The 69620-nt window shown below is 52.0% G+C and overlaps 4 protein-coding genes and 1 non-coding gene across 6 annotated transcripts in view; 2 read left to right on the plus strand and 3 right to left on the minus strand.

Moving 5' to 3' along the window:
* Positions 1-808: 808 nt before the first annotated feature.
* On the plus strand, positions 809-946 carry LOC119940533. Its single transcript, XR_005455006.1, has one exon. It is a non-coding gene; the product is annotated as a small nucleolar RNA SNORA7 (small nucleolar RNA).
* Positions 947-6007: 5061 nt separating this feature from the next.
* On the plus strand, positions 6008-9357 carry LOC119940424 (ly6/PLAUR domain-containing protein 2-like). The gene is made up of 3 exons (XM_038760681.1): positions 6008-6059; positions 8673-8792; positions 9129-9357. The coding sequence occupies exons 1-3, from the start codon at positions 6008-6010 to the stop codon at positions 9338-9340; spliced, it is 384 nt and encodes a 127-aa protein (XP_038616609.1). The 3' UTR covers positions 9341-9357.
* Positions 9358-22196: 12839 nt separating this feature from the next.
* On the minus strand, positions 22197-33955 carry THEM6 (thioesterase superfamily member 6). Of its 2 annotated transcripts, none has more exons than XM_038760248.1 (2): positions 33342-33955; positions 22197-23850 (listed from the first exon to the last, which is right to left on the minus strand). In XM_038760248.1, exons 1-2 carry the CDS (start codon positions 33849-33851, stop codon positions 23740-23742), a joined length of 621 nt encoding a protein of 206 aa, XP_038616176.1. In that variant the 5' UTR covers positions 33852-33955; the 3' UTR covers positions 22197-23739. The 2 variants fall into 2 exon arrangements, with proteins under 2 accessions (XP_038616176.1, XP_038616175.1); XM_038760247.1 differs by having other exon boundaries at positions 22197-23853.
* A 12451-nt stretch (positions 33956-46406) lies between these two features.
* On the minus strand, positions 46407-50581 carry LOC119940434 (ly6/PLAUR domain-containing protein 2-like). The gene is made up of 3 exons (XM_038760693.1): positions 50516-50581; positions 46868-46987; positions 46407-46652 (listed from the first exon to the last, which is right to left on the minus strand). Exons 1-3 carry the CDS (start codon positions 50577-50579, stop codon positions 46441-46443), a joined length of 396 nt encoding a protein of 131 aa, XP_038616621.1. The 5' UTR covers positions 50580-50581; the 3' UTR covers positions 46407-46440.
* An 8400-nt stretch (positions 50582-58981) lies between these two features.
* PSCA (prostate stem cell antigen) overlaps positions 58982-69620 on the minus strand; it is an 18467-nt gene continuing 7828 nt past the window's right edge. The window contains exons 2-3 of the mRNA XM_038760366.1: positions 60163-60270; positions 58982-59649 (exon numbers count right to left, since the gene is read on the minus strand). Coding sequence (XP_038616294.1) covers positions 59435-59649; positions 60163-60268 — 321 coding nt within the window. The 5' untranslated portion in view covers positions 60269-60270 and the 3' untranslated portion in view covers positions 58982-59434. The remainder of the gene's footprint in view (positions 59650-60162; positions 60271-69620) is intronic.

A 69620-nucleotide genomic window follows, 5' to 3' on the forward strand; every position in this document is an offset into this window, starting at 1 on the left:
GTGAAAGGCGGGGGGGGGGGGGGGGGGGGGGGGGGAGTGTGAAGGGAGCAGGGATGTAAGGTGGAGAAAACTGGTGAAGTCAATAATGACCTTTAAACATCCCTACATAGAGAAAAAGCAAAATTTAACTTTAAGTAAAATAAAAGTGAAGATGGCTGAGAAGAGAAAGGGAATAAGACACTCTGACAAGTTCCATTTTGCTTCCTATGAAGAATTATTTACATAAACGGGACTGCAGATTTTTTTTTTTAACTTGGGACACAGAGAAGAAATAACCAGTGATTCCACTAGCATATTTCTGGTTACATAGTGTGACTGGGTAAAAAAAAAATATGTGCAGCTTCTGCTGCAGGGATGTTTTTATATATGCTCGATGTTGAAATGTATGTATAGACGTTAGCATCTATTTTGAAAGGGGCTGGTGTCTGTACTGCCGCATTAGATTTCAGGTAACTTAAAGCTGAAGATAAATGCAGCCAATGAAGAAAGAATTTTCAGCGGAGGAAAGATGGTGTTTGTTTCTTCAGGTAGAACACAGGCGAAGAAGATATAACTGAGCTAAAATTCAGCTAATTATCTATTGTCATCCCATTAATTACTGATCGCTTTCTTGTGACATACAATCTCAGCTTACCCCTCTAGTAGCAATCATTTTACTGAATAATGTAATAGGAAGAGACAGAAAAAGAATGAGAGCAAAGAAAGCAGTACAACAGTATCCCCTATTGGCAAACTCAAGGAAAGACTACCATAGCCTAATTTAGTCATTTTTTAGTTTGCCTTATTTAATGGTAAATAACTATAAACTCCCCTCTCAGAATCGCACCTGGAGAGTTTCCAGTACTCTACTAGCCTCAGCTAAGGGAGGGAGAGTCAAGCAGAGGCATACCCATTCCATTTCTAGCTTGGGCAGTGGCTAATGAGTGGAAGATAATGTGCTACAAGTCAAAACTCACCTGTGCTGGGCAGCAGTGGCATGGGAGAAAGCTGAGGGTAAAGACTCAAGTTTACTGTGCTTGTAAACCACTTCTGTATTTTCATCAAGAAAACTCTATGGCTACATTACCACAACTATTGCAGATGGAGGTGGGGCTTTCTGGTAGAGATGTGTCCATGGAGTGGCTAAGGGTTGTGCACGATTCTCCAGCATAAAACAAGAAACTATAAACTACTGAAAAAAATATCAAAAGACAAGCTGGAAATCTTTTCCTTCCTGCAGGACTGAGCTGATAGAATTTGTCATTTTATGGAAAAATTCCAGAAAAATATTTTGGTGGTTTGGGGGCCAGTTGACCTATGGAGTAAAGAAAAATGTATTTCCAGTTAGCCTCTGGCATCGGCTCTTTCCATTCTGCACTGATGATGGAATCAGGGAGGCTGAGATCAAAGTGGTCTGGGAGTCATGGCCTGATTCCCTACCCCAGGCACTCCGAGGGTGCCAACTTCCAAGCCCAGCCATGGTGGTCAGCATGGAATCTTTCCCTTTGGGTCTCCATTTCTTCATGCATGAATCAGAAATGGTAAGTCCTGACTTACAGGGAGAGTAAGACACCCAGGGACCTTCCAAATCCTTGATCCTGGGATTCTGTGCTGCAGCAGGGACAGTGGGAGCATCCCTAGGGGAGACTGGGAGTCAGGGATGCTGGAGGAATTTTCCACTAGGCCAGGCTATGCACAAGACCCCTTCTTGTGGTTGGAAGGGAAGCCTCTGGTCTCGCCTCTGGTTTTACCTCTGGTCTCCTCCCTGGCCCTGCCTCTGGCCCCATATCTGGCTCTCCTTCTGATCCTGCCTCTGGTCTCATCTCTGGTCTCGTGATAATTAATAATAATAATTGTGGAATTTGTTAAACACTATGTGCCAGATGTTGTACTAACCACTGGGGTGGATACAAGCAAATTGAGTTGGGCACGGTCCCTGTCCCACACTGGGCTCATAGTCTTAATCCCTATGTTATAGATGAGGTAACTGAGGCATAGAGAAGTGAAATGACTTGCCCAGGGTCACAGAGAAGACAAACGGCAGGGCTGGAATTAGAACTCAGGTCCTTCTGACTCCCAGGCTCATGAACTATCCACTAGACAACACTGCTTCTTGTTCCATTTCTGATCCTACCTCTGGTCCTGTCTCTGGTCCAGACTCTGATCCTATCTCTGGTCCTGTTTCTGACCCCAGCTACTACCCTTTCCTCTCTAAGAGGTGGCTTTGGGGTTGGGTTGAGGACAGTCCAGGGGCTGCTTGGGATCCCTCATGGCTTAGAAACATAAAATATTATTTCTCCTTCCATCATATGCCAACTACAATTAAGAGCATAATACAGTTTGAAATAACACATTTCAGCTTCCTTTTGTGATAATGTCAGGACCGGGAAACACTGCACTATTTGGCTGTGGGAGTGGAAATGCTGAAAAGACAGCCCCAGACAAAGGCTTGTGTGGAATGAAAATATCGAAATCTCTGAAATAATAGGAATGGGCTGAAATGTTGACTAAACCAATTTAGTGTTTGCGTGCTAGTTGGGAGATAAAAGTGAATATAAAGCAACTGAAAATTACTCATAAAGTAATATGATTCTTTCTGCAGAGCAAAACATCTGTTTTTGCTTCCTCCTCCTCCTCCTCCCTCTCTCAGACTCGACAAAGAAGGCGAATGGGCAATGGACTGGATTGGACTGAAATTATCAGCCTTCTTTCTGGCTGTCCCGTTGTTGAAAATGAAGATGTCCTCACACTGAAGTACTCAGTCTCACTTTAATGTTCCACCATCCTTCCTCCTGCTCCCATCATTCTAAGGATTTTTGTCTCCTAAATTACAGTGTATGCTTCTTGAGGGCAGGAACCAGGTCTTTTCCTTCCACTGGTCTATCCCAAGTGCACGGCATGGTGCTGTATACACAACAGTCACTCAATAAATGTCAGTGATTGATGATTGAGAAAGTTGCCCTGTTGTCTCATCTTCTCCCACTCCATAGACTGGGATTCCCGTGTGGTACAGGGACTGTGTCGAATCAGAGTCCAATCAGTGTCCAGTTTGAGAAGCACTATGGTCTAGTGGAAAGAGCAAAGGCCTTGGAGTCAGAGGATCTGGGTTCTAATCCCAGCTCTGCCACTTATCTGCTTTGTGACCTTGAACAAGTCACTTCTCTGAACCTCAGTTACCTCATCTGTGAAATGGGGATTAAGATTTATAATCCCCATTTATATATGTTGCCAACTTGTACTTCCCAAGTGCTTAGTACAGTGCTCTGCACACAGTAAGTGCTCAATAAATACTATTGAATGAATGAATTATAAGCACGACATGGGACATGGACTGGAACCAACTCAATTTGCTTATGTCTACCCCAGTAGTTGGTACAGTGCCTGGTACAGAGTAAACACTTAACAAATACGCAGCATGGTCTAGTGGAAAGAACATGGGCTTGGGAGTCAGAGAACATGAGTTCTCAACCCGGTTCTGACACTTGTCTGCTGTGTGACCTTGGACAAGTCACTTAACTTCTCTGTGCCTCAGTTACTCCATCTGTAAAATGGGGATTAAGACTGTGAGCCCCACATGGGGAAATCTGATTACCCTGTACCTACTCCAGTGCTTAGAGCAGTGCTTGGCACATAGTAAGTGCTTAACAAATACTATTAATAATAATAATAATAATAAATACCATTAAAAAGTGGACAGATAAGTGCTCGAGTGCCACAATCCTGCCTGTTTTTCCCCAGGTACCTGACCTCTCTTCCCAGGACAGAATGACAAGAGCCCCCTGGGTTCCTCCCCCTCCTGCCCCATATAACATCTCCAGAGGCCAGTCCTCCCCTGGGATTTTTCAGTCTCTGTTGGAGTGGTTGGCTAGCATTAAGGGAGTGGCCTGCTGCAGTGAAGCAGAGATGGAGGGAGCCACACTGCTTAATGGTAGGGGGTGGTAACCACCACTCGCAGAATGGCCTTCCTGAGGTCCCCTCAACTTCTCTACACCTCCCCTAGGAAGGCTTCCAGGATTCCCTTTATCTCCATCTATAGACTGCCCCTGCCCTTTGGCTCCCTTTGGTCAACATGACTGTCTGTTTTTGTGGGTCAGGGCTGTGGGTCGATCTTGTCTTCCCTATCAGACCAGCTGCTCCTGAGAGGAGGGGGCTTGTCTGTCTCTTCCAAGAACCCCCAGGACTGACATGTTGTTGGTTAATAAGGGTCTTGGGTGCTGCAGTACAGCTCTCCAGAAAGGGGAGCAGTCTGGGCAGGGGGAGGAGGAAAAGGAGGAGAAGGAGGAGGAGGAAAATGGTGTGTCCACGCAGGCTCCAAACACTCACCTGGTTTCTCTCTGCTCTCTCGTGGGTGTGACTGCGGTTAGCTCCATGAGGGCTGAACCATGTATAGCTGGGTTTGCCTACTGGGCCAGCCTCTCACCTGCTGGAGTGTGGAAGAATCCGTCAAAGATCTGGGCACCGGGCCCAGCCCCCACCCTTCCCCATCCACATCTCACAGGGCTCTTCTTTTGTGGTGCCAGGGCAGTGGGAATTTCCATCATGAGGGCTGGCTTCCTGTGTGTGGTTCAGGAAAAGCCTCCCTCCCCCAGGAGTCCTACCCTAGAAAATTCCTGGAGCAGGCGGAAGGCATCACACTGGGGCTGCAGGGAATATTCTTCACCAGAAGGGGTTGAGTGGGTCTGTACATTCCTGGGAGTCTTTCTTTTATTTATTCTCATATTCTCTCTCTCTCTCTCTCTCTCTCTCTCTCTCTCTCTCTCTCTCTCTCTCCCCCCCCCCCACACACACACACACACAGGAGAAGGAAGCCAGAGAAGGGGTTAAACTAGGAAAACATCTTGAAAGAGGTGGAATTTTAGTATTGCAAAGAAGGGGAGAGACCAGAGACCTGTGCAGAGGAGAAGCAGGGAAGGCATTCCAGGCTGGAGGGAATGGTGTGCCAGGCTGGAAGGGAAGCAATATGTTCTAGTGGATAGAGCATGGGCCTGGGAATCAGAAGGACTTGGGTTTTTTTTTTAAATAGCATTTATTAAGCACTTACTATGTGCAAAGCACTGTTCTAAGCGCTGGGGAAGTTACAAGGTGATGAGGTTGTCCCACGGAGGGCTCACAGTCTTAATCCCCATTTTACAGATGAGGTAACTGAGGCCCAGAGAAGTGAAGTGACTTGCCCAAAGTCACACAGCTGGCAATTTGCAGAGCCGGGATTTGAACCCATGACCTCTGACTCCAAAGCCTGTGCTCTTTCCACTGAGCCACGCTGCTTCCCACGCTGGTTCTAATCCCGGTTCCAATATGTGTTTGTTGTGGGACCTTGGGCACTACTCTGTGCCTCAGTTACCTCTTCTGTAAAATGGGGATTAATACAGAGAGCCCCATGTGGGACAGAGACTGTGCCTAACCCAATCAGCTTGCATCCATCCCAGTGCTTAGTACATAGTGCCTGGCACATAGTAAGCACTTAACAAATATCACAGTTATTATTATTATTATTATTATTCTTGGAAGCAGAGGGGACAATTCATTCATTCATTCAATCATATTTACTGAGTGCTTACTGTGTGCAGAGCACTATACTAAGCGCTTGGGAAGTACAAGTCGGCAACATTGGAATATGATGGCAGGGAAAGAAAAAAACCCACAAGCCCAGGGCCCAGGAAGGTGTCAGGTTGGTAGTTCTCAAGGAAAGGGCTCTTGAGGAGCAGATCCGGGCCTCTCCTCTCCTCGCTGCTGGGCAAACAGGCAGGGCCCTCTGTCCCCTCCCCTGGCTTGCCATACCCAAGCAGACCTCTTGAAAGAGGAAGAGGACTAGGAGGAGGGGTTCCACCTGTAATCAGATTCCCTTAATCCCCGGAGGAGGCGGAGGCTTGTTTGACCAAATTTCTCCCCATTCTTCTTCTTGCAGGAGCTGAGACCCTTCCACCTCAGAGGCGAGGGCTGGCAGGGGAGCTGACACGGGAACTGACACCAAGAGCTGACCACTTGCTGGGAGAGGCCACCCCGCCTAGGCCGTAGACCTGGAGAAGAGATGAGACCACTGTGCCTGCCCCTCCTAGCCCTGGCTGCCTGCTGGGAGCTCGGTGAGCCGTGGGGGGCCGAGGGCAAGGGGGTGATGGAGTTCCTGACCTGGACAGCTGGCCTTTTGTTTGAAGGTGCTTGGCCCCAGCATCCACCTGGGACTGGCAGGGACCCAGGTTGGGCAAGTTGGGCCTGGGGTGGGCAGGGCAGGCCCAAGCAGGGCCTGGGATTGCAGCTCCACTTGGCCCCGTCTCTGATTCTGGAGGAAAATTCCCTGTAAGATTCTCTGGCCAGATTTGGGAACAAGTGATGCAAAGAGATTTCTGAAGAAAGAGGAGGCAACCAAGGGATCTGATTGACCTAAGGCAGGGGGCTGGACCCAATGACCCCCCTACCCCGGAGTCTAGGATACCCTGTTGATGGCCCCAGGGGCATGGGTTAGACTCTCGGGTGCCTGTGCGGCTTGCCGCAGAAGCAACGGCACCCTCTCAGACTCCTATCTTCAGAGAAGGCCCAGAAAGCCCCTAGGAAGAGCACACACAATACAGTATCCTCCTTCCCACTGCCCCTCAAACAGGATGATCTGAGCAAGGAGGGAGACTTTTTAAAAGTCATCCAGAGGAGAAAGAGGCTGAGGCACTGAGCCCTACATGCTACCCAGGAGTATGCTGTGGACCAACTTCAGGATTAGAACTCACAGCCCAAGTTCTTCAGGCCTCTGTTCTCCCCACTCCTGCTACACTGCAAAAGAGAAGGAGAGAGGAGGTGAGGTCCTTCTATCCTCAGCTCCCTTCAGAGAGGAATATTTTCCAGTGTGGGAGGAAGGAGGAAGCCTGCTGAAGGAGCGGTTGTGGGGGACTGGTGGTGGGGTGGGGGGGGACTGGAAAGAGGGAGGAAAGGTCCCAGAGTGAGGGGTGAGAGAAATGGGGAGAGGAGTGCTGGGAAGGGAACAAAAGTCCAGAAAAGTTCAGCTAGGTGGGTGCTGGAGGCCGGAGATGTGATGAGGGGAAAAAGGAGAGGCAAGGAGTGATCAGAGCAGTTGGAGCCAATGAGGCTAATCTGGGAAGAATTCCTAAAGGAGGTGGGTTTAGAGTAGAGTGTGAAGGAGGGAAGGTGCATTCCAGGGGAGGAATCGTGTCAGCCATGATGGATGTGTGTGAGTGAGTGAGTGTGTATGTGTGCGTGTCTATGTGTGTATGTAGCGTGTTGTGGGGTGCCAAAGGGCTGGAGCTGGGGATGTGAATGGAAGGGTGGTGGGCAATGAGGTTGGGCAGAGGGGAGTGGACTGCCCTGACCCAAGGGCTGATCTGCCTTCTTGTCCTCCTCACCCCTCAGGGGGCCCACCTAAGGGGAAGGCGGTAGGCCATAGAAACTGAGGGGGCTCCCCCCCCCCCCCCCACCTCAGAGCTAGCTGAACCTCCAGGGGGCCAGGCTGGAAAGGCTGATGCTTGGGAGGAGCCAGGGCCCTCCTGCCCTGGGACAGGCCCTTCCCCTTGGGCCTCAGGACCCATGGAAGGGAGGCGGAAGGGGCCGTGATTTCGTCCAGGTGAGCGACCCCCTCCCCATCTTGAGAAAAATGTGAACCTAACAGGGGGCCTGTCGGCGTTTATGGGAAAAGTCACATTTTGGTGGAAGGGGTCCCCCACTTTGCCCCTTTCCCTGAACAGTGGGGCCCCAAACTTTCCCCATTCGCAGGGTGGCTCCCAACCCTTTAGCTAGAAACTGTCCATGGTGGGGGTGGGAGGCCAGCTGACAGGATGTGAGCAGAGAACTTAAGTAGTACTTACAGGTTCACGGACGACTTCAATGGCCAGTGAATTATTTCTGTATAGGAGGCCCAATGGGAGCGAAAATGAACACACCTCCCTTGTACTTCCTAGACCCAGCAAACCTGACAGTGACTTGGTGAGGGGTCCGAGGCAGGTGGGGTACCTTGTCAAGAAGGGTCCCTGGTGGGGCAGTAGACACAGCTGGCTCTGGTGGGTTTGGGATGTTTGCAGAGTCAGGGAGGGAAGGGGGGCAGAGGTGGCGGCTGTTGGTACTCCCTCAGGGGTGGGTCCAGGCCGGGACAGCAGCCAAGTCTGCGGGCAGCACGAGGGGATAGGTTGTTCTGGGCTGGGGTTTGCAGACAAGTGTCAGATTACCACATTTCTGGGGCTGGACCCTGGGCAGAGATGGGGGAGGGGCTGGCAACATTGGGCGTGGGGGGGAGTCAAGGGAGGGAAACGTCTGAGAGTGGCCCCAGGGTAGCAGCTGCCACCCCTATTCCTCCCCGCCTGGCACCAGTTCCAAGGACAGGGTCCCCCTCACCCAGACACAAATCAGTCTGTCAGCTTAGTGGTCAGCCAGATCATGCCCATTCTGGCTTGAGGGCTGTCGGTGGGCAGAGCCCAGCCCCGAGGACAGGGCTGGGGTTGGGGTGGGGGGGGTGGGGGGGGGGAGAGGAGAAGAGCCTGGTGGACTGAGGGAGACTAGATGGATAGAAACAGAGGATGAAGCATCAGTGCCCAGCTGAGAGCAAACAGGGCCAGGGGCAGGAGTCCTGGGAGGAGCTGGGTGACCTGTGTCACTGTCTCCAGCCAGCTGCAGGAAGCACTCCAATCAGTCTATGCAGGGTCATGAGGTGTGGAACAGCCTGACCTCATCTCCCCCACCCCCCACTTCATTTGCCCCAGGCCAACCCCTGCGCTGTTTCTCTTGTCACCATCCAACGGACACCTCCGCATGCACCACCATCGTAAACTGCAACCAGAATGACACCATGTGCAAGACAACAATGTACTCCCTGGAGACAGGTGGGGCCTGGGAAGGGGCTGGAGGCAGGGGCTAGGGGAGTCTGAACCCCTGGTAAAAAAACTGGGGGAGATGGGGAGGAGTAGAGATGAGGGATGGGAGGCCCCCCGGGGTGGGTGGAGGGGTGGAGAAGGAGAGAACTGGCATGGGGACAGAGAAGGTGGGGATGGGGTGTGAGGCTGCCAGCCCTCCAGGGTTCTTTCTCCTTCCCTTGCCCGAGGGGTGACTTTCAGAGGGCAGTGGCAGAATCAGTTGATCCAGACTGGGAGGTGGGTGGAGTGGGCATGTCCTTCTCATCCCTGGGTCACCCTATCCCCTCCCTGCTTCTGCCCTTCCAGTGTTCCCCTTTCTGGGTGATGCCACTGTCACCAAGTCCTGCTCCAAGAAGTGCATCCCCTCAGATGTGGATGGCATTGGGATCACCCGGCCCGTGTTCTGCTGCAACACGGACCTGTGCAACACAGATGGGGCGGCCAGCCTGACAGCCAGTACCCTGACCCCGGGAGCAACCACCATCTTCGCTTGTCTCCTGCTCCAGGCCAGGACTTGACCCTGCCCCACCTTGGCCCTGCCCACTCACCACCCTGACTCTACCCCTGCCCTCAGCACCATCCCCTTGCCCACCCACCCCCCACCGCCCCACTTCCCTGATCTTTCCCAGCTGAGAGGGAAGGACCCTGCTCCCAAATAAAAGTGTTTTCCTGGGTTGGGATCCTTGTATACCTTATTAAAGGAGAGCACTTCCTAAAGAGGTCAGATTCTCTGCCCATCTCATTACAGGAGGAACTAGTTGTAAGGAGGGGTTCTCAGGGGTCTCATCGGGAGCAGCAAACCTGAAGTTGTTTCTGGAGTTCTGCCAACAAGGTTCAGAGGCATGAGTTCCAGGGAACAGGAAGTGGACAGTGGAAGTATTTGGGGCTGGGGGTCGGCCAGCTGAGACGGATGGGAGCCAGGGATAGGGCATGGATGAAGGGTGAGTCTTAGTGCTTGGGAAGGGATGTTTGCTCCAGAGCCCAGAAGAAACATGGGAGCCTGGAACCAACCACAGAGGGTCTCTGAGGGTCACAGCAGGAATGGGTGGTGGTTAAGAAGGTGCGGGGAGTGGGTAGATGCTTAAGTAAGAGGTTAGGATCAGAGAGTGGAAGATGTGTGGAATGGAGTTTGGAGCAGCATCTTAAGAAGATGAGGTTCAGAGTGGCTGTGTCAGTAAGGGACCAATTGGGGTGTGGAGCCCAAGATCTGGAAGGTCCAGGCCAGGACTACACAGAAGCCATGCTGCGGGTGCAGAGGACTTCAGAATGACCAGTCTACCCCAGAATCTGCTTGGGCCCAAGGGCTGCCTGCCAGGGCTTCCTCCTCTGGAGCCTCCTGTTTCTCTGGGAGCAGCCCTGGAACAAGGGTCCACCCAAATCCATGGGGAGGGGGTGGGGAGACCTATCCCTCTTTCTTCACTTCCTCTCCTGGCAGCTCTGCATGGGTACTGCAGGTCCTGAGTGGCCCCGGGTTGGCTCTGCCATGCCTCCTCCCCTTGCCCACTCTCATCCCCAGCATCAAGAGAGCTTAGTCCAGGAGATGTTCCCACCTGGATGCAAGCTGACCTTTCCCAGCCACTGGGCAGCGTGGGGACTATTCTGCCTTTAATCTGCAGGGATGGGGCCGGGGCCCAGGGATGGCACTGTAGGGAGAGGGCTGGGACCAGAGCAGAAGATATCTATCCCACCTTTCTGGTTGTCTTCTTCCTCTGTAGAGGAGGTGGGAGAGGAACAAGGGTCTGAGAAGGGGAGGCAGGAGAGACACACAGATAGGCAAGGCAAAGACCTAGGAATTGAGGCGCAGAGGTGGATGGGTGGGATTGTGTTCTTGTGGGTGGCAGAGTGGACGGGTTTGATCTGGGAAGTTTTCCTGAACGAAATGGCCATGAACTAGCCAACGTCCTGACTGGACTCTCTACCGCTAAAGCAAGTGGTGACTAATAGGATTGCAACGGTGGAAAAGAAGACTCGTCTACCCTCGGGTGCTTGTTTAGCCACAGCCCTCACTGCCAAACCAGAGCTGTCCCTTGGCTCATCTCTCAAGTGCTACTCAGGGGGCTGTGGCCCATGCTGTGGGAGGGGAGGATCAGCTGCCAGAGTGAGAATGGAGCCCAACCCCACTTTTAATAATTTATTATGGTATTTATTAAGCGCTTACTATGTGCCACACACTGTTCAAAGCACTGGAGTGGGTACAAGGTAATCCGGCTGTCCCATGTGGGGCTCACAGTCTTAATCCCCATTTTTACAGATGAGATAACTGAGGCCCAGAGAAGTTAAGTGGCTTGCCCAAGGTCACACAGCTGACAACTTGCGGAACTCCGATTAGAAACCATGTCCTCTGACTCCCAAGCCTGTGCTCTTTCCATTAAGCCACGCTGCTTCTCTACAGAAGCAGAGCAAAGCTGGAACTCCTCGAACTCCTTTCCAGTAGACTTGCCTAGTGGTTAGATGATGACGATGATGGTATTTGTTAAGCGCTTACTATGTACAAAGCACTGTTCTAAGCGCTGGGGGGATACAAGGTGATCAGGTTGTCCCACCACGTGGGGCTCACAGTCTTAATCCCCATTTTACAGATGAGGGAACTGAGGCACAGAGAAGTGAAGTGACTTGCCCAAAGTCACACAGCTGACAGCTGGCGGAGCCGGGATTTGAACCTGTGACCTCTGCCTCCAAAGCCCGGGCTCTTTCCACTCAGCCACACGTTAGAGAGTTCTGTGCCTCAGTTTCCTCATCTGTAAAGTGGGGATGAAGACTGCGACCCCCATATAGGACATGGACTGTGTCTAACCCGATTATACTGCATCTATTCCAGAGCTTAGTACAGCTCCTGGCACATAGTAAGCACTTAACAAATACCTTGAAAAAAAAATGTTACCTCCTTTGAATGAAGCGGTTTAGTCCGAAGGCTTGTGTTTGAGCGCCACCTAGCGGGATGGCCTGTGCAGGACTTCTGGCGGCTCGAAGTCTGTCCATCGGCATCGAGGGGCCAACCTGTAGGAAGTGAGCAAGCACGATGTGATGATGACCATGATCAATCGTATTTATTGAGCGCTTACTATGTGCAGAGCACTGTACTAAGCGCTTGGGAAGTACAAATTGGCAACATATAGAGACAGTCCCTACCCAACAGTGGGCTCACAGTCTAAAAGGGGGAGACAGAGAACAAAACCAAACATACTAACAAAATAAAATAAATAGGATAGATATGGACAAGTAAAATAAATAAATAAATAAATGAGTAATAAATATGTACAAACATATATACATATATACAGGTGGCCCTCATTCTGCCTGCTGGGGCCCTGGGAGGGAGACCCGAGCCAACCCGCCTATTTATCCGCGTATCCCTTGTGCCCAGCTGAAATGGGTGCCATGCCAAAGGGAGCCAATAAAGTCTTCGGGAGAGGCGGAATTCCCCCAGATGCCAGATTTTGAAGTTTTCCTGAAGAAATCCCCCTTGGTTGCCATCCTGCCCACTGCCAGTCGGGCCGAGAGAGGGAATACCCAACCCACCAGGGGCTCTGGACCCTACGGAGGTGTGGTTGTCCGGTGGGTGGGGGTTAGAGATGTGGGAAGGATGGAGAGCTACCCTTTGCCATTCCAGCTGCCTCCCTGCAGTCCCCTCGGCCTCCCTTTCCTCTCTGGCCCAGGTTTCTTTTCCCCTTGCTGGGACTCGGGGTGCAATGAGTCCCAGTCGGGCCCAGCTGTCTGAAAGCAGAGAGGGAAAGGCCAATGGAACCCAGCTGGAAACAGATTTGACATAAAGGCCTAGGCCAAACGGGTGTCTGGGGGCTGCACTTTGTTTAGCTCATTCCTGGAGTGAGTTGTAGGCAGCCCCAAATGAACTCTGCCACCCAAGAGGATATGCCCAGCAGGCTTTGGTCCCCCTTGACTTTTCCACACCTGAATATTTCGAAGTGGGCAGCTGGCAGGGAGGGGAGACTAGTGGTGCCCTGCCCTCTCATGGGCCCAAGCCAAAATGGAGGCCCGGCCACCCAGAGAGAAAGTTCCCATGGGACAGGCCAGTCTTCAGTGGTTCAGTGTCTCCTCCTCCCACACCTCCCATTCCAATATACCTATTTCTAAACAAAGCCATGGTCACCCAGTCCTGTGGCCACTGACCCAGATGCCATTGGGGTGGGCCACCCATCTCCTGCTCCTTTGCTGCAGCTACCTATATCCTGCTCCTTCACCACTCTCTGTAATGTCAATAGTGCTTCAGGGGAGCTTCAGGAGTGACTGCCGGTCCTGTGCTGCTACTGGAGGTCATGGTCAGCCTGTCCTTGGACTTAACAAATAGCAGAGTTACTATTATTATTGGAAGATGTGCAAACAATAATACTGGCAAAAGTCAGTGGAGAAGCAGCGTGGCTCAGTAGAAAGAGCATGGGCTTTGGAGTCAGAGGTCGTAGGTTCAAATCCCAGCTCCGGCAATTGTCAGCTGTGTGACTTTGGGCAAGTCACTTAACTTCTCTGGGCCTCAGTTCCCTCATCTGTAAAATGGGGATTAAGACTGTGAGCCCCATGTGGGACATCCTGATCACCCTGTATCCCCCCAGTGCTTAGAACAGTGCTTTGCACATAGTAAGTGCTTAACAAATACCATTATTATTATTGTTATTATTATTATTATTCTGGGGGGCTGGCCCCTGGCCCACTCAGGGGCCCTTGGGGGACTCAGCTTCTCTCTCTCCTCCAGGCCCCTAATGTCTCTTTTCCAGCATCCAAGGCCCAAGGAGCCAGCGGCTCTGGGCAGCTCTCTCACCTTCCTGCTCCAACACTGGATTTGACTTTTGCCAGTTTAATTGTTTGCACATCTTCCAATAATAATAGTAACTCTGCTATTTGCTAAGCACAGGGGAGGTTCAAACTAGTGAGAATGGCTGCAGTCCCTGTCCCACCTGAATCTCCCAGTCTATGAGGAACTAGACCGAGCCACATCTTGGTGAGGGGAACTTCGAGTTTAGAGTTGGTACTGGCTTTAGGTTGGAGAAAGACATGAGTCAGCCCTTGCTCTGGAAATCCCTCCCTTCCACTTCTGGAGAAGGTTAGTCTCTTCCTCCACCCCCGGCCACTCTGGGCCATTCCTCTGGCAATCCCTGTGGGTGGTTTGAGCGAAACTGATGAGGAGAAGGTAAATCAACCACGGGGCACTGGGCTTAGGGGATGGGAGCCTTGGCTGGATTAACTAGGGTGGGGGGACCTAGGGGAATAGGTAAATCAACCACGGAGCACTGGGCTCAGGGGATTGGAGACTTGGATGGATTAACTAGGGCAGGGGGGACCTGGGGGAATAGGGTGGTGGTTCTGATTCCAGCTATGCCCAAGGCTTAGAGGAAATGCCAAATGTGTTTATGCCAGTTTCTATTTCCATAAAACAGGGATATGGCCCTGTGTCTGGGTGCAGAGCACTGAACTAGGCACCAAAGAAGTAAAAGATGGGAATCCCTGCCAGCAAGGAGCTTTCAATCTAGCTGGGGTCACAGACACTGAAGTCAGTTGCAGACAGAGGGAAGCAATGGAGTGTTAAGTACCTAAGGTTACTTAAGTGCTTAGGTGATATGCTGGGAAGGGCTGAAGTGGAAGTAGGGAGTGACTTGGTGTGTGTGTGGCGGGGTTGGGGGGAGTTGAGAGGTTAATCAGGGAAGACTTCCTGTCGAGATGTAAGAGCAACAGTCTGCCAGATGTGAAGGGGGACGATGTGCCAGGAAGAACCAAATCTCTTTGCTCTCTGGAATGCCCCAGATCTAAAAAAAAAAAAATAAGGCAACAGGTCTAATGGGAAAAAGAAGGAACTGTCTCTCCCTTCTGTGCCTGGGTGGGGAGTTTGGGGGGATTCAGGGCAGGTGGGATGTAGGCAGGCCCTGAGGTCCCTGAGCCCATGGGCAGCAGAGTGGGTGAACAGGGTGGAGTTGACTAGGAGCCGAGTCAAGGGTAGGACAAAAGCACAATGCATGAACTCACATTCATGTCCCCTGTTACTTCTTCCTCTTTCTCCTGTCTAAAGTTGATATTAGTGATTATCTCTTCTGCCTCACTATAAGCTCCTTGAGAGTACTGTGTCTACTCACTCTACTGTACTCTTCCAAGTGCCCAATACAGTGCTCTGCTCACAGTAGATGCTCCAAAAATAGTACCAGTTGACTAACTGGGGTCGAGGCAAGCTTTGCGGACCCAACAGAACGCTCGTGCCCTGATAAAATTTATAAATGATTTTCCAGACTCTCAAAGACCCTGCAAAGTGGGAGGGAGAATTCCCTCCATTCACAGGACCGCCTGGCTGCTCTCCCAGTGACCGTGGAGGGGAAACAGGATTGCCTGGGAAGTGGGAGGCAGAGGCAGGAGCCGAGGCACAGGGAGGCAGGTGCTTAAAATAAAAATTCAGGACATCAAGGCTCCTGGTGCTGTGTCAGTACCAGACAGGGGACAGAACAACTCATTAACAGACTGTCCAGTATAAAGCTGGACAGACGGCCACCCTTGTTTCAGTCAGTCAATCATATTTATTGAGCACTTACTGTGTGCAGAGCACTCTACCAAGTGCTTGGGAGAGGACAATACAACAATAAGCAGACAAATTCCCTGCCCACAACAAGCTTACAGTCTACAGCGGGAGACAGACATTAATATAAATAAATTACAGATATAATAAATTACATATAAATAAATTCCTGGGACCTCATGGTGGACAGGGAATGTGTCTGTTTATTGTTCTGTTGTACTCTGCATTCTAACTCGGTTGTATTGTACTCTAAGTGTTTAGTACAGTGCACCACACACAGTAAGCACTAAATAAATTCCTTGATGATGATGGTCCTGGAAGGCAGAGGCTTGGGACCTGTGGTTGGGGGCTGGAGAATCCATCAAATCCATTAACTGCCTCGGTGGGGCCTGATAAACTTCTGCGGGACCCTCATCTGGGTACCTGAGGGGAGCCCTGAGCTCCACAACGAATGAAGGGGACAAGTGGTCAGCAAGGGGGTATCAAGGTCACCTCATCCATTCGGGGCTGCCATGGGGAGGGTTGGGCTTGGAGGGAGATTATGGGATCCAGGGAGCCCTCGGGAGCCCCTGATGCTGGGCCTCCATCCATGGCGAGCTTCAGGTGGCTCGGTGGCTTGGTCTGGGCAGGGGGGCAGGGCTAGGGGCGGAGGCCCAGAGAGAGCACCAGCAAACAGGGAAGGGCAGGAGCCATGGTTTGCGGTTGGCATGCTTGCAGTTGGCACAGCAACAGGAGATGGATGGGGCCCTGGAGACTGAGCAAATGACGTCATGGAGACCCAGACACATCCTCCCTGCAGAGGAAGAAGACTGGACTCCAGGCAGATTCTGCTGGTTGCAGGAGTGCCTCAGCCTCTCCCTGCAGCAGGAAAACCAGTGGGCAGTGAGCATCCCTCTCCCAGAGTGGGCCGGCAGGGGAATGGAGAGGAGTGAAAGGGATAGGAAATCGGCCCCACAAGGAAAGTGAAAAGATTTTGGGGGGTGTAGCTTGGAGAAGAGAACGCTGAGAGCAAATGACTAAAAATCAGAGAGGAACATACTGGACAATACAGCTCATGAAGCACTAGAGGACTGACCTAGGGAAAATGAGGTTAAGCTGTGTGGCAGGAGAGATGTCAGCTAAACCAAAGGAATAAGTTCCTGCAAGGAGATGAAGGCCCAGAAAGTTGCGGATAAGAGCAAACCCTAATCTTCTCGGCAAGGGCATAGGCTGGGAGAGGGATGGTCACGGGACATCAGGAAGATTTCATCCTGCTCCTATTTTTTTTTTACGGTATTTGTTAAGGACTATGTGCCAGGCACTGTACTAACCACTGGGGTAGATACAAGCTAATCAGGTTGGACGCAGTTCATGTCTCATGTGAGGCTCACAGTCTTCATCCCTATTTTACAGATGACATAACTGAGGCACGGGGAAGTGAAGTGACTCACCCAAGGTCACACAGTAGACTACTGACAGAGCCGGGATTAGAAACCAGGTCCTCTGACTCTTAGGCCCATGCTCTTTCTACTAGGCCATGCTCCTTCTCCACATTCCTCCTGGTCCTCCTCTCCCCCGGGGGTGGGTTACACCTGCCTGTTGCTAGCCTCCAGGAGAGCGTGTGTCTCCCCAGGCTCTCCCACTCATGGGTTGTTTACTCTTTAGGCTGCTGCATGGCTGAAGCTGAGAGTGAGAGCCTAGGCCCCTTAGCCGCTTTTCAAACATGGGAGCGGCTGCAGAGTGACCCCCATCCCTGAGCCCCCTGGGCCTACTTCTCTCCCCCAGCCCCGACACACAGACACACACATACATACATACATATCTTATATATATATAAGATACTGGACCTTTAGGAGTTACCTGAAGTGGTGGGTGAAGGCTTAAATTCCTTCCCATGCTCTCATGGAGTCTCAGCTGGGCCAGGGTGCTCAATTACACACAGGCCATTGCACTTGAGTTCACGAACACCTGGTCCCCAGAGACTGGCCTGGATTTGAAAAATCGTGCCCACTTGTGTCTGCGAGCTGCCTCTCTGCCAAGCCCTAGCCTTCCCCTGTCTCCAGGTGACCCAGGGCAGTCCGGGTGGGACCCCCTTGGCCCCCATAGTACTGAGGCAAGGCCACATCAGGCAGCAGGTGGGGTGATGCTGTTCAGAAAGGTCAATCCACTGGCCCACAGATCCCACCGTGCTGCTACTGGAGGGTCACCCCCACAGCCACTCTCCCCACAGCAGGGATCTGGGGACACCATGGCTAGGGGGCTGGGCCCGGGTCAGGGCAGGGCACAGGTCACTGGGCACAGCCACACACACCCTCACTAGTGAGAGGACAGTGCTACAGGGTGAGACTCGGGCTCCAGTCCCCATCCGTCTGTGCAAGAATTGTTTTGAGGTCCAGAGTGGGGAAGAGATTTGCTCTGGCTCACAGAGCTGGACAGTAGTGTCCTGACCCCCAGACCGGTGGCTCTCTGCTCCATTTAGAGGCCCCTCCTACCTCCCCCTTCCACAGATCTCACTGCCTCTGTCGTAATGCCCCTCACAGTCAGGATGCCTCATAAATCCCTCCTGCAGCAGTTTCTGGCTGGTACTTTCTTCAGCTGGGACAGGGTGGGGACTGGTGGTGGCCCAGTCTGGAGGACCTTGCAGGGCTCAGAAATTGTTGATGCCAGGCCATCTGGAATAGCAAATATTTTCCTACCGGACTTGCCATTTGTAGTAGAGGCTCCTTGTAGGTGGGAAATGGTCCATTTTTTTTTTAATGGTATTTATTAGGCGCTTACTATGTGCCAGACACTGTACTAAGTGCTCAGGTAAATACAAGCTAGTCAAGTTGGACACAATCCCTGTTCCACATGGGATCCACAGTATTAATCTCCATTTTACAGATGAGGTAATTGAGGCACAGAGAAGTGGCTTGCCCGAGATCACATCAGCAGGCAAGTGACAGAGCCATGATAAGAACACAGATCCTCTAACTCCCAGGCCCTGGCTCTTTCCATTATGCCACGATGCTGCAGTCTTGGTCAGGATGGTGGGCGTTAGGGTCAGGAGGCCCGGTCTTGGGGAAGGAGGGGGAGGGAGGAAGAGGGAGGAAGAGGGAGGAAGGGTGGTCTCCCCAGATTCCCATCAATGATAGGGAAGAGGGAGGGCTTCTCACTTCTGTACTCTGCACTTCCCAAGCACGTGGCACAGCTCACCACACCGAGTGAGCACTCCAAAAATGCTGCTAAATGCTACTACTATTAGTGCTTGGGGCCTGGCCCACCCCGCAGGCTGGCAAGTCCCCAGAACGCACATACAGGGTCATAGGGTGCCCTCTGGACTAAGACTAACCCTCTGGGGCCCCACCCCGCCCAGTTGTCAGTTGAGCCTTGCATCCTGCCCACAGGCCATTCTGGGTCTCATCCTGGTGTTGATAAGCAGGCAGGCCATGTCACATGACTATCTCCCGAGGATCTGGGTGTGGTGCCACTCCTGCCCTAGGCACCTACCCATCTCTACGCCAGCTCACTTGCAGGGGGTTAAAGTCCTGCCCACACTGATCTGAGAATCAGCCCTGTGGCCCAGGAGAGGGCAGATTTCACAACCAGGCTCACGGAAGGGAGAGCAACAAGAGGTCATCAGGGGGGCAGGCCCCAACCATCACCCTGTCCCTCGGAGGCTGGGGGCACCATCTCAGTTGCCTTGTTCGCCCATCCCCTTGGCCGGGTGTGGGTCGGTGTCAGGCCTCAGCCCCACCTGGGCCCTGCCATTCCCAGCGAAAGGTCTAGAGACATCCAATCTGGTTCTGGCTGTTTCCACTGCTCCAGAGACTAGAACCACAGCAGGAGGGCTTGAAGTTAGACATCAGTGCTTAGAACAGTGCTTTGCACATAGTAAGCGCTGAATAAATGCCATCATTATTATCATAACAGAAAACTGGCTAATCCCCAGAACTCAGGTACAGATCCACTTTTCCTTCTTTTTCCTGCCTGGAATTTATTTTAGTGTCTGCCTCTTCTGCTAGATTATAAACTCCTTGAAGGTGGGAGATCGTGTGTACTCTCCCACATGCTCAGCACAGTGCCATAAGCTACCGCCCTTCCAGCCCCCAGACCACCTAACAAGCTCAGGAGAATGGACAGACCAGCCCTTATGCACATTATATTTCCACAGGGCCAGAAGCTCCTGCCAAGTGGGCCTGACATTTTTCTGCCGGGCAGACTGTGTGGCTGAGCTATTTTTAAATCCCCCAAGCTTCTTTCTGAACCAGCTTCCATCAGCTGTGAAAAATGCAGCTGTCCAGCGGGCACCCCAACAGGCTGGTAGAGAGAGGGAAGGAGGGACGGATGGATGAAAGGGGAAATGGACAGGGGTGTCAGCCGAGGGCCTCCAACCTGCCTTCCCAGCAAGCCCTGGCTGCTTCAGAAGGGAGCCCTAGAGTCCTCTCCAAACACACGACAACGGTGAAAACTCTGGAAATGAAAAAAAATCATTCTTGGTTTGAAAATCTTTTAATCTCTTTAAATAAACCAAAAGATTGCAGCGTTCTGGACCCAAGAGAGGTGGTGAAAGAGGCTGAACCATAGGAGAACACCGTCTCCTTGGTCCTGAAAAGGATGGGCAATAGTGGTGGGCACAACGTAAGCCATGAGTCCCAAAGTTCATGGGTGTAAGGGGGAAGGGGGGGAGGGGTGTGGGTGTGTGGGTGTGTGTGTGTGTGTAAGTGCACCAAATTCCCACCTCTTCCTCCTGTTCCCATTTTGCTTCAGCCAAAACCCCACCTCCCATCCCTGGCAATTTGCATGCATTTTGCTGTGATTCCCTACTCCAGGTCAACACTCAAAAGGAGTTCTTTGGAACAAACCAAAATTCCAGTTTCCCAACCCCAGAGCCCATGCCCTTCACCCCCAACACAACCACACACACAGAGGGTAAGGTCACAGCATTGCCAGGATGATTACATTCTCCTCCTATAATGTGCTTGCCACAATGCAGGCACCGCAGCTCAGACCAGGTGTTCAACTCACACAACCGTTAGTCTCACGCTGAGCCCAAAAGGGCAGGGGGAGGATGGCGACCAGACCCCAGCTTGCTCTCTGAAGCACGAAGGGAGAGGCAGAGGCCCCGTCTGGCTAGTTCTTCGAAGACAACCAGGCACCTCCCTACTCTCTCCCAGCCACATTCCCAGCTCCTGCTCACTCCCCAAATCGCAACCAGGTCTCACTTCCTCTCCCCCAGTTTTCCTCAGCTTGCCAACAGGAATCAATCAATCGTATTTATTGAGCGCTTACTGTGTGCAGAGCACTGTATAAAGCGCAGGAAGGGGACCAGGTTAAAGGGACCCTTGAGAGAACCCCTCAAGTGGGGAGAAAGGTCCTCCGCTCTCCCCCTCCTCTAAGCCCCGGAAAGCCTGGGCACCGACTCAGACTCGTGGCAACATTAACACGGAAGAGACAGTGACTTCAGAAGCCTGAATCTGTCATCCGATCCCGTATCGACTTTCGGCTCCAACTTTTCCATTTAGTTCCTCTAGGAGGTTCTGAGTGTGGGAGCTGGTCTCGGATCTCAGAGGCAGCAGTAGGCAGGTCAGCCTGGCTCTGAGAGATGCCCCTCGAGAGAGACGCGGGCAGGGATGCCCCACAACGGGAGCCCCAGCAGGGTGCAGAAGGCTTGAGTTTGCGACCCTGCCTCCCTCAGTCTGGCGGTCCGGCTTTCCTCGGGTAGAAGCAGAGCTGTTGGGTCAGAGGGGTGTGCTGGGATACGAAAGGGAGAGTGGGTCAGGCAGGTCCAGGTCGCCCCCTCTTTGGGCATTTCCCATCCAGGGCCCAGTCAGCAGGGTCCCACTCATGGGGGAAGGCCAATAAGGGTACCTGGGATGGGTGCCTGGCTCTGGGTGGCCTCAGCTTTCCACAACTGGAGTGGGGACAGGGACTAGTGCCCTATATGAAAACAGAAGATCAGAGTGGATAAGTGCTTCACCCAAGGCTGCACAGCCACCAAGGGCCTGAAGGATTCTCCCCCTCCCCCACTCTGAGACTGCTCCTTCCCCAGACAATGGGGATCTCTCAGTAAGTCTATGCGGGCCCTGCAGTTTCTGCAGGAGGGGAGTGGAAAATCAGCATTCTGTCTCCTCCATCTCCAGATGCTGCCTGATGCCAGGCAGGCAGCTGGATCCGGTAGAAAACTCAGGCTTTAAACGAGACCAGCACGCTGTTTACATACACTCAGGACCCGGCAGATCCTGCCACCGCAGGGGGAGGGAGGGAGATGGTCTCAAAGGTCGGACGCCTGAAACGCAGAGTCCAACCACCGGAGACAGGCGGCAGTCAATCCCTCCTTGGCAGGCCGCTGCAGATTCTGGGACTGCCCCCTCCTGCACCGTGGAGTCTCGGGGACACAGACAGCCTCTCTCAGCGTGGCCGGCGCCCACCAGCTCCATCTGCACAGTCAGTTCCAGAGTCGCTTTGCTGCTGACCGATGACAGCCGAAGGTGCTCGTGCTCGCTCGTGGGGTCCACCCTCCCTGAGTCCTGGCCACACCTCAGAACCCCTTGGGCTTCCGTTCTGGATGTTGGGCCTTCCGGCTCCCACCTCCTGGACCTGAAGACTTCTCCCCTACAGAAACTGTCCTTCCCAGACTCCCTCTCCCACCATCCCCCACCCCGAGGCCCCCAGGACAAGGAACCCTGCTTTTCGGTCTTCATGATCCTGAGGTTTAATAAATAATGAGAATAAATTACCTTTAAGTAACTTTGGCCCACTCTCCCAACCCTCCACCTCCGCAGAGAGGAGGAGTCCCCTCGCCTACCTCTCCACCATCACAGTAGAGTGGAGTGACCAGACTTTGGATCGGGAATTTGGAACTGGCCCCAGCTTCCCCCTTCCGCACCCACCCCCCCACCCCCTGCCCCAGAACCTGTCCCCGCTCTCTCCCAGGCTTGTGCCACAGCCGGACACCACCCTCTCTCTCCGGCCAGGCCAGAGGCCAGGCAGTGGGGGACTCTCTATGCCTCTGCTCCCCTAGCCCTGCCTTTGTTCTCCTTCACCCCAACCTGGAGGTCTCAGCCCAGAGCCCTTTCTCCACCCCAACTCAGGGCCCCACATAGGACACTTCTCCCTTTATTTCTGAAGAGCAAGGACATTTGGCGGGGGATAAAGCACAAGAGGGGGGCAGCGCCAGAACTTTACAAGGAACTGAAAGATGTAGCTGATTAGCAGCAGCCTGGGTCTCCAGGGACTGGGGGTCGTTAGGGAGCAGGAGGGGGAATGGGATGCTTAGCGCCACGCCTCCCCCGCAGCCGGGCAACTCACAATCACAAAGCCTCCCCAAACCAAGTAGCTTGGAATCAGATCCCCTTCAGGGATCATGTCCAGGAGGATGAGGGCCTTCAGGCTCATCTAGGCTCAAGCCGAGTAGAGTGAGCCTGAGGGCTCCTCCCACTACAGACTCTGTGCCAAAGGGCTAGGGGAGTTTTGCCCGAATAGCCCCTGCCCACGCCTTCTCCCCGAGCAAAAGCTCAGGGCCGGGTTCTGCTAGGTCTGGTTTGTCGGTGTGGCTGAGGAAGGAGCAAGTGGCAAAACTCCCCTCTCCTGCAGGAGGCTCTGACGAGGGAGGGCGTGATGGAGAAGAGAGAACGGCCAGAGGGAAGTGGTTGTGGTGGGCCACAGATAGGGGGAAGGGTGTGGAGACAAGATAAAGAGCAAGATCAGAATAGACACCACGCTCTCCTCTGGTCGGGAAACTACAGAGGCCCAGTCTGGTGCCCACCCTCAACACCTGCCCTTTAACTGGTCCCCTCAGAGGCTGGGGCGGAGAGGGCAGCTGGGAGCACCAGCTCCCTCCAAGCACCTCAGTCGGGGGGTGCTATGTTTTACCCTGGCCCCTGTGGAGGACAGCTTGGAAACGCAGCCCACACCCTCTACTATTCTTCCTGACATCTGTGAACCTTATGGAAAAAAACCCCCAAACAACCAATGCCATTAGAGACTTAAAACCCCATCTTTGTAGAAACAGGCGGCCAGGTTCCTTGGCGGTGGCCGGATGGCCCCCTCGGGGTGCAGACCTGGTCCCAGAGTGCCCCACTTCTTCCCAAGCAGAAGCAACACCAGGGAAGAACAGGCTGGGCAGGGCAGACCTGGCGGGGGCCCAAAACTGCTTGCTGCCAGTCTGGGGGACCCGTCTCTTTGGTCCTTTCTCCTCCAGCTCCCCTCCCCATTCTACTGGTCTAGCCTGGGGCATTGGTGAGAACAGGGGCCGAGGAGGAGGAGGAGGAGGAGGAGGAGGAGGAGGAGGAGGAGCAGGAGGTGGAGGAGGAGGAGGAGGAGGGCCAAGGGTTTTGAGCAAGTACCCAGGGACTACCTGGACAGGGAAGAACTGCCAAGAAGGTTGCGGCTCCAGCGCTGCCGTGCGAGGGGGCCATGGGGTGCGGGAGGAGGAGGGAGAGGAGGGAGTTACTGATCTTTGGTTCGCTCCAGGCCGCTCTCGGCTCTCAGCTTCTGGCTGTTGGCATCGTTGTACTTGATCCAGTGCTGCAGGTCCTCGGGCAGCTCCGGGGACTCCACCTGCTGGACAAGGACAGATGAGGATGAAGGGGAGGTGGTGAGGCTCTAGTCCTCGGCTTGGGATGCCCAGAGTTTGCTGCAGACAGCCCTTATTCCCCACTGTGCCATGTGGTGGGGGAGGAAATAGAACCTATTTCTCAGAAGGGGCAACTGAGACCCAGACTTCAAGGCCCACAGGGGATTTTCCTGGCCAGTGAGGGTCCGAGAGAAATCCTATTTTCTCTGAGAGGCCTGCCCTGATGAATATTTTTGTCTTCCAGCTGGCCCTCTCAGCCCCGACGCAGTCAAACACACCCATAGTGCCTCTGTTCACACCCGGTAGTTAGGGACTTCCTCAACCACAGGGCTAGCCTTCCGTTCCCTTATCTCCCCCATCTGTCCGTCTCCTCATGTCTAGGTTTTCTGCCCTCTCCCAAGCACTCAGCATGGTGCTGCACACCCAGCAAATACTACCAATGGACTGAGGTGGCAAGGGTCTTGGTGCTCTACTGGCTCCCTGGAAGACAAGGGTGCCATGCCCTAGGTGAAGGTGGGAAAACCGAGCCTGTAGGAGAGGGTGGCCTGACAGCGTGACCCTTCAAGCATTCTCAGGGACAAGTTGAGACAAGTTCCTCCCGCCCACCGGGTCCCTGACGACACCAGGGCTGCTCTGCTCCTCCCTCAACCACGAACCACAGCCCAGAGAGGTCAGAGGGGAACTCCGGGCAATGAGGGAGAATGAGAGACTCCCTGCCTGCCCACAAGCTCCCACCGCTGGGGGAGAGGTGAATCTCCCGGCCAGAGCCCCTGCCGCCCTTGGGTTGGGGAGGACAGATGGCCGAGGTCCTGAGGTTCTTGGAAAAGATTCTCAGCTGAACAGAGGCATGGAATCAGACACACAATCGGGGCCAGATCCCTAAGCCTGGGGTCAATCCATTATCAGCGCTGCCGCATCCCGGGTAAAGAGACCTAACCAAGTCTCTCATCGAGAAACCCCTGCACTCCCAACCCCTTCCGATTTCTGGTGACCTGAGCCGGGGACGCCCCGAGGTCGACAGAGAGATTCAGCCCAGGGTCGGTCCAGTCCCCTGTACAATGTTGAACCGGCAGCCATTTCCCCGCCGGGATCCCACCATCGGAGGGCCCCGAAGCCCAGGGGCCCAGGAAGCCCGCTGGGCCAGGGGCCTCATTGGCCCCGTCTCACTTCCCCCACCCCTGCTCTCTGGATTGCAGCTAGGAGGGATTGCTCACCCCACTGGGGACCGAGGCTGCGGGAAGACAAGATGATAGCACCGACCACCAGGCATTCTCCATCTCTGTCTTCTCGAGGCAGGCTCCCTGGCACTGGGCCAACTAAACCCAAAGTGTTTCATGTTTCCAGATGCAACATCCGCTGGTTTCTCTCTGCTCTCGGTCAGATCCCCTCCCTCAGGCTCCTGAGGACAGGGCCAAGGGGACAGTTCGGTTGCCAACTGCGTCCTGCAAGTTATTTTTAGACTGGACATAGACCCAGGCTCCTCCAGTCCAGCAGCCTCCCTGGACGTACAGAACCTTGGACACCAGAGACAGCGCCTTGGAGACCAGAGAAAGAGCCAAGGCCAAGATCGATCTTAAGATGCTGGGATGGTTTTATTTATTTACTATGGTATTTGTTTAACACTTTCTATATGCCAAGCACTGTTCTAAGTGCAGGAGAAGATATAAGATAATCAAGAAACGGTTTTATTTATTTACTATGGTATTTGTTAAGTACTTTCTATACGCCAAGCACTGTTCTAAGTGCTGGAGAAGGTATAAGATAATCAGGACGGACGTGTTCCCTGTCCCACATGGGACTGACGGTGTAAGCAGGAGGGAGTAGGATTTGCTCTCCATTTCCGGATGAGGAAACGGAGGCATAGGGGCTTGCTCAAGGATACACAGCAGACAAGTGGCGGAGCTGGGGTTAGAGCCTAGGTCCTCTGACTCCCAAATCTGGGCTCTTTCCATTAAGCCACAGTGCTTCCCGATGTGTTTGCCTCCCCACATTTGATGAACTCCTGGAGGGAGGGACCATGCCCTTACCTGCTCTAAGGCAAGTCCCGGGCAACAGGTTCAGTGCTAAAAAACTACCTTGAATATGTCCAGCTTTTCCTGGGTACGTATCCAGGAAAGGGAGGGAGAGGCATTCATTCATTCATATTTATTGGTTTACTATGTGCAGAGCACTGTACTAAGAGCTTGGGAAGTACAAGTTGGCAACATATAGAGACGGTCCCTACCCAACAGTGGGCTCACAGTCTAGAAGGGGGAGACAGAGAACAAAACAAAACATATTAACAAAATAAAAAAAGTAGAATATGTACAAGTAAAATAAATAGAGTAATAAATACATGCAAACATATACACACATATACAGGAGCTGTGGGGAAGGGAAGGAGGTAAGGCGGGGGGGATGGAGAGGGGGAGGAGGGGGAGAGGAAGGAGGGGGCTCAGTATGGGAAGGCCTGAGGCAGGTATGACTAACCCCATTTTACATCTACGGAAACTGAGGCCCAGAAAGGTACAACTTGCCTGAAGTGGCCCAGCACACCAATGGCAGAGCTGGGAGTAGGGACCCAGGACCTTGGCCTCCCAGGCTTGAGTCGTTTCCAATGGACCAGTTCAGAGGCTATCGGCCTCCCCCAGCCCCATCGGCTTGGACACCAGTCCCCTCCCCACCATTTGGGAAACCAGTGGGAGCTGGCACAGTGCTGGGATGGACAGGATGACCTCGCAAGTTCTCTTCCAGTCCAAGGAGCCCCGCCCCAGCCTTCGATGCTCTGGACCCAGGCAGGCTCTCTCAGTCCTCCCTCACTGCTATTCTCCAGAACCCTCTTCCCAAACCCGCCACGTGACTGGGGACCAAAGTGAAGGAAGCCCACTGGGAGACGAGCATGCAGGTGGAATTCCTTCCCCTGGGAAGCAGGTTGGGGAGGACTGCCCGCAATGGATAACCAAGGCAGAGTCGGAGCTGGTTAGTGGGCCACCTCCAGGAGTGGCCCGCAGCCTCGGCAGGGTCCAAATTCAAGACCGGATTCACCACCGGTCTGACCTCTAGGGACGGTCTCCAAGGTGGTTCCGGGACAGCTGTTGAAGGAAAAAGGCAATCCCCTTCCCCAGAGACTGGCCTCTGATCTAACTCCCTCTCCAGACCCCCGCACTCCCTTCCCTCCTCCCGCTTTCATATTTACATCCAGCAGGGCCAGATTGTCAGGACCCTTCCCGCTGGATACAAGGCTGTGGCAGCCGCCCCCGGCACCCCCAGCCCGGCTCACTGAGCAAAGAGAATATGAATGTTGGCCGAGAACAGCGATGTTTGCCAAGCACTAAGCTCCTCACCTGGGGCAGCCTCTGGGCGCCAGGCTAATGGCCCCAAAGTGTCCACAGCTCCTCAGAGAGAAAGCCAAGCTAAGCACGATTCTGAGCTCGGCAAACAGCAACGTTTGCTCAGTGCTCACTGGGGAGATGGGCAGGTGGAGAGAGGGGTGGTGGGGAGGCTGCCTTATTAGGGGCCAGGGCCAGTTCAGGCAGAAAGAACACAGCGAGAGGCTCCAAGGTTCCAGAATGGGTTTCCGGGTGCCCACAGTCTCTTGGCAGCCAGCCGGGGGGATGGATTTTCAGTGGCAAATGCCCCAACCCATCCAGCCCGAGCCACCAGTTCAGAAGGCTACGGGAATCTGGCTTCCCAGCTCACCGAAGATCTGGCCCAAGGTAAGGGCCAGGTCCCAGAGAATTGATCACTCTCCCCATCACCACCCATCCAGAGGGAAGGTGCCACAGGGACACTGACAATAACAGAATTTGTAAAGCACTTATTCTGTGTCCAGCACTGTGCTATTCATTCAGTCGTATTTATTCCATTATTCAATCATATTTATTGAGCGCTTACCATGTGCACAGCACTACACTAAGCGCTTGGAAAGTACAATTCGGCAACTAATAGAGACAATCCCTACCCAACAACGGGCTCACAGTCTAGAAGAACTAAACACTGGAGAAGATACAAGATAATCAGTTTGGAGACAATCCCTGTCCTCGCTGGACCCCTAATCTAAGGGGGTAAGAAGAGCGGGTATTTAATTCCCAATTTACAAATGAGGAAACTCAGGCACCGTCAAGTGAAGTGTGACTTGCCCAAGGTTACACAGCAGACAAAATGGTGGAGAGGGATTAGAACCCAGGTCTCCTGATTTCCAGGCCTGTGGTCTTTCGACTAGGCCACTCTGCTTGTCTTTCTGCTTCCCCAGCCCCAAGGTGTCCCGGACAGGGATCTCGCCAAGGCAGCCTAGAGCAGGATATTTCTCAGCCCTCCCACTTGCGTCATTTGGAAGGGTCGCTGAGGCAGCCCCGCCACGGTGCCCAGCGGAGCCCGGGCTGTTGTCACAGTAGGGCTAGGCCTGGTGCCTCCGCGCCTCAACCCAGCTCCTCCTCAGTCCAGGGGAAGCCCATTCCCTCCCCTCGCCCCCAAGAACCTGCCCCCTGACTGGCGGCAGCCTGCCCTCGGTTTAGGTAGCGGCCTGACCCTCACCCCAAGGCTGGGCTGGACAGCAGCCTCAACAACAATTCTGCGTATTTACTCGTCTCAGAGTCAATCGGGTCAGTCAATCGTATTTATTGAGCGTTACTGTGTGCAGAGCACCGTACTAAGCGCTTGGGAGAGAACAACTGACACATTCCCTGCCCACGCCGAGCTTACAGTCTAGAGCATTTCTGAGGCAATTCTCATTTTCTCTCCATCCCAGCCCGATGCTGTTGAATGGATCAGAGGCTTACTTGCCTGTCCCTGTTGTTCAGGTGGGGGAAACTGAGGCTCAGGAAAGTTAAGTAACTTGCTCAAGGTCCCCCAGCATGCCAGGGGCTGAGTCACGACTAGAACCCAGAGATGAGGGGGGTGAGGAGAAGGTGTCACCCACCAGACCTGGCTTCCTTGGCAATCTCAGGAGGTAAATCTATCATTCCTTCCTTCATTCATTCATTCAATCGTATTTATTGAGCGCTTACTGTGTGCAGAGCACTGTACTAAGTACTTGGGAAGTACAAATCAGCAACATATAGAGACGGTCCCTACTTCCTTCCTTCCTTCCACTGCCCGAGGATCAGGAACCCCTTCCCCTGCGGCCCCTGGCCCCCATCTCTACACCCCAGGCCAATCTCTGGGATCCGCCCCACCCAACAGGCTGGGGAAGTGATCGATTGATGGTTCGCAGCATCCGCTGCTAACAGGGGTCAGCTGAGCTTTAGCAAATGGCTGAAGCCGTACCTTTCCGGGATCCAAATGGCAGGGAGGGGCGGGTGCCACTGAACGGAACCGGCAGTCCCGCCAGGGAAGTCAAGCGGACTCCACAATTGACCGGCCAAGGGCCACTGCCATGTACTGGTCCTTCCCCCACCAGCTATCTCATCTTGCCCATCCTACCGCCCGCTCTTAATAATAAAACTGTTAAGCGCTTACTACGCGCCAAGCACTGGGATAAATACGAGACAATCAAGTCGGACACATTCCCTGTCCCACTTGGGGCTGACAGACTAAGGAGGAGGGAGAACGAGTATTGAATCCATTTTATAGATAAGAAAACTGAGGCTCAGTGAATTGCCCAGTCGCCCAGCAGGCAGTCGGCAGGCTAATCCTGATGAGAACGCAGGTTTTCTGACTCCCCAACTTGTGCCCTACACCCTCCCCATCCCTTTGTGTCCAGCTTCTGGGGTCAGTGAGTTGAAGGGAGGGGTGTTCCATGGAGGGTAAACACTGCTTTTCCCTGCCCTTCCCCAACCCACTCCGGGAAGCTTCTTGGAGCAAGTTGGAGAAACCAAGCCCTCCATACACAAGACTCCTTTGCAACAAGGTTTCCCCCTAATGCGGGGCTTGGGCTATCTAAATTGTTTGTTCAAAGCCCCCTCTAACAACTCCTCTCTCCATCCTTCACCGTAACAGGGCAGGGCTTGGGATTCTAACCTTGAGCTGACCCAGTCTCTTTCTCTCTCGGTTTGCAGACGGGCACCTCCTCAACCAACCCCAAAGGTCTCCCACCATCTCCGGACCGAGGGAGAAGCTGAGGCCCAGAGCGGTGCGGCATTGTGCTCAAGGTCACACAGCAGGGTCAAGAACGAGAACTCGGACTCCCTGGTTTTTTATCCTGGCGCTGCTCCACTGTCTCCCCCCCAGAGTGTCCTCTCTCTCCCCTTCAATCGGGGGGCTGGGGGCGGAAGCGGCCAAGAGGCCGGCTCTTTCTCTGGGGTTGGGGTCGGCCTGCCAGGGCTGAAGGGAAGCTGGTGGATGACTCTGGTCAATTTGGATTCCCCCTTCTAGACTGTGAGCCCGTTGTGGGGTAGGGACCGTCTCTATCTCTTGCCGAATTGTACTTTCCAAGCGCTTAACACAGTGCTCCGCACACAGTAAGCGCTCAATAAATACGTCTGAATGAATGAATGAATGAACAGTGGCCGGCCAGCCTGGTCCACCTCCGGAGGTCCGCATGCAGAGATGCGGGAAAGGGGCGGGCCCTGCCCGGGCATCAGGGCTTCTGTTGGGTAGGGACCGTCTCTCTGTGTTGCCGACTTGTACTTCCCAAGCGCTTAGTACAGTGCTCTACACACGGTAAGCGCTCAATAAATACGATTGAATGAATGAAGGGAAGTGGGGGGAGACTGGCAGAGCTAGATGATCACAGGCAAATTCTTTCAATCGTCCTTACTGAGTGTTTACTGTGTGTAGAGCACTGTACTAGGCGCTTGTGGAGAATGAGGAGGGGGCGGGGGTGGGCATCGGGATGGGGGGAGGGAGGGAGGAAGGGAGAGGGCAGCCTTTGGCGGGGAATTATGGGAAGGATGCTGCAGGAACGGTCTCAGGAGAGCCAGCCTGCCAACATCGGTTGCCGGGGCAACGGCCAAGCTGGCCGGGCTAAGCCCGCTACAACTAATAATAACGTCGGTATCCATTAGGCGCTTCCTACGCGCCGGGCACTGTACTGAGCGCTGGGGGGGCTGCGAGCCAAGGGGGTTGGCCGTGTCCATCCCACCTCTGGCGAATGAGACGGCCGAGGCCCGGAGGTGGGAAGCGACTGGGCCAAGGTGACACCGTGGGCGAGCGGGGGGATGTGGAGATTCATTCATTCATTCATTCAATCGCATTTATTGAGCGCTTACTGTGTGCACAGGACTGTACTAAGCACTTGGGAAGTCCAAGTTGGCAGCATATAGAGACGGTCCCTACCCAACAGCGGGCTCACGCTCCAGAAGGGGGGGACGGACAACAAAACAAAGCCTATTGACAAAATAAAATAAATGGAATAAATATGTACAAATAAAATAAATAAATAAATAAATAGAGTAATAAATACGTACAAACATATGTACATCTATACAGGTGCTGTGGGGAGGGGAAGGAGGTCAGGCTGGGGGAGATGGGGGGGCAGGAGGGGGCGAGGAAGGGGGGATTCATTCATTCAATCGTATTCATTCATTCATTTTTATTGAGCGCTTACTGTGTGCAGAGCACTGTACTAAGCGCTCGGGAAGTACAAGTTGGCAACATGTAGAGACGGTCCCGACCCAACGGCGGGCTCGCAGTCTAGAGTAGCGCTTACTGTGTGCAGAGCACTGTACTAAGTGCTTGGGAAGTCCAAGTTGGCAAAATGTAGAGACGGTCCTCACAGTCTAGAGTAGCGTTCGTTTACTGTGCGCAGAGCACTGTACTAAGCGCTTGGGAAGTCCAAGTTGGCAACATGTAGAGACGGTCCTCGCAGTCTACAGTAGCGCTTACTTTGTGCAGAGCACTGTACTAAGCGCTTGGGAAGTCCAGGCTGGCAACATAGAGAGACGGCCCCTACCCAACAGTGGGCTCACGGTCTAGGAGGGGGGGGACGGACAAGTAATAGATCCGTACAGACATAGATCGATCAATCAATCAATCAATCGAATTTATTGAGCGCTTACTGTGTGCGGAGCACCGTACTAAGCGCTTGGGAAGTCCAAGTCGGCAACATATAGAGACGGTCCCTACCCAACAGTGGGCTCACAGTCTAAAAGGAACAAAACCAGTGCTCTGCACACAGTAAGCGCTCAATAAACACGACTGACGAAAACCAAACATACCAACAAAATAAAATAAATAGAATAGATATGTACAAGTAAAATAAATAAATAAATAGAGCAATAAATCTGTACAAACATATGCACACCTATACAGGTGCTGCGGGGAGGGGAAGGAGGCGAGGCGGGGGGGGGATGGGGGGGATGATAGGGATGGGGAGGATGAGGAGGAGGGGGATGACGGGGATGGGGATAGATATGTACAAGTAAAATAAATAAGTAAATAAATATAGAGTAATAAATCTGTACAAACATGTATACACCTATACAGGTGCTGCGGGGAGGGGAAGGAGGCGAGGCGGGGGGAGGGGGATGACGGGGATGGGGATAGATATGTACAAGTAAAATAAATAAGTAAATAAATATAGAGTAATAAATCTGTACAAACATGTATACACCTATACAGGTGCTGCGGGGAGGGGAAGGAGGCGAGGCGGGGGGGAGGGGGATGGGGATGGGGATGATAGGGATGGGGAGGAGGAGGAGGAGGGGGATGACGGGGATGGGGATAGATATGTACAAGTAAAATAAATAAGTAAATAAATAGAGTAATAAATCTGTACAAACATGTATACACCTATACAGGTGCTGCGGGGAGGGGAAGGAGGCGAGGCGGGGGGAGGGGGATGGGGATGATAGGGATGGGGAGGATGGGGGGATGGGGAGGATGGGGATGATGGGGAGGATGAGGAGGGGGATGACGGAGATGGGGATAAATATGTACAAGTAAATAAGTAAATAGAGTAATAAATCTGTACAAACATGTATACACCTATACAGGTGCTGCGGGGAGGGGAAGGAGGTGAGGCGGGGGGGGGATGGGGATGGGGATGGGGATGATGGGGATGGGGAGGATGGGGATGATGGGGAGGATGGGGATGATGGGGAGGATGAGGAGGGGGATGACGGAGATGGGGATAAATATGTACAAGTAAAGTAAATAAGTAAATAGAGTAATAAATCTGTACAAACATGTATACACCTATACAGGTGCTGCGGGGAGGGGAAGGAGGCGAGGCGGGGGGATGGGGATGATAGGGATGGGGAGGATGGGGATGATGGGGAGGATGGGGAGGATGAGGAGGGGGATGACGGAGATGGGGATAAATATGTACAAGTAAAGTAAATAAGTAAATAGAGTAATAAGTCTGTACAAACGTATACACCTATACAGGTGCTGCGGGGAGGGGAAGGAGGTGAGGCGGGGGGGGATGATGGGGATGGGGGGGGATGGGGAGGATGGGGATGGGGGGATGGGAAGGATGGGGAGGATGGGGAGGATGGGGAGGATGGGGATGGGGAGGATGGGGATGGGGAGGATGGAGAGGATGGGGTTGAGGGGGAGGATGGGGATGAGGGGGACGGGGAGGACGGGGAGGCTGGGGCAGAGGGTCCCCGCTGACCTTCCCGTCGGCCAGGTAGCTGAGCACCCGTTGCGGGGTGCTGCCCAGGACGTGGTGGCGGCAGAGCAGGAGGGCGCAGACGAAGCCGTCGCGGGCGCTGACGAAGCGGGCCTCCAGGTAGAAGGCGCGGCGGTCCCAGCCCAGCAGGCGGGTGCGCACCTCGAAGGGCTCCAGCAGGCGCAGCGAGCGGCGGTAGCGCGCGCAGGAGGCGGCCAGCACGGCCCGGGCCCCCAGCGCCCGCAGCGCCCCCAGCACCCCGCACCGCGCCAGGTGCGACGCGCGGGCCACGTCCGCCTCCCGCGCGTAGCGCGCGTTGTTCATGTGCAGCAGCGGGTCCAGGTCGGACGGCAGCACCCGGCCGCAGAACCGCTGCTCCTGCAGCGGGTCCCGCACCGCCGGCTGCAGCAGCCGGGCCCGCACCACGGCCCACGCCACGCGCGCCAGGTACCACCCGTCCAGCAGCGCGAAGTAGGCGGCGCACACGCCCAGGGCCACCAGCACCCACGGCATCCTCCGCCCGCTCGCTGCCCACCGGGGCCTCCCCGACCGCCTGGCCCGCCGCCCCGCGCACGGCAAGCGCTCGCGAAACGCGATCGACCGACCGCTCGATCGGCCGATCCTCGGACGGGGGGCCGCGGGCGCGCGCGCCGAGCCCCGGGACCGCCGCTCCGGGGACGAACCACTCGGCGGAGGGGAGGGGGGAGGGAGGGAGGGAGGGAGGGAGGGAGGGAGGGAGGCCGCCCCCCCCCCGCGCCCGCCCCGACCGTGGTACGCTCCCACCTCGGGCGCTCCGAGGCCCCGCCCCCTCCGCGCGCCGTCGCCCAATGGGAGCCGAGCGGGGGCCGCAGCGCCGCCTGCCGGAGACCCCCGGCCGCTGCACCCGACTGGCCTCTACCTCGTTCATTCATTCATTCATTCATTCATTCATTCATTCATTCATTCATTCAATCGTACTTATCGAGCGCTTACTGTACGCTTGTACTAAGTGTACAGTGCTAAGGCTTGTACTAAGCCTCTAACTCGTTTATTCATTCACTCATTCATTCATTCATTCATTCAATCGTACTTATCGAGCGCACTTACTGTACACTTGTACTAAGTGTACAGTACTAAGGCTTGTGCTAAGCCTCTAACTCATTTATTTATTCATTCATTCATTCATTCATTCCATTCATTCAATCGTACTTATCGAGTGCTTACTGTACGCTTGTACTAAGTGTACAGTACTAAGGCTTGTACTAAGCCTCTAACTCATTTATTCATTCATTCATTCATTCATACTTATCGAGCGCTTACTGTACGCTTGTACTAAGTGTACAGTACTAAGGCTTGTACTAAGCCTCTAACTCGTTTATTCATTCATTCATTCATTCATTGATTCATTCATTCATTCAATCGTACTTATCAAGCACTTACTGTACACTTGTACTAAGCCTCTAACTCGTTTATTCATTCATTCATCCATTCATTCATACTTATCGAGCGCTTACTGTACGCTTGTACTAAGTGTACAGTACTAAGGCTTGTACTAAGCCTCTAACTCGTTTATTCATTCACTCATTCATTCATTCATTCATTCATTCAATCGTACTTATCGAGCGCTTACTGTGCACTTGTACTAAGTGTACAGTGCTAAGGGTTGTACTAAGCCTCTAACTCATTTATTCATTCATTCATTCATACTTATCGAGCGCTTACTGTACACTTGTACTAAGTGTGCAGTACTAAGGCTTGTACTAAGCCTCTAACTCGCTAATTAATTAATTAATTAATTAATTAATTCATTCATTCATTCATTCAATCGTACTTATCAAGCACTTACTGTACACTTGTACTAAGTGTACAGTGCTGTCTTGTACTAAGCCTCTAACTCGTTTATTCATTCATTCATCCATTCAATCGTACTTATCGAGCGCTTACTGTACACTTGTACTAAGTGTACAGTACTAAGGCTTGTACTAAGCCTACAACTCGTTTATTCATTCATTCAATCGTACTTATCGAGCGCCTAACTGTACACTTGTACTAAGTGTACAGTACTAAGGCTTGTACTAAGCCTCTAACTCGTTTATTCATTCATTCATTCATTCATGCATTCAATCGTACTTATCGAGCGCTTACTGTACACTTGTACTAAGTGTACAGTACTAAGGCTTGTACTAAGCCTACAACTCGTTTATTCATTCATTCATTCATTCATTCATTCATTCAATCGTACTTATCGAGCGCTTACTGTACACTTGTACTAAGTGTACAGTACTAAGGCTTGTACTAAGCCTACAACTCGTTTATTCATTCATTCATTCATTCATTCATTCATTCAATCGTACTTATCGAGCGCTTACTGTACACTTGTACTAAGTGTACAGTGCTAAGGCTTGTACTAAGCCTCTACCTCGTTTATTCATTCATTCATTCATTCATTCATTCAATCGTACTTATCGAGCGCTTACTGTACGCTTGTACTAAGTGTACAGTACTAAGGCTTGTACTAAGCCTCTAACTCGTTTATTCATTCATTCATTCATTCAATCGTACTTATCGAGCGCTTACTGTATGCTTGTACTAAGCCTCTAACTCGTTTTTATTCATTCATTCATTCATTCAATCGTACTTATCGAGCGCTGTACTGTACGCTTGTACTAAGCCTCTAACTCGTTTATTCATTCACTCATTCATTCATTCATTCAATCGTACTTATCGAGCGCTTACTGTGCACTTGTACTGAGTGTACAGTGCTAAGGCTTGTACTAAGCCTCTAACTCATTCATTCATTCATTCATTCATTCAATCGTACTTATCGAGCGCTTACTGTGCACTTGTACTAAGTGTACAGTGCTAAGGCTTGTACTAAGCCTCTAACTCATTCATTCATTCATTCATTCATTCAATCGTACTTATCGAGCGCTTACTGTGCACTTGTACTAAGTGTACAGTGCTAAGGCTTGTACTAAGCCTCTAACTCATTCATTCATTCATTCATTCATTCAATCGTACTTATCGAGCGCTTACTGTACACTTGTACTTAGTGTACAGTACTAAGGCTTGTACTAAGCCTCTAACTCGTTCATTAATTAATTAATTAATTAATTAATTCATTCAATCGTACTTATCAAGCACTTACTGTACACTTGTACTAAGTCTCTAACTCGTTTATTCATTCATTCATCCATTCAATCGTACTTATCGAGGGCTTACTGTACGCTTGTACTAAGTGTACAGTACTAAGGCTTGTACTAAGCCTCTAACTCGTTTATTCATTCATTCATTCGTACTTATCGAGCGCTTACTGTACGGTTGTACTAAGTGTACAGTACTAAGGCTTGTACTAAGCCTCTAACTCGTTTATTCATTCATTCATTCATTCATTCAATCGTACTTACCGAGCGCTCACTGTACACTTGTACCAGGTGTACAGTACTAAGACTTGTACTAAGCCTCTAACTCGTTTATTCGTTCATTCATTCATTCATTCAATCGTACTTATCGAGCGCTTACTGTACACTTGTACTTACTGTACAGTACTAAGGCTTGTACTAAGCCGCTAACTCGTTCGTTCATTCATTCAATCGTACTTATCGAGCGCTTACTGTGCACTTGTACTAAGTGTACAGTACTAAGGCTTGTACTAAGCCTCTAACTCGTTCATTCATTCATTCATTCATTCATTCGTACTTATCAAGCGCTTACTGTACACTTGTACTAAGTGTACAGTACTAAGGCTTGTACTAAGTCTCTAGCTCGTTCATTCATTCATTCATTCATTCAATCGTACTTATCAAGCGCTTACTGTACGCTTGTACTAAGTGTACAGTACTAAGGCTTGTACTAAGCCTCTAACTCGTTTATTCATTCATTCATTCATTCAATCGTACTTATCGAGCGCTTACTGTACACTTGTACTTAGTGTACAGTACTAAGGCTTGTACTAAGCCTCTAACTCATTTATTCATTCATTCATTCATTCATTCAATCGTACTTATCGAGCGCTTACTGTACACTTGTACTTAGTGTACAGTACTAAGGCTTGTACTAAGCCTCTAACTCATTTATTCATTCATTCATTCATTCATTCAATCGTACTTATCGAGCGCTTACTGTACACTTGTACTTAGTGTACAGTACTAAGGCTTGTACTAAGCCTCTAACTCGCTTATTCATTCATTCATTCATTCATTCATTCATTCAATCGTACTTATCGAGCGCTTACTGTACACTTGTACTAAGTGTACAGTACTAAGGCTTGTACTAAGCCTCTAACTCATTCATTCATTCATTCATTCATTCATTCATTCATTCATCCATCCATTCAATCGTACTTATCGAGCGCTCACTGTACACTTGTCCTAAGCGCTTGGGAAGCCAAGTTGGCAACGTCTAGACACGGTCCCTACCCAACGGCAGGCCCCTCTCCATCCCCCCCATCTTACCTCCTTCCCTTCCCCACAGCACCTGTTAATGTGTATATATGTTTGTACATATTTATTCCTCTAGTTATTCATTTCTTTGATTTACTTGTACATATCTATTCTATTTATTTTATTTTGTTCGTATGTTTGGGTTGGCAACATGTAGAGACGGTCCCTACCCAACAGTGGGCTCACAGTCTAGAAGGGGGAGACAGAGAACAAAACCAAACATACGAACAAAATAAAATAAATAGAATAGATATGTACAAGTAAAATGAATAAATAGAATAATAAATCTGTACAAACATATATACATATATACAGGTGCTGTGGGGAAGGGAAGGAGGTAAGGTGGCGGGGATGGAGAGGGGGACGATGGGGAGAGGAAGGAAGGGGCTCAGTCTGGGAAGGCCTCCTGAGCTCTCAGTATGGCCTTGAAGGGATTTATCGAGCGCTTACTGTACACTTGTACTAAGCGCTTGGGAAGTCCAAGTTGGCAACATTCCCTCTCCACAGTGAGCTTACAGTCTAGATGCCAGTGGGATGATAGCAGGTGTGACATCACAGGGCCTGGCCTGCTGGGGAGGAACACAGTCAGTGAGTTGGCAAGTCAGTCTACCAGGTGATCAACAGTCAGTCAACCAGCAGTCTGAATGCCAGCCTGCTGGTCTGTCAGCGGTCCATGCCGTCAAGGACCCATGGTCTTGACCCGCATCACCCATGGTGGGATGCCCCCTCTAGACCCTAGGCTCGAAGTGGACAGGGAATGTGCCTACCAACTCTGTTGTATTATACTCTCTCAAGTGCTTAGTTCAGGGCTCTACGCACAGAAAGAGCTCAATAAACACCATTGATTGACTGAATGAATGATGCCAAAGCTGAAGCAGTGCCAAAACCAAACCAGGGCTGCCCTGGTCTCCCTGACAGCTGGACTTGGACCAGCAAACCACCCCAGGCCTGCTGAGAGTGCAGAAGTGTCCACCCTCAACCTGACAGGAAAGGATCCCAGAGATGACAGCAACCCCCAACAATCTCCTCAACATCTTCCTGTCTGAGGATAAGCCTCTCCAGTGGGGCTAGACATGTCCAAAGGGCAGCTAGATGTCTCCAAAGGGCAGATAGACATGTCCAAAGGGCAGCTAGAAATGTTCAAAAGGCAGCTAGACATCTCCAAACAGCAGCTAGACGTGTCCAAAGGACACCTAGATCTGTCCAAAGGGCAGCTAGACATCTCCAAAAGGTAGCTAGAAGTCTCCAAAGGGCAGCTAGATGTCTCCAAAGGGCAGCTGGATGTCTCCAAAGGGCAAAATGATGATGCTAATCTCTGTATCTGTCTACTGTTCTCTCAGGTGAATTAGCTGACATCTCTAAATACTTCTGAGCCCTTTCCTAACAAGGTGTTTTATGGCTAAGTGGCCTACACCTCACCCAACTAGGACTGCCAGTGTTTTCTCCTGGAATGATGGGAGACAGGGGCAGGGGTGGCTGCCTGGACCCCAGGGATGTTGATAGGTGGGAGTTGAATAATGTCAAAACTGTATTTTAATGTTTGACTGCCCACTAGATTGTAAGCTCCTGTTGTACTCTCCCAAGAGCTTAGTACAGAGCTCTGCACACAGTAGGCGCTGTGGAAGCGTAATGGCCAAGGTATTGCATTTGCCCCCTTTTCTCTGAACCGTTTCAGCTGTAGGCCTGCCTCTGGTTACCAAGATAATCCAGTTCACAACACAGCTTCACTTTGTTCTCCAGAGTAGCTGAAAACAAGATGAAACTACTCCTTTAGTGGGGTAAAGTGGGTTTAATCACCTTGGGAACAAGGTAGAAAACCCCGCCCTAAGGGATGTTGTTGCCCATCCTAATGTATTTATCCTGTAATATATTTTGATTAAATTAGATGCTGCACTATATAAAAGAAAGCTCTGGTTTACTCAGAACCCAGCTTGCCTTGACTAGCAGGGGAATCTCTGCCTCTCAATTGCCTCTCCTGACCATTCATTCAATAGTATTTATTGAGCGCTTACTGTGTGCAGAGCACTGTACTAAACGCTTAATACTAGTGCTGGAAGAAGCACTAGTAGTGATAAACTTCTCTCTGACATACCCTTTTTAAACACAGCACAGAGTTCATGAAGTTTTTCTTCCGCAGAGCTCGATAACTACTACTGATTGATTCAATCAATCACATTTATTGAGCACTTACTATGTGCAGAGCATAGTACTAAGGGAGAGTAGATTGAATCAGAGTTGCTAGACACATTCTCTGTCCACAACAAGTTTACAGTCTAGAGAGGGAGAAAGACATTAATGTAAAACAAATAAATTACGGAGAAATACATAAGTGCTGTAGGGCTGAAGGAGGGGTGGATAAAGGTTGGAAATCCAAGTGGAACAGTGGCATATAATAATAATATTATAGATCTTCTAGACTGTGAGCCCGCTGTTGGGTAGGGACCGTCTCTATTTGTTGCCAACTTGTGCTTCTCAAGCGCTTAGTACAGTGCTCTGCACACAGTAAGCGCTCAATAAATGCGATTGAATGAATGAATGAATAATAATAATGATGGCACTTACTATGTGTGAAGCACTGTTCTAATCAATCAATCGTATTTATTGAGCGCTTACTATGTGCAGAGCACCGTACTAAGCGCTTGGGAAGTACAAATTGGCAACACATAGAGACAGTCCCTAAGCACTGGGGGGATACAATGAGATCAGGTTGTCCCACATGGGCTCACAGTCTTAATCCCCATTTTACAGATGGGGTAACTGAGGCACAGAGAAGTTAAGTGACTAGCCCAAAGTCACACAGCTGACAAGGGTGGAGTTGGGATTAGAACCCACAACCTCCCAAGCCCAGACTCTTTCCACTGAGCCACACTGCTTCTCTACAAGAGAGTGGGAGAAGAGGAAGTGAGGGCTTAGGCGAGGAAGACCTCTTGATGTGCAAAAGGTCATGACGGTGAAAAGAATGATTGTCTGTCAGATATGAAGAGGGAGGGTGTTCGAGGCCAGAGACGGGAGGTGGCTGAGGGGCCGGCAGCGGTATAGACTATGAGAATATTTACAGCTCTCACAAATGTGAATTCAAGTCACCCAATAAGCGCTCAATAAATACAATTGAAGGAATTCAATTCACATCTTGACAGTAAAGGCTGTTCTACAATTCCCGACATCGGATAACTCGGCTTTCCAAATCTGTCCCAGTGACGGCCCCATCCGAGTCCGGCCTGCATTCTGGTTCTGGGTTGGCGGGGCCCGCCAGCCGCCCATCTTTCTTGGCAGAGGCAGTTTGTCCCTTCCCACGTGCTCCGGGTGCCCTCCCTCATGCCCTGCACAAGCAGAGGGGGCCCGGCTCAGTGGCAGCAAGCAGGGACAATGGCACCACAAACGGGCCGCTTTCTTAGCTGGGCTGGCTCATTGCAGCGTGGCATTGCATTGCTTCTCATTGCAGAGAAGTAGCGTGGCTCAGTGGAAAGAGTATGGGCTTTGGAGTCGGGTTCAAATCCCGGCTCTGCCAACTGTCGGCTGTGTGACTTTGGGCAGTCACTTAACTTCTCTGTGCCTCAATCACCTCATCTGTAAAATGGGAATTAAGACTGTGAGCCCCCCATGGGACAACCTGATCACCTTGTAACCTCCCCAGCGCTTAGAACAGTGCTTTGCACATAGTAAGCGCTTAATAAATGCCGTTATTATTATTATTATTATTGCCCTGTCAGATGCCCTGCCAGGGGAACATGGAGAGGAACCCATTCTGCGCCAAAAAGCTCGCATTCCCAGCTGCTTAGGTCCGAGATCTGTTGAGGTCGTTATAGGTGGCAAAGCAGAATTGGGTTTTGGTGCTTAAAAGTTCGTTTTAAGTCAGCCAGGCTCATTTTGACTTTGTAAAGTCCCTTCGAGTTTCCAGTGAAGGTAATCCCCCCGTTGATGGGGTAACTGTGCCAGACACCTGTCTATATGTTTTGTTGTCTTGCCTCCCCCTTCTAGACTGTGAGCCCGTTGTTGGGTAGGGACCGTCTCTGTTGCCGACTTGTAGTTCCCAAGCGCTTAGTACAGTGCTCTGCACACAGTAAACGCTCAATAAATACGATTGATGAGGAGGAGGAGGAAGAGGAGGAGGCAGGGGGCTGGACCAGATGGGCTCCCCAGGCCCTGTGGGCTCCAGATTCTGAGGTCATTTCCAGATTGCACCAGGAGGTGGCGGTATAAGCCTCTCCAACGAGGACCTGGTAAGCGGGAGGATCCCGGGGGCATTCATTCAGTCCTATTTACGGCCTGCGGATATCATAATAATAATAATAATAATAATAATAGTATTTGTTAAGCGCTTACTGTGTGCAAAGCACTGTTCTAAGCGCCGAGGGGGATACAAGGTGATCAGGTTGTCCCACGGCGGGCTCACAGTCCTAATCCCCATTTTACAGATGAGGGAACTGAGCCTCAGAGAAGTTAAGTGATTTGCCCAAGGTCACACAGCAGACATGTGGCAATCAATCTGCGCATCAGGCAGAAACTCCTCACCCTGGGCTTCAAGGCTGTGCATCACCTCGCCCCCTCCTACCTCACCTCCCTTCTCTCCTTCTCCAGCCCAGCCCGCACCCTCCGCTCCTCTGCCGCTAATCTCCTCACCATACCTCGTTCTCTCCTGTCCCGCCATCGACCCCCGGCCCACGTCATCCCCCGGGCCTGGAATGCCCTCCCTCTGCCCATCCGCCAAGCTAGCTCTCTTCCTCCCTTCAAGGCCCTACTGAGAGCTCACCTCCTCCAGGAGGCCTTCCCAGACTGAGCCCCTTCCTTCCTCTCCCCCTCGTCCCCCTCCCATTTTACCTCCTTCCCTTCCCCACTGCACCTCTATATATGTATATATGTTTGTACATATTTGTTACTCTATTTATTTTACTTGTACATATCTATTCTATTTATTTTATTAGTATGTTTGGTTTTGTTCTCTGTCTCCTCCTTTTAGACTGTGAGCCCACTGTTGGGTAAGGACTGTATATGCTGCCAACTTGTACTTCCCAAGCGCTTAGTACAGTGCTCTGCACACAGTAAGCGCTCAGTAAATACAATTGATGATGATGTGGCGGAGCTGGAATTCGAACCCATGACCTCTGACTCCAAAGCCCATGCTCTTTCCACTGAGCCATGCAGGATTGCCCTGTGATGTGACCGGCGGTTTGCCCGCTGTGAGAAGCCCTGAGAAGGGCAGAGCCCAGCATTCGCCAGAGAATGAGAGGGCAGTGTGAGGGGCTACAGCTGCTTCATCTCCCCCAGCAGAGGCTCTTAGCAGGCTCCCGAGCCCCATTTTACAGTTGACACAACTATGGTACAGGGCAGTTAAGTGACTTACCCACAGATCCTATAGTGGAAGAGTGGCCCTTCCACTGTGCTCTTTCCACTGGGCCAAACTGCCTCCCTAACAGACTCTAAGGTTGGCCCTTCTGTTGAAGTTTTCCAGCTTCCGTAGTCTTGCCCATGGCCCCAGTGTGTGTTCATCTGTCACTTTATAGCATTCCTATATTTCTGTACTATAATATAGTATTTCTTCTCTGTGCCCTCAGTTTCACTTGGCATCAGCTCCCCAGGCAGCAGCTACTAGACCCAGGGTGGGTAGGGACCCGAACAGGTCATTTAGTCATTTAGAGAAGCAGCATGGATTAGTGGAAAGAGTACTGGCTTGGGAGTCAGAGGTTGTGGGTTCTAATCCCGACTCCGCCACTTATCAACCGTGTGACTTGGGACAAGTCACGTAACTCCTCAGTTACTTCATCTGTAAAATGGGGATTAAGACTGTGAGCCTCACGTGGGACAACCTGATTACCTTATATCTACCCCAAGCTTAGAACAGAGCTTGGCACATAGTAAGTGCTTAAAAAAATCCCGTCATTATTATTATTTAGTCCATCCCCCTGTTTCTTAATAGAACTGCATTCAGTTCAATCAATCAATCGTATGTATTGAACCCTTACCGTGTGCAGAGCCCGTGAGGAAGCTGATCAGGTAGCTCAAGAGGGAGAGGTCTCACTCTCTCTCTGAGTTGGGTCCCCCTGATCACAGAAATGTCCATCCCACATCTGTCCTGCAAGTCATACATTAACCCTCTTGTGGTCCCCCAGGGTTGAGATGATTGTAGGGAGACCAAACAGCCCTGTAAGGTTGGCACAGGGCCCGTCGGCAGGGGCCAGAGGAGCGACTCAGGCTGGCAGAGCCCGGAATGGGAACCAGGTGGCTTATGGAGCAGCAGAGCCAAGCCCCCAGCCAGGTGGATACACAGAAGCCGCATCATCTGGAGGAATAAATCTCAGTGACCAGATGGCCAGCCTGCTTCTTCTCTAGATACTCTGCCAAGGAGGGTGGGCAGGGGGCTGGGGTGGAGGGCCCGCTCACATGGGGGGTGGGGAGAAAGTGTTCAGGAATTGGAATTAACCTGGGGCCACCCAAGGTCCACTTCCTTCTCTTCCTAACTCCCTGCCTCTGGGAGAATGGGGCCTTTGAGGGCCCACTTCCTGGAGCCCTGGGCCAGAGTGTAAATCCCAGCTGGCCCGTTGGCATCACAGGAGAAGCAGCGTGGCTTAGTGGAAAGAGCACAGGTTTGGGAGTCAGAGGTCATGGGTTCTAATCCCAGCTCACGACTTCGGGCAAGTCACTTAACTTCTCTGTGCCCAATTACCTCAACTGTAAAATGGGGATTAAGACTGTGAGCCCCACATGGGACAACCTGATTACCTTGTAATCAGCACTTAGAACAGTGCTTGGCACATAGTAAGTGCTTAACAAGTACCAATAATAATAACAGTTTCCCATCCTCACAGGCCCTTCAGCTCACTGCCCTGGGCACCATGCCCGTTCACCCACCCACAAGGTTTCTTCTTCCCTCTTTCCCTCTGACCTATCCTGTCCACACCCACCACTGACTCTGCCTTTTCCCGGAGAACCATGGCTCCTCTGAGCAGCTGAGATTCTGGGCAGAGCATGATGGGGAAGATGGGGGCAGGGCACCTAGTCATGCCCTTTCTGGAGTTGCTAGACACTGGGAGCTCAGGAGTGAGGCTGGGACACTGACTGCTTTGCCCCAGGGCACAGAGAACTGGAGAGAAAAGATGTACCCCTTTGCCACAAAGAGACCACCCCTCCCCCAAGTCCTCACTCAGCACCCCAACCCAGGCTCAGGAGCATATCACAATGCTGGTTCCCCAGGAAGCAGGAAAGGAAGATGGAGACCAGAGAGTAGGGCCTGGGCTGAGTGCCGGCGCTTGGAGAGCCGATGGTCCTTCTGCTCCCACTACATGGCAGAAAGGACTTGCTAGTCTCCTTGTAAGGGTCTGCCAGGGAGCCCCTGTTGCAGGCAGGTGCAGGGGGAGAACTGGAGACAGATGGGCCTGCACGTAGGAAGGAAGGGAAACTAAGCCTTAGCGCTGATGCGGGCTTCAGAAAAGGTTTGGCTGGTGAGAACCTCTGTGGGGCCCAGGGCATGATTCTAGCCAGGGACAGGTGAGTGGGGCAGGAGGAAAGGGTCCCAGCTGAGTCAGACTTGCAGGTGGGAAGTCAGGGGGATGAGGGCCAGCTGCTTCCTAAATGTCCACACAGCCTGGGACCCAGAGACACCTGTCCCAGGGGTGAGGGTCTCTGCCGGGCGGGGACTCCAAGGATGCCTGTTTCATCAGGGACTGCATCCTGTCTTCCAAGCAGCAGCCGAACTTGCATCATGCCTTCTGAGCCACGGGGGTTTGGGGGTTCAATGTTCCTCCCCACCATCCCCACAACTGGCTGGATGTGAGCAATAACCCTACAATGTTAGCAGAGATGAGGACGACAGTGCCGGGTCTTGGGGCACCTCCACTCTCTCTGCTGCTGGGCCTCAGACCCCTCTTACCCACGCAAAGGCTCCCCACTGCCAGATGGGGTCCAGGGAAGCCATACCCTGGGCCGGGGAAAGGCTGAAGGCACATGGAAACTGGAGATTTTTCAGGCACTGAGCCCCAAGTTTGGGGGCTACCCCTGCCAGCCCCCAAGCCCGCATCCTTTGTTTGTTGAAGTGCCCAGCCTGAGGCTTGGCTCTATTGGTCCTGGAGAAGGGCCTTCCTAGTGGGGCCTGATTTCCCTGTGACACTGAGTTCACCAAGGGCAGGGATCCTCGTCCTGGAAGCTGGCAGCAATTGTTTGTGATTGGGGGGGCACAGAAGGCAAGGCCTTGACCATGCCCGATCAGCTCAGTGCAGGCCTGAAGTCACTTTATTCCAGCCAGGAGCCGCTGTACCCTCCCGGCTCTCCCTCTTCCCAGACAGAGTTCCTTAGCCTTCCCCTACTAAGCCCTCATTTCCCCTCCCTGCCTTCCCCTCTGTATGCCCTATATGCACTGTAATCTGTTCCCTTTAGGCTTTTGCTCCTCACCCCTGGCCCTGTCTCCCCAGCCCCACAGCATGTAGGTAAATATCCTTAAATTGCAGATAAAGGAAATGCCAGGATACAGCTTAATGTCTGTCTCCCTTTCTAAACTGAAGTTCCTTGTAGGCCAGGAGCAAGCCTTAGTACAGTGCTCTGCACACAGTAGGCACTCAATAAATACGATTGAATGAATTAATTAAATCTACCACCGCTGTTATATTGTACTCGCCCAAGTGCTTAGTACAGGGCTCTGCACACAGTAAGTGCTGAATAAATTCCACTGCTTGCCTGAGGGACAGGACCAGTTACAGCCAGAGCTGGAGCAGGAGATGGGTGAGAGCAGCGGCTGCCCCCAGGGTCAGGGTGCTGCCCGTCAGGCTGGCCGCCCCGTCTGCATTGCACAGGTCTGTGTTGCAGCAGGACACGGGCCGAGTGATCCCGATGCCATCCACGTCGGAGGGGACACATTTGCTGGCGCAGCCCTTGGTGACGGTGATGTTGCCAAAGAAGGGGTAACCTGAGGGGGAGGAAGAGTCATGAGGGGAATGAATGAGTGACAGAGAGAAGCAAGAACTGGAGACCCTGGAGCAGGGCTGATGGGACATTTGGAAACTTGGATATGAAAGGATCAACCTGAAAACAATTTGGACAGGAGCCCCACTGCCCAGCTCCTTCCGCCCATTTCTCTCCTCTCTCCATCCCTCCCCTCCCTCAACTCGCTGTCGCCCTTACCTGAGTCCACAGAGTAAGTGGTAGTCTTGCACATGGTGTCCTCCGGGGAGCAGTTGATGACGTGTGTGCACTGGGAGAGGTCAGTCTCCTGGGGACAGGTGTAGCACCACAGGGCCGCACCTGCAGAGGGAGGGCACCCCAAAGGACCCATCCAACTCAGCCTCCTTTCCCTCAGCATCATCTTGCAGGTCATCAGAGCGAGGGCCCAGCTGATGCAGACAGGCCAAGAGAAAGCTCAGGGCTTCCACTTTTCCCCTTATCCCCACCTGAGGTCTGGCTGAAATCCCTCTTGCTGTACCTGCCAGGTGGCCCAGGGCATCTGTGCAGGATGTGATTGTGGCTTTCTGGATGCCTGGGATTCCTGCCCTTTGACCTTCCCCATGCGGTGGGCTGGCCGGGACCCAGAGAGATGCCTCGCCCGGAGGCAGACCATGACCCCACTGTGACCCAAGGGGTCCATGCCCTGGGGGGACGGAGCTGGGCTGTCCACTGCCCTGCCGTGCCATGTATGTTCCTGCCTCCTGCAGGGCGTCGACCAGCTGGTTCAGCTGAGCTTTACCTGGGGCAACAGGCAAGGGAGGGAGAGCACACCTTGGGGTGGCAAGCTGGCACTTTGCCTGCTGCAGGTGGGAGCGGCTTCATGCCCCATTAGCAGTCCAATCCCAGCTCGGTCAACCTTGCGGGGCAGCAGAGATGATGTCAGAAAGGGGAGCTGACTGCTAACCTGCGATGACAGGCTGGGGTGTGGAGGGCAAGGACGGCGAACACGCTCCCTCCCTCCAGACTGCCTGGAGGTCAGGAGGGGACACAGTCCCTGTCCTTGAAGGGCCTCCCTCTGACCAGGAGGATGGCTCACACCCCTACATACGTGTACACGAACACATAGGCAAAACACCCAACCATACCCAAATATTGACACGGTTTGCACAGAAGCACCCCCACCTGCAAAGGCATGCACTCTTACACACATGTACACACGTAGGTTTGTGCGCACACAGATCTGGGCCCTTCAGAGGGTCAGAAAGTGGAGAGTGTATAGTCGGGACCACTCAGTCTCTGGAAGTGGAAACTAAAGAGGAACCAACCCAACACCACTGCAATGTACTTCCCAAGCGCTTAGTACAGTGCTCTGCACACAGTAAGCGCTCAATAAATACAATTGATGAGCAATGCTGCCATCAAGCAGTGCCAACTATCAAGCGGTGGGGTGGGGAGGGAAGGGCAAGAGGGGTTCTGGCTTTGGGGTGGCATGGACCCCAACTTTTTGGAGTTGGTCTGGGTGAAGGGCAAAGCTGTAGCATTTCCTTCATCCCAAAAGTATTTGGGCCCCATTTGTTCCAGTTCTGACCAAGACCCAGCTCATCCTGTGTGATGCCAACCAGGGCTGAAAGGAGGGGGGTGGCCAGAGGAGGGAAAAAACACAAAACCCAACCCATCCCTGATACTCCCCTGCTGACCATACGCTGGCCCAGCCCTCCCCTGACCAGGTCATTGGGCCTTACTGTACCCAGCCAGAGAGTATGGAGCCTGGAAGCTGGATATTGCCACTGCATTACTACTGGGGAATCCTCACTTGATGCAAGAAACCCTCATTTGTCCAATGAACCCTTCAGGCAAGTGGCTCTCAAGGATCTGGCTTGGGTTTCCCCTCTTTTCCTCATTCCTGCTCCCCTTCCAAAGTCTAACCTTAATACCTCTTGCTGGGAGAAGAGCAGTGGAGTCAAGCAATTCAGCCTGGGCTGAGGGCGTTCACACCCAGGATGGCAACGACCCCTCCTGCTAGCATAGAGGCTGGGGAGCAGGTTCTGCCACCACATTATCATTGGGGAGCACGGAGCTTGGGGAGTGGGATGCTGCCATGTTACTATTGTCATCGTTATGGGGTGTCAGCCTCCGCTTTCTCTCCACTGCCGGTACTACTTCCTCCACACCCCTCAAGGGGCTTCTTGGTTTTGCTGGTAGCCAGAATGTCTCAGTGCCTAGCCCACGGCTGGAAGACTCAGAGGGTCTCCCTCTGACAATGTGTTTTGCATTGTCTGTTCTCTGATCTGGGTTCTAATCCCAGCTCTGCCATTGGTCTGCTCTGTGACCCTGGGCAAGTCATTTCACATCTCAGTGTCCTCATCTGTAAAATGGGTATGAAATCCTACTCCTGCCTACGTAGACTGTGAACCCCATGTGGGACAGGGACTGTGTCCACCCTGGTAATTCTGTAACTACCCTAGTGCTTAGAAGAGACTGTAAGGCCCCTATTGGGTAGAGACCGTCTCTATGTTACAAACTTGTACTTCCCAAACGCTTAGTACTGTGCTCTGCACATAGTAAGCGCTCAACAAATACAACTGAATGAATGAAAGAGAGCTTGGCACAGAATAAGTGCTTAACAAATATCAATAATATCTGAGTCCCTCCCTCTTCTGGAGTGAGATGGGCCCAGAACGGACCCTCCTTTCAGCCCAATGGGGCCAGAAATGATTAGCACCCAGCTCTCCCTCCCCCAACATCTATGGCCAGAGTCATGAGGTTCCCCCCTTTCCTGAATCTCCACTAGAGGCTAAGGGTGTTGGGAGAAGCTATAGGAGTGAATTTTAGAAGGAAAGTCTTCCCCACCTCCCCAGCACTATGGCCCTGGCTACCAGTCCCACCCAATTGTCTGTCCACATGGGTTAGTGATCATTCAGGGCTAGAACACTTCAAACCACCAGAGACCCTTTTTTCTGGAAGCTCCAAGGGCAGGAGACAACAGACCCCTCAGCTTGGGTCCAGACCCGGCTGATTGAGCAGGTAATAAGACAGGGAATGAGGAGGTAGAGGGGTCCTGACACAGAGAAGGTTGTAGAAAAGCAAGACAGGTAACTTGGAAAAGGAAAAAGAAACCCCCTCCTCACCAGGGCATGGCACAGCTGGGGAAAGGCTGAGTTTGGCACCATCTTCCCTTGGTCTCATCCACACACCCCAGTTTTCCTCACTTCCATCTTCAACTCAGCATGAAGACCCCACCGCAGCCAGCAGGGAGGGGTCCTGGCCATCCAGGGTGCAAACTCCCCCAACCCAGGCTGCATTACCTGACTCCGCCGCTCCTCTCCCAGCAAAAGACATTAAGGTTAGACTTTGGGAGGGGAGCAGGAATGAGGAAAACAGAGGAAACCCAAGCCAGTCCCTTGAGAGCCACTTGACTGAAGGGTTCATTCAGCAAATGAGCGTTTCCTGTTTCAGGTGAGGTTTCCTCACGATCCAGTTCCCAGCTCCCATCTCCCATCCACCGGCTTCAGGACTGTGGATATTCAAGAGTTAAGTCTTGACCAACCGCAAGGAAATTAGGAAGAAAAGACCTCAGGGACCCCGAGGCCTCCAACCCCCTCCCCACTTAGTCCTGCAAGCATGGGGCTAGAAGATGTTTTCCTGTCCAGCCCCCTACCTCCAGGTAGGGAGGCGTCAACCTCATCCACACTGAGTCAGTGGTCTCTCAGAGTGTGGACCCCTAAAGGGAGGGGCCAGGATCACCTGGGAATGTCTGCCCTGTTGATTCTGTTCCCCTGAGGTGTAGCAAGGGGACAGGGGGATCCACCAGTAGGATAGGGTCGGTTCTCTCTGCCCCCCACCCTACCATCTCTAGGTCTACTCTAGGCACCCCGAGTCGGGCCTCACCCAGCTCTGTGCACAGAGCCACTGTCAGCACCACCAGCACTGATGCCCGCAGAACCATCTTCATCTGGCTCGAGCTCTAGGGAGCGGCAGCAGCAGTTGAGGCGGGATTCCCTCAGCCACGGGCAGCTATGTAACCACTCTGCTCCGCTCCGCTGGGGAAGCTGGCTGCAGCTGGGCTTCAGGTCACCTGCTAATCCGGAGACCAAATTATAGAGGGCTGCAAGTAATTGCTTTGACACAGAAACTGATTATGTGGGATCCACCCTTGTTCCCTCCCCTTCTGTTTTCTTCTCGGGTGCTCTCCCGGTCTCTCTCATCAGCCCCTTTCAGCCTGTTTCCAGAAGGAACAGCAGGTCCCGGGCCAGATCGACGCCCTCCTTTCCCCCACCCACCTCTCCCCGCTCCAGCTGATACCAACGCCCCTGGCTGACTCCTTGCTCGCAGACAGGATTGGCTGCCACCTGCTTGGCCCCGGAGCCTCCATCCCCACGGGTGGAGCAAGGCCTCAGGGACTTCATTTTACCTCCCTCTCCCCAGCCATGCTGGGACTGGACTCCTCTGGGGACATGGAGAGGTCATCCCATCCATTCCCCTCCCTCCAAGTTGGAGGCTGGGGAAGGGTTAGGGGGAAGGGGGACACCACAGAGGAGGGAAGTGTTGTGTGAGGTGTCTCTCATATGCATACCTTATTCACCCCTCCCTCAACCCCACAGCACTATGTACATATCCATAATTTTTTTAATAGTAATGTCTGTCTCCCACTCTAGACTGTAAGCTCTTTGCAGGCAGTGAACATTTCTATCAGCTCTGTTATATTGCACTCTCCCAAATACTTAGTACAGTGCTCTGTACACATAGTACCACTGACTGGGTGTTTAATAAATATCCACAGGGAGAAGGAGCACAGTCTCACCACATTTCTCACGCCAGCATTCACAACCTCAAGATTTTCCTCCTCCCTAAGCCAAATCATTCCTGCTGCTAGTTAAGGGCCACTGTCCACCTCTCAGGAGATTCAGGGATGGCGATGGAAGACGAATGGTCACCCACCTGACCTGATGGGGCCACAGAGGGAGGTGGGCATCCTGGGCCATGAAGACTGGGCAGTCAGGACTGAGAGCCTTTATTCCACGTGCTCTCTAGACCCCAGACAAGTTTATTTCAGGCCCAGCCTAATCTCTTCACAGTCCTGAGCCAACTTGCCCAACCTGGCCCCTGGGCTGGGTATCTTGCCCCTCACCCAAGGGAAAGCACTGCTTAGAGACTCATCAGGTCTCTCTGGCCAGCCCTGAATAAAGAAGCAGTGTGGCCTAGTGAATATAACACAGTCCCAGGAGTCAGAAAGACCTGGGTTCTAATCCTGGCTCTGCCACTTGTCGGCTGTGTGGCCTTGGGCAAGTCACATCGCTGTGCCTCAGTTACCTTATCTGTAAAATGGGGATTAAGATTGTGAGCCTCATGTGGGACATGGACTGTGTCCAACCTGATTATCTTGCATCTACCCTGTATACTTAGAACAATGCCTGGCACATAATAATCCTTAACAAATCCCATTAAAAAAAAACAAACCCAAAACTGACTGCAACTGGGGCCCTAGGTGGGTTGGGTACAGGCCCTGGGGGTGGGGCAGACTGTTGGGAGTGAAAGGATTAACACACATAGGATGGTAAAAATGCTTCTCTCAGTTTGTGGACCAAGTCCTTGTAGAGAGGGGCTTACAGATCAGAGACGAGAGGCGTACCCCCAAAACCTGACCCGTTGACCAATGGAGGAGACACAGCCAGCCAAATCCTGAATGGGCCACGACTGTGGCAGAGTAACCTGGACATGGGGAGAAGGGATGAAGCCAGGCTGTGGACCAGAACTGGCTGTCTGCTGGTAGACCCCATTTGGCAATAAAGTCCTGCTTGTTTGAACTATGGACTCCTCTTCCTGTTGAGAGGTGCCAGCTCCCAGTTCCTTGCTTATCAATCCCCCACTCCTCCCATCCTTCTAGCATTGTCTCGACATTCAATATAATGGGATCAATCAATCAATCAATCGTATTTATTGAGCGCTTACTGTGTGCAGAGCACTGTACTAAGCACTTGGGAAGTACAAGTTGGCAACATATAGAGACAGTCCCTACCCAACAGTGGGCTCACAGTCTAGAAGGGGGAGACAGAGAACAAAACCAAACATATTAACAAAATAAAATAGAATCGATACGTACAAGTAAAGTAAATAAATAAATAAATAGAGTAATAAATATGTACAAGCATATATACATATATACAGGTGCTGTGGGGAAGGGAAGGAGGTAAGACGGGGAGGATGGAGAGGGGGGCGAGGGGGAGAGGAAGGAGGGGGGTGACATCACCTGTGCCCTCACCTGTGCCCCTGACCTGCTCCAGAGCTGCCAAATCCCACCTCCAGATCCCCATGTGCCAAGTCTCCACTTCTGAGTCATAGGACTCCCTGGCGGGAGCCACGGGAGCACTAAGTTGTACGGGCATTTCAGATGTCAATTGAGACCTTAAAGGTATCCATGTCAGTATGGACCTGGGGCAAACCAGGCTGAAAACCTAATTGCTCTGTAGAAGACCAGACTACGAGCCATCACCGTTGCCATCTCCTTAATTGCTGCTGCCTACTTCTCCAGAGCCTCTCCAATCTTCTCCTAAGGAGAAGAAGAGTCATGCCCTGATGCCTCCACTCTCATCACTCTGGTGGAGCGAAGACCAGATTCATGAAGAGGATGCAGATTGGAGCACATATCTCCCTCCCGGCCCTGTTGATCGCTGAGTTTTAGGACATGTGGGCATTTAAAACTGAAACCAAGTGGGCAACAGATTTCCAGGACTATCCTGCCCCAGTGGAGTTATCTGGTTGCCTTTCTCTGGCAGCCCCTCTCTGCCCTGTTCTACTGTAGCCCCACACGGGGACTCCAGCGCCAGGGGCTGTAAGCTCCTCTGTCTCCCCTCTATTAACGAGAAGAATGTAGAGCTAATCAATCAATCATTCAATCAGTCAATGACATTTTTGAGCTCCAGTTTTAACTTAGTATCAGCATGATACTAAGTACTTGGGAGAGTACATTTCCTGCCCTTAAGGGTTCACAGTCTAATGGAGAGGCAGACAAATGTAGTTTTCACATAGTGGAAGGTGGAGAAAGACTGCATACAAGGCAGGAAGAGATAAGATCTCAGCAGGGTTAAACAGCTGAGCAAGGAATTGAACACATTTTGAGGGGGACCAGCAACTGCAGTGAAACTGTGCAGTTCTCCGCAGCAGGGAGCTGAACCAGTGACCTTCCCGGTTGCTGTGATGTGTCTTCAGTCCCTGCGAAGTTGCTGAGTGACAGCAGCCTGAATTTGAGAATATCCTTTGCCCTCCAGGAAATGAACAGCTCATACTAAGAAAGCTCTGAGTTCTTCAGAAAAAAGGTGTACAGGAACATTAAGTGTTTAGTTAGTAGCAGTGAGGGGAAAAGAGAGGAAAAGAAAAGAACAGATCCATTTCAAATGGATTTATTTTGTTTTCTTGTCTCTCTGGGGCTGGGGTCAGAGTGGAAAGTAGGAGAAGGATTGATTGCTGGCTGCTTTTTTGGACTAAGTGGATCGCCTCTCCTTGCTTCCTCCAGAAAAAGCCCCGGCTTGGGAGTCAGAGGTCGTGGGTTCTAATCCCAGGTCTGCCTCTAGTCTGTGTGACTTTGGGAAAGTCACTTCACTTCTTCTCTGTGTCTGTTACCTCATCTGTAAAATGGGGCTTAAGACTGTGAGCCTCACGTGGGACAACCTGATTACCTTGTATATACCCTAGCTCTTAGAACAGAGCTTGGCACATAGTAAGTACTTGACAAATACCATTATTATTACTACTACTATTATTACTGTCTCCACTACTCACTAGTAGATGTGTAGTGAGAAATGGTTCCTAAAGAAGAAAATGAGATGGAATACACACACACACACACACACACACACACACACACACACACGCACACACTCTTTTTTGCTTCCGGACTGAAGCATGCCTCTGTAAATTATGCATAGATACCTGCAGGGCTTGTCTTCCACAGTCTGCGATCTCCACAGATTGGACTGTGTCCAACCTGATTAATTGTATCTACCTGGTGCTTAGAAAAGTTCTTGGCACATAACAAGTGCTTAACAAGTACCATTATTTATTATTATTATTATTGTTATTATCATCATCATTATTATTATTCCCTGAGTTGGTGACACTGAAGGGGTTGTGTGGCTCAGCATTTCCCAGACTCACAGGGCTCTTCAATACCCCAGACAGACTGACCTGGAAAGATAGGCAGATCTGGGCAGAAAGACCAGGACATATGGGCACAAATGGGTATATAGACCCAGGCAGGCAGATGGACAGACCTGGGTAGATAGATCTGGGGAAACAGACACAGACTTGGGGAGAGAGAAAGATCTGGGCAGAGAGACATGAGCAGACAGAAAGACAGACTGGACTAGACAGACCTGCTTAACAAGATTTTCTAAGGAGATTCCTTCTGGGAGAATACCCTGAGCAAATTAGCTGGGGCTGGGATTACTGGGCAGGGAGAACAGAGATGCTAGCAGTGTAGAAAGTCACGTAGAATATCATATATCATCAAGCTAAGTGAAGGACACTCCACCACCAGGTGGTTCGATCATTCGGGAGGGGGTTGGGACAGTACCCTGTGGTCCACCGCCAGCCCCAGATGGGTAGTGTGGGTTTCTGGTGTCGGAACACACCGAGGCAGGGTGTTTTTAGAGTAGGCCTTGGCATTGACTCAGGCTGTGTCCTCGGGCACATCCAAGACGCCATTCTTCACCCTCAGTTTCTCCAACTGTGAAATGGGCAGTGCCCCACCCAGGCCCCGGGGTGAATGAGTCAGCTGGCTAGTCATCCCAGGGGCAAAGTCGGGGCTATGGGGCCCAGGCTAGCAGTGCCCGCTCTACCATAACAATTCTGTAGGATCCCATCGAGTGTGGTAGAGTAGGAAGTGGGAATGGAGCTTCTCCTGGCCCTCGCCACTGCCACCATCATGCTCCTACCCTGCTACCTCCTGCCCCTGCTGCTGCCATCTTGGCCCCCTCTGCCCCTCTGCCCACTGCCTCCCACTCCTCCTGGTCCCATCCCCACCTCCTCTGAGCACTTCCAAGGTTCCTAAGTCTATGCCCCATTCTCTATCTCCGTCATGCTACCCATTGTAGGGGGCTCAGCCCTGAACCAGGCTCCTGAGTCCCTGTCATAGAGCAGCCACAGTCCCTGCCCTCAGAAAGCTCCCAAAGTGTGAGGGGACTCGGGGTAGACTGGCATACGGATAGATAGACCCAGTGGGGGCAGGCAGCAGGAGGGACCCAGGGGCAAGCTGCCAGGAGCTTGGATGAGGGAAGAGGCTGAGAGACAGAGGGAGCTGAAATGGGAACCTGTTTTCTCAGTCTGTGGGCCCAGTCAGGGTAACAGAAATCCCCGGCCTGGTAGGGTTAGTGTCTGTGCTTTTGCTGGTAGCCACCAGCTTCCAGGGGTGGCAGAGACGTCAGAGACCAGGGGACCATGGCCAAGGGGGCTGAAGTGGAATCTATTAGTCCTTGGAGTCTGGAACCCTGACCTGCCGGATGATCTCCAGCCTCAGTGTCCCTGTTTGTATAATAATGATGATGATTAAGGCATCTGTTAAGCACTCACTGGATGTCAGTTTCTCAATGTAAGGGATGGGGAGAGGTTTAGCTCAGGAGAAACCCTGCGACTTTGCTCCCTTGTGTGAGGAAGAGAAAATCCTTCTGGGGATGATGTGGCCTTTTTGCCTCCGGGCCACAAGGCAGGTTTTTGCAGGATGTAAATCCGCTCTCCCACCAGTTGCTCCTGGAACTGGAAGAAGCCGTCAACCCTCCTGTCCCTGAGGTGGGTCTGTGTGGTACAGGTAGATCGGCTCCCCAGCTCTCTGCTCTCCATCTTCTGGTGCAGCCAGCCTCAGCCGTGGGGGTCGATAACCCTCGGGCAAACCTGGACTGGAGACCATCATTAGGAGTTGGTGGCCGTCATCTCAGGAGTGAGGCTTTGAACCTAGTTCAACATCCGGACCTTTCTCCCCTCTTTGGTCTCTTCACCACCACCACGACCCATGCCCTCGATTCCTGCCCAGTTGACCTTCTGGCTGCCTCTGGGCCTGAGCCTTCCCTTCCAGCCCCCGGCTGGTCAGGTCATCTCCTGTTGCTCCCTTAGCAGGCTCAGCCAGTGCCATGGTGAAGTGACAGGAAAGGGGAAGGATTCTCTACCACTCTTAATCCCTGAAAGAACATGTGCTTGGCAGACAATCTCATCTCCGCATGTGCATGTTCTGAACCCCAACTTAGAGATGAGTCCGCAGCAAGCAGAGGCTTCATGGCAGGAGACCCCCTTCCCCCCCGCCGGCTCCAACCCCCGCCTTTGGTGAGAGCTGGACCTACAATGATAATTTTGATATTTGTTAAGTGCTTACTCTGCCAAGTACTGTATTCAGCACTAGGGTAGATATAAGATAATTAGGCTGGACACAGTCCTTGTCCCATATGGGGTTCAAAGTCTAAGTACCAGGGAAACAGGTATTGAACCCCTATTTTACAGATGAGGAAATTGTTGACAAGAGAAATGAAATGACTTGCCCAAGTTGGCATAGCAGATGAGTGGCAGAGATGGGTTCCAAAAGGTTGTGGCTGGGCCTCTATTCCACACAGCAAGGTCAGGCAAAAACTCCTCACCCTCGGCTTCAAGGCTCTCCATCACCTCGCCCCCTCCTACCTCACCTCCCTTCTTTCCTTCTACAGCCCAGCCCACACCCTCCACTCCTCTGCTGCTAATCTCCTCACCTTGCCTCGTTCTCGTCTGTCCTGCCGTCGACCCCCGGCCCACGTCATCCCCCTGGCCTGGAATGCCCTCCCTTCGCACATGCGCCAAGCTAGCTCTCTTCCTCCCTTCAAGGCCCTACTGAGAGCTCACCTCCTCCAGGAGGCCTTCCCAGACTGAGCCCCTTCCTTCCTCTCCCCCTACTCCTCTTCCCCGTCCCCCCTGCCTTACCTCCTTCCCCTCCCCACAGCACCTGTATGTGTGTATATATGTTTGCACGCATTTGTTACTCTATTTATTTTATTTGTACATGTTTATTCTATTTATTTTATTTTGTTAATATGTTTTGTTTTGTTCTCTATCTCCCCCTTCTAGACTGTGAGCCCACTGTTGGGTAGGGAACATCTCTATATGTTGCCAACTTGTACTGCCCAAGTGTTTAGTACAGTGCTCTGCACACAGTAAGCGCTCAATAAATACGATTGAATGAATGAATGAAAAGGTCTCTCCCAAATCCCCAGGGCCTCATAGGAGGTCCACCCCAGCACTATAGCTCGAGGACTTACTCGGGAAAGGCACATCCCTGATGATCTTTGGTCCCTTGACTGAGGTCCCATCTTAGAATGTTAGAACGAGGGAGATAAGCAAATGTTGGCTAATTAGATGGTAGATTAGTGTTAGCCAATAGGGTAGGAATGTTAACAAGTCAAGTGTATATGTGTCAATTAAAAGCATGCCAAAGGACCTTTCCCTGAGCCTACATTAATTCCGTTTTGGGACAGCCTCCAGGCAACCCTGGGTGAGGGCACTGGAATAGGAGAGCAGGGGCAGTATCTGGGGGAGATCAAATCTAGCTGGAACCATAGGTGTACTGGGGCGAAGGGGGCAGCTGGGGTTAGGATGGTGGTGGTACCAAACCCTCTGACCTGGACTCCTGGGATCGCTCACCCTGGCAGGGCTCTGACTCCCTCCTTGAGATGCACAGACCCAAAATGATTATTCTCTCTGGTTCTTTGAAACCCACCCCATCCTTGTCTTCCCCACCCCTGTCTCACCCTCTAAGCTTACCAGAAGTGGCAGTGGTACTTGTGTCCCCCAAGAGGAATGCCTTGTCCCTGACTGTGGATGGACAGGCTGCCTCCTTCCCCAGACAGAGACCTTGCAGAAGGAGCTGGAGCTGCCACGGGCCAAAGGCAATGGCCATCTCTTTTGGGTAGACCAAGCTGGATGGGGGGTGGAAAGAAATGGCAGGGAGTAAGACTGAAATGCGTCCATGTTCCTGTGGTTCCAATAGGAGGAGGAAGATGGCTCCAGCCAGCTCCAGCAGCAGCTTGGACAAGAGCACAGAGCTATATTCAGGATTGTCTTCTCTCTGTTTCTGGCTTTTTCTCTATCTCTATCCTCCTTTGCCTGTCTCTGTCCTCTTCTGTCTGTCTTGGTCCTCTTCTCTCTGTCTGTCATTCTCTGCCTGTCTCTCTATCTTCCTTGACTGCCTTTGTGATCCTGCACCCCTAAAGTTCTGCCTTCTGGTTTCTCTGCAATCGCCAAAAGAATCACAATCTCAGTCCAAGAATCCACCTCCCTCTCCCCCAATCGATCACTTGCACAATCACTTGCGTACACACAAACACCCACACACACTCAAAGACCACCCAGTTTCTCCATTTTAATAGCCAGCCAGCATGAGGACTTCCAATCAGTGACAGGAGGTTCAAAAGCCTGATGGGGATACTGTTTCTAGAAAAGGGGGAGGGATGGAGTGTGGGAGGGACCACAATGAGGTGAGTTGGGTATTGAGTGGGGGTTCCCCAATGCCACCACACTGCCTCCTCCTTCAGCAGAGGTGGGTGGGGGGCAGAAGAGTTGGGCATGTCCCCAGCAGCTGGGGTAGTGGCAGAGGTGCCCAGGGAACATGGGGCCAGGGATGTTTGGTTCCAGATGTGTCATCGGGCACCTCTGGCTCCCTCCCGCTCCCCCAGTCCCCAGAGATGGCCCATCGCTACTGGGAAGCCGCAGGCTCCAGGAACCCCTAACTGGCTGGCTCCACCAGGCTGGCTCTGCCAGCAGGGCCTTGCTTGGGGGTGAGGAGGGGAAGGGGGTCTTCCCTCACAGTGGAGTCCGGAACAGGGCACCGAAGAGGACGAGCAGGCTGGCGGAGAGGACAGCGGTGGGGCTGGGGCTCAGCCCTCCGGCCCCATTCACGTTGCACAGGTCTGAGCGGCAGCAGGTGACATTCTTGGAGCCTATGTGGTAGTTATTAGCCTCCTCCTGGCACCATTCCACACAGCTTTTGGTGATGAATCTGACCAGGCCCACAGCACCTGAGAAAGCCAGGGACCTGAGGCAAGGCTGGCTGAGGGCCGGGGCCAGAGCGGGGTTGGGGGGGGGCGTGTCCCTGCACCTTTGGTGCAACTCCCCCCACCCCACCCTCCCGATCCCCATGGTCACACCAACCCCCACCCTGAACCCTAAACCCGGCCATCCAACTTTAAAAATAATAACAATTTAAAACCTTGCCCTGTTTTACTTGCCCTGTTGGCCTTATCCACCCTGGTCCCCCCAAGCTGCAGGGGGTCAGGGTGGCAGAGGACGGAGGTGGGGCTTGGGGGGCAAAGAGAGGGTGCTACCTCTGTCCCTGCCTTCTGGTCCTGCTTCCACCTTCCCACCAGGGGCATGGGGAAGGGCAAAGTAGTCTGCGCATGCAGTTTCTAAATTATTGCACGTACAGCAGAGAGAGGGAGGAGGGGAGGGGTGAGGGGTGAAGGGTAGGGGGTTCGTGGAGAGTTGGGATGTGCAGGCTGCCCTACCCCCTCCCTGGCCAGTGGGTTACTCACTCGTCAGCTCCGTCCTGCAGGCCTTGTCCTCGGGTCTGCAGGTCTGCACGGTGAGGCAGTTCTTATTACTGGTCTGCCCCGTGCACTGGTAACACTGCAGGGACATGCCTGTGGAGAGATGGGGGTAAGGGGTTGTCAGACCACCTCCAGTGTCCGAGCTCTTGGACTGCCAACACCAGTCCAGCTCCCAAGCTCCGTGGCATTCATCATTTTCCATGTCCCGCTCCGCCTTATCACAACACTAATTCATTTATTCATTCAATCATATTTATTGAGCACTTACTGTGTGCAGAGCATTGTACTAACTGTTTGGAGAGTACACTCCCCTCCTCTGCTCTTTCCCACCCCCAACCCTGCTCCTTGGCTCAAAGGCACCACAGTCACCTTTGCTCCCCTCCTGGAAAATTCCATGCAAAAGAAATGGGAAAGAGAAGCCAAGTCTAGGCAATTCCTTTTAGGCTCTCAATCTGATTTCTATTTAACCCTTAGTCTGATTTCTTTTAGACCCTAGTCCAGGGTGGGAAGGACAAGTAGGGCAGAACTGATTTCCCAAGCAACTTTAGGAGCTGCGACACAATTCTGAAGTTATTGCTGGCCTGTGGCAATGGGGGCAGACCCTGCCATGGCCTGGGAGTAAGGAGACCTGGGTACAAGTCCTGCTTCTCCATCCTGCCAGCCTTGGCACGGTGCCTTCCCCTCTCTGAGTCTCTGTATCCCCATCGATCTGATGGGGAGAGTGATCTCTGCCTTCCAGGGAACTGAGTCTAAGTTTCCTCTCCTCCTCTTCCTCTTTCTCATCTTCCTCCTCCTTCTCCTCCACTAGCAGTGCCTCCCCTGTGATACAGGACTGGGCAGAGGGTATTAAGCATTAAGAGCAGCCCTGAGTCAGTGTCCGATGTGGGGAGGTGGGGGAGAAGGGAGCTGGCTATTGACAGAAACTCAGGATTGGGTTCTTCAGCTCTACAATGACCCTCCAAGACTGAATTGCTGCTCCAGGGGACAGGAAGAAGGGGTGTACCCTGGAAGCCTACTAACAGCTCCTCCACCCCATATATTCAGTTATATCTGTTTCCTCAATGCTCTCTTCTCCTTTCTTCCCTCCCTGCTTCCTCCAGTCAGTCTTTGAAATGTACTGGACCGTCACTGAACACAGAGCACTGTACTAAAAACCCTTAGGAGAAAAAATAGAGGAAACAGATTACAATCCCTGCCCCAAGGAGCTTACAATCATCCTTCCTTCTGCCCTCCCTTTTTATTAATTTTCCTTCCTCACTTCATTTCTTTTTCTATTTTAATTTTCCTTTTCCTTTTCTCTTAAATCTGACTCTATCTCTGTTAAATCTCTCTGTCCCTCCCCACGTCTGTTTCTCTGTCCCCATTTCTCTGTGCCTGTGCCGACTGAGGCTCTCTCTTTACCTGCCTTTCTTTCACCTTGCTCTGTCACCCTCTAGACTCTCGTAGGTTTTATTTTTTTATTTTTTTGTCTCTTTCTCCATTATCTCGGTTGTTCCTTCTCCCCCTGCCTTCATCACCCTCCCATCCTGTGGCTAGTTGTCCTTCAGCTTCTCCGGCACGGTTTCCTCCTCCCTTCCAGATAACGGTTCCAGAATTTGGCAGTGGGGAGAGTTCGCCTTACCTGGACACACAGCCAGGGTGGCGACCAGCAGAACCACGAAAAGAGCCCTCATCCTGGCAGGAGACAGAGTGGGGGCCACTCAGCTGGGGAACCTTTATATAGCATCACCTACCAGACGCCTCTCCCAGCAGCAGCAGCAGCAGCGGCGGCGGCAGTAGCCGCGGCAGAAGGAGGAGTGTCCGATACGGCACTCAGGTCCCCTGACTCACACTCTCAGGGTTTGAGTCTCAGCCCAAAAGTCAAGGTAAGCTTCTCCACCCTTTGTATTCCCTAAGATCTTCTCCTCTCTCCCTCACCGGCAAGCGGCCTACATCCCCCTGGGGCAAGCAGCCCAGGCCCAGACCTGGATAGATTTTCATTCATTCATTCAATCATATTTATTGAGCACTTACTGTGTGCAGAGCACTGTACTAAGCGCTTGGGAAGCACAAGTCGGCAACATATAGAGACGGTCCCTACCTAACAACGGGCTCACAGTCTAGAAGGGGGAGACAGTCGACAAAACAAAACATGTAGACAGGTGTCAAAATCATCAGAACAAATAGAATTAAAGTTACATGTACATCATTAACAAAATAAATAGAATAGTAAATATGTACAAATAAAATAAATAGAGTAATAAATCTGTACAAATATATATATATACAAGTGCTGTGGGGAGGGGAAGGAGGTACAGGGGGGATGGGGAGGAGGAGAGGGAAAAGGGGGCTCAGTCTGGGAAGGCCTCCTGGAGGAGGTGGACTCTCAGTAGGGCTTTGGAGGGAGGAAGAGAGCTAGCATGGCGGATGTGTGGAGGGAGGGCATTCCAGGCCAGGGGGAGGACGTGGGCCGGGAGTCGACCGCGGGACAGGCGAGAATGAGGTACAGTGAGGAGGTTAGCGGCAGAGGAGCAGAGGGTGCGGGCTGGGCTGGAGAAGGAGAGAAGAGAGGTGAGGTAGACGGGGCCGAGGTGATGGACAGCCTTGAAGCTGAGAGTGAGGAGTTTTTGCTTGATGCGTAGGTTGACTGGCAGCCGCTGGAGATTTTTGAGGAGGGGAGTAATATACCCAGACCGTTTCTGCACAGAGATGATCCGAGCAGCAGAGTGAAGCATAGACTGAAGTGTGGAGAGATAGGAGGATGGGAGATCAGAGAGGAGGCTGATGCAGTAATCCAGTCGGGATAGGATGAGAGACTGAACCAGCAAGGTAGCGGTTTGGATGGAGAGGAAAGGGCGGATCTTGGCGATGTTGTGGAGGTCAGACCGGCAGGTTTTGGTGACAGATTGGATGTGAGGGGTGAACGAGAGAGCAGAGTCGAGGATGACACCAAGGTTGCGGGCTTGTGAGACGGGAAGGATGGTAGTGCTGTCTACAGTGATGGAAAAGTCAGGGAGAGGGCAGGGTTTTGGAGGAAAGATAAGGAGTTCAGTCTTGGACATATTGAGTTTTAGATGGCAGGCAGACATCCAGATTTCTCTGGACTTTCCCTGGGTGGAGTTGCCAGTTTGGGCTGAGAGATCGCACCCGCCCAGGTGTGACTTGGCACACCTTTGGCCATTGTGCCAAGGTGCCAGGGGCTCAGTAGCTTGGCATTCGGTGGCAGTCTCCCTCTCAGGATTTGGGATTATAAAATCTCTCCCATCACCAGGGCCTCTTCTTCCCTTAGCTTTGTGGCAGTGGATGTAGGGCAGAAGTTTTCCTGGGAAGGGGCAGGAGGCTAAATCGTACCTTGAAGAGTAACTGGGCTGGACATCCTCAGATCTTGGAGGCCCACTGCATTTAGGAGAGTCCATTCACAGGGAAAGTGAAAAGCAGCATGGCCTAGTGGATAGAGCCTTGAACTGGGAGTCGGGAGGGCCTGGGTACTTAATCCTGGTTCTGCTACTTGTCTGCCGTATGACCTTGGGCAAGTCACTTAACTTTTCTGTGCCTCAGTTATCTCATCTGTAAAATGGGGATGAAGACTGTTAGCCCAATGTGAGACATGGTGTATGTCCATCCTGATTAGCTTGTATCTACTCCCGCACTTAGTACAGTGCCTGGTACATAGTGCTTAACAAATATCAAAAAAAATGGAGGGGGAAGGGCTTGTGGGCACGGGCACCTGAAGAAATCCTTGTGCTAACACTCTGCACTGAGAAGCCTGGCATGGGCTTGGAGACCCATTATCAGCCCAGATTCCATTAGTGGAAGCTCCTTGTGGGCAAGGAATGAATTTGCTGCTCCTGTTGTATTTCCCCAAGGAATCAGTACAGTACAGCACCTAGTGAAGACCACTGCAACTCCTACAATTATCCAGAGAATTCCCCATTTTCTCATGGTATTTGTAAAGCACTTACTATATGCCAGGCACTGTACTAAGCTCTGGGGTAGATACAAGCTAATTGGGTTGGACACAGTCTCTGTTGTTCCTACTCCCCCTGGCTCACAGTCTTAAGCTCCACTTGCACACAGAGAAGTTGTCATTCATTCATTCATTCAATCGTATTTATTGAGTGCTTACTGTGTGCAGAGCACTGTACTAAGCACTTGGGAAGTACAAGTCGGCAACATATAGAGACGGTCCCTACCCAACAACGGGCTCACAGTCTAGAAGGGGGAGACAGACAACAAAACAAAACATGTAAACAGGTGTCAAAATAATCAGAACTAATAGAATTAATGCTATATGCACATCATTAACAAAATAAATAGAATAGTAAATATGTACAAGTAAAATAAATAGAATAATAAATCTGTACAAATGTATACAAGTGTTGTGGGGAGGGGAAGGAGGTAGGGTGGGGGGATGGGGAGGAGGAGAGGAAAAAGGGGGCTCAGTCTGGGAAGGCCTCCTGGAGGAGGTGAGCTCTCAGTAGGGCTTTGAAGGGAGGAAGAGAGCTAGCTTGGCCAGTGTGTGGAGGGAGGGCATTCCAGGGCAGGGGGAAGACGTGGGCCAGGGGTCGACTGTGGGACAGGCGAGAATGAGGCCCAGTGAGGAGGTTAGCGGCAGACGAGTGGAGGGTGTGAGCTGGGCTGTAGAAGGAGAGAAGGGAGGTGAGATAGGAAGGCGCAAGGTGATGGACAGCCTTGAAGCTGAGAGTGAAGAGTTTTTGCTTGATTGCTTAAGTGACTTGGCCAAGGTCACCCAACAGACAAATGGCAGAGCTGACGTTAGAACCCAGGGCCATTTGGCTCCTAGGCCCATGCTCTATCCACCTGGCCATGCTGCTTCTTTGGTTGGAATGCCTTCCCCACTCCTCCCCAAAATGTCTAATTCACTTAAAAAAGGCTTCCTTCAGAAAGCTTGACTAGGTTCTAGTCTGGTTGGTTCCAGTCTGAGGGACGACTGGGAATTTGAAGAATTACCTCTGTGGGGATGGGGACACCTGGACCCAAGAGGAGAGTGGAGGTAGGAGAAGGCCTTGACCAGGGCTGGGACCAGAAATGAGGTGCAGCCCAGGGAAGCAGAAGAGAGAGAATCATTACAGCATTCTGAGGGGGTCTCTGTCCAGTTAGCTTTGGGGAGGCTGGACAACTGGCCAGGAGGGACAGTGCCAGACTGGGAGGAAAAGCCCAACTCCACCCCCTGGGACATGGGCACATTGGCCCCAGAGAGAGAGGAACTCCAGAGCCAGTGCTTAGAACAGTGTTTGACACATAATAAACATTTAATAAATACCATAATTATTCCTGGGAATTTACCAAGCTGTTGGGCTGTCTCCTGACCAGATCCCTCTCTGTTCCATCCCCGGGGCAGATCTTCTATGCCACTCCTGCCAGCAACCCCGCCCTGACTCCACCCTTGAGCCTCTCTCTTCTCCTCCGCAGCTTGGGCCAATTTTTGCTGAAGCCTTGTCGCCTGACCTGCCCAGCCCGGGAATCCAGGCTCGCCCAGAACCAGTTCCAGGAGCAATCTGGTCATGCAGCATAACTGATGTGTCCCTCTCCTTTCCCTGCCTCAGCCTCTCCCGGACACCCCCCACCCAGCTGCAGGTCAGCTAGGCTCCTGGCTGAGCCAGTTACATCCTGACTGGCTGGAGAGAAGGGGAAACGGGACTGTGTCCTATCCACCCATCCTCCTCCCCCTCTTTTTCCTTCCCCACCACCCTTTCCTCCTCCTCCTCTTCCTCCTCCTTCTCCCCCTTTTTCTCCTCTTCCTCCTTATGTGTCCAGGGCTAGGGAGTTTGCTTATGAACCCCATGTGGGTCAGGGACTATGTCCAACCTAATTACATTGTATCTACCCCAGTGCTTAGAACAGTGCTTGGCACATAGAAAGTGCTTAGCAAACACCACAACTATTTTTTAATAGTTTTCTGTCACTTCTTCCTTAAGTTGGTGGGGGGCTGAGAGGTCCTCTCTATCCCAGTCCACTGCCCCTCCTTGTCCCAAGAGTCTCCCACCTCCATCATCCCACACATCCTCTCCCTCCCTGGAATGCCCTCCTTGCTCCTCCTTCAACAAACGATGGCCCTCCTCTCCTGAATGACACCAAAAGCCCTCTAGCTCAAAGATTTCAATCCACATTGCTCCAGTCCCTCCAGCTCTCCAGCCACCTATTTTTATTTTATAAATTTTGCTTTCATTTGTGTACATCTGGATTATTGTGCATGGGTTATGTATCTAGCCTCTATGTTGCTAGTACATTTTGTCTACTTTTCTCTGTTTGTGTCTGCCCTGTCTTCCCCAACACAGGAACAGCCTCTGGAGAGAAGGGCCTATGTCTTCACCTCCCTCTGCCCCTCTCCCAAGCCCCCAGTTCAGGACTTTGTACACAGTAAGCATCAATTGGTGCTGATTAAATTTACCTCCTCCAGGAAACCTTCCCAGATTCTCTCCGCCCACTGTCCTACCCACTAGCCCAATCCATGACTTGATTTCCCCCTTAACTATTTCTTTCAGTTCCTGTACGTGGATGGACAGAATTAAGAGGACTGGCTGAGGGTCTGCCCTGGCCCTATGAGGTCAGAAACAGCATTTGCTCCCTGCTAGGGAACCTGGTGCCCAGAGGTGATTTGACTTCCAGTAGATGGGATCGGAGAAGTCCGGGCCATGAGGGTGGCAAGAGAACACCCTAGGGTGGTCATCAGGACAGAGAAGCATCATGGCTCAGTGGAAAGAGCACGGGCTTTGGAGTCAGAGGTTGTGGGTTCAAATCCCGGCTCCGCCAATTGTCAGCTGTGTGACTTTGGACAAGTCACTTCACTTCTCTGTGCCTCAGTTCTCCCTCTGTAAAATGGGGATTAAGACTGTGAGCCCCACGTGGGACAACCTGATCACCCTGTACCCCCCGAGCTTAGAACAGGACTTTGCACATAGTAAGCGCTTAACAAATACCATCATTAGTATTAGTATTATTTGAAGAATGCTGCTTGGGCACAGTTCTGATGCCCAATTGCCTCCAGCCCTGGGCTCAGCCCTCTGCCAGCTTACAACTGTCTCCAACACCCAGCCCCATGGCACTGGGGCGTGTGAGCTTTGGTGCCTTCTCCGACGCACAGAATAGCTTCCTTACTCCTCTCCATTCCCTCCACCCTTCTCTCCTTTACATCATCGCCTCCCCGGGTTGACCAAACCATCAGCACCATCAGGGACTCTCCTTCCCCTCAGCTCCCTTCTGTCACTATGGCACCTGTCTGTCCACATGGATGGCGACTGCCCGCGTACCTGTCTCGCCTCCCCCATTAGGCTTCTCAGGATTGAACTACCATCTGAAAATCAATGATAGGATGCAGTTTAAGTAGCAGGGAGCATTTGTTCTCTGGGTTCATCAAACAAGAAGGTAGGGACTGGAATTGCAGCAGGAGGGAGTCTGGCGAGACTGTAAGAACTTCTTGACCATTAGGGTTGGAAAACTTGCAATATGATTCCAAGGGAGGATGTGGAGACCCTTAGAGAAGCAGCAAGGACTAGTGGAAAAATCACAGGCCGGAAGTCAGGAGACCTGAGTTCTAATCCAGACTCTTCCACGTACTTGCTGTGTGACCTTGGGCAACTCACTTAGCTTCTCTATACCTCAGTTCCCTCATCTGCAAAATGGAGTTTCATTACCTGACCATGTAATTCTTTGAGAAAATTGAAACCATGAGGCATAATCTCCCTAAAACCTCCCCTGCTTCTCTCCTGCCCCTTCAACTCTCCCATCTTTCCTAGAAGAATCTCAAGAGGAATTTTCCCCCCAAAATCCAGCCCCTCCACCTGTGCCTTCAATCCCATCCCTTCACAACTTGCCCCCTCTCTTTTTCCCTCCCTGAATGCCATCTTCAGTGAGTTGTTCATTCTCCAATGGCTTTTTCCTCACTGCTTTCAAACATGCTGAAGTCTCCTCTTGAACCCATGGCTCCCTCTAGTTACTGCCCCATCTTCCTCCTACCATTCCTCTCTAAACTCCTTGAATGAGTTGTCTACACTCACTGTCTCCAGTTTCCCTCCTCCAATCCTCCCCTTGACCCTCTCCGATCTGACTTCCGACCACTCCACAGAAACCATCCTCTCAAAGGTCACCAATGTTCTTGCTTGCCAAATCCAACAACCTCTACTGCATCCTAATTCTCCTCGACTTCTCGGGCTCTTTGACACTGTTGACCAGCCCCTTCTCCTGGAAACATTATCCAACATTGGCTTCACTGACCCTGTCCTCTCCTGGTTCTCCTCCTACCTCTCCTGACTGCTCAGTCTCCATCTCTTTGGCAAGCTCCTCCTCTTCCTACCATCCCTTAACTATGGGAGTCCCTCAAGGCTCAGTTCAGTGTCCCCTGCTATTCTCCATCTACACCCTTTTCCTTGGAGAACTCAATCACTCCCATGGCTTCAACTACCACATCTAGGAGGAGGATGCCCAATTCTACATCTCCAGCCCTGATCTCTCTCCCTCTTGGCAGTCTCACATTTCCTCCTGCCTTCAGGATGTCTCTACCTGGATGTCCTGCTGGCATCTCATTTTTAACATGTCCAAAACAGAACTCCTTATCTTCCCACACAAACTCTGTCATCTCCCTGACTTTCCCATCACTGTAGACAGCACCACCATCCTCCCTGTCTCACAGGCCTGTAACCTTGGTGTTATTTTTGACTCATCTCTCTTATTTAACCCACATATTCAATCTGTCACCAAATCCTCTTGGAGCTTTCACTAAATCCTCCTGATTCAACCTTCATAACATCATTAAAATCCACTCTTTCCTCTCCATCCAAACTAGTGCTACATTAATTCAAGCACATCTTATTCCACCTTGATTACTGCCATCAACCTCTTTGCTGACCTCCCGGCTTCCTGTCTCGCCCCACTCCAGTCAGTCAATCTGTTGCTCAGATCATTTTTTACAAATCTGTTCAGTCCATGTTTCCCCTCTCCTAAAGAACCTCCAGTGGTTGCCCATCCCCCTCCGCATCATACAGAAGCTCCTTACCATGGGCTTTAAAGCACTTTATCACCTTGCCTGTCTTTACCTCTTTGATTTCCTATTACAACCCAGCCTGAATGGTTCACTCCTTTAAATGCCAATTTACTCACTGTACCTTAATCTAATCTATCTTGACCTCTCTGTCACGTTCTGTCTCTGTCCTGGAATGCTCTCCCTCTTCATATCTGACAGACGATCCCTCTCCCAATTTACAAAGCCTTATTAAATCACATCTGCTCCAAGTGGCCTTCTCCGACTAAGGCCTCATTTCCTCTTCTCTCACTCCCTTCTGAGTCATCCTTGCCCTTGGACTTGCGCCCTTTATTCATCCTTCCCTCAGCCCCACAGCACTTACGTACACATCTGTAATTTATTTACATTAATGTCTGTATCCCCTTCCAGCCTGTAAACTCGATTTGGGCAGGGGACATGTCTACTTCTGCACAAAGTGGCCTAG

Source organism: Tachyglossus aculeatus, chromosome 18 (genome assembly GCF_015852505.1).
Source record: "Tachyglossus aculeatus isolate mTacAcu1 chromosome 18, mTacAcu1.pri, whole genome shotgun sequence".
NCBI classification, from domain to species: domain Eukaryota; kingdom Metazoa; phylum Chordata; class Mammalia; order Monotremata; family Tachyglossidae; genus Tachyglossus; species Tachyglossus aculeatus.

Bases quoted from the DNA above. Each gene is read 5' to 3' on its own strand.
- LOC119940434 (XM_038760693.1), bottom strand. From the start codon at position 50,579: ATGAAGATGGTTCTGCGGGCATCAGTGCTGGTGGTGCTGACAGTGGCT. The intron at 46,988-50,515 runs GTGAGGCCCGAC...CTCCCTCTGCAG, and splicing joins GGCTCTGTGCACAGAGCTGG to GTGCGGCCCTGTGGTGCTAC. The intron at 46,653-46,867 runs GTAAGGGCGACA...CCTCCCCCTCAG, and splicing joins CACTTACTCTGTGGACTCAG to GTTACCCCTTCTTTGGCAAC.
- THEM6 (XM_038760247.1), bottom strand. From the start codon at position 33,851: ATGCCGTGGGTGCTGGTGGCCCTGGGCGTGTGCGCCGCCTACTTCGCG. The intron at 23,854-33,341 runs GTCAGCGGGGAC...GTCCTTGTCCAG, and splicing joins GCTACCTGGCCGACGGGAAG to CAGGTGGAGTCCCCGGAGCT.
- LOC119940424 (XM_038760681.1), top strand. From the start codon at position 6,008: ATGAGACCACTGTGCCTGCCCCTCCTAGCCCTGGCTGCCTGCTGGGAG. The intron at 6,060-8,672 runs GTGAGCCGTGGG...CATTTGCCCCAG, and splicing joins GGCTGCCTGCTGGGAGCTCG to GCCAACCCCTGCGCTGTTTC. The intron at 8,793-9,128 runs GTGGGGCCTGGG...CTGCCCTTCCAG, and splicing joins AATGTACTCCCTGGAGACAG to TGTTCCCCTTTCTGGGTGAT.